The 72,089-nt window shown below is 43.0% G+C and overlaps 1 long non-coding RNA gene and 2 pseudogenes across 2 annotated transcripts in view; 1 reads left to right on the top strand and 2 right to left on the bottom strand.

The window, feature by feature from the left end:
• Window positions 1-6,653: 6,653 nt before the first annotated feature.
• On the bottom strand, window positions 6,654-8,255 carry LOC148007031 (sperm motility kinase Y pseudogene; annotated as a pseudogene).
• A 16,257-nt stretch (window positions 8,256-24,512) lies between these two features.
• On the top strand, window positions 24,513-37,990 carry LOC148007030 (uncharacterized). Its single transcript, XR_015646114.1, has 3 exons — window positions 24,513-24,612; window positions 26,538-26,660; window positions 35,983-37,990. It is a non-coding gene; the product is annotated as an uncharacterized LOC148007030 (long non-coding RNA).
• A 31,458-nt stretch (window positions 37,991-69,448) lies between these two features.
• LOC148007029 (sperm motility kinase Y pseudogene) overlaps window positions 69,449-72,089 on the bottom strand; it is a 5,060-nt pseudogene continuing 2,419 nt past the window's right edge. The window contains exons 2-3 of the transcript XR_015646113.1: window positions 71,300-72,089; window positions 69,449-70,573 (exon numbers count right to left, since the gene is read on the bottom strand). The exon at window positions 71,300-72,089 is cut by the window's right edge and continues 802 nt beyond it. The product of XR_015646113.1 is annotated as a sperm motility kinase Y pseudogene (transcript). The remainder of the gene's footprint in view (window positions 70,574-71,299) is intronic.

Here is a 72,089-nt window from a genome sequence, read left to right as displayed (position 1 = left end):
CATGTTCTGCTGCTAGTTTCTTTGCTTCCACATGGACAACTGAGAGAAGGGATGGATTAAGTGTAGGTGAGGAAGCCCTGCAAATATCTACTTGGTGTTAATAAAGACAATGGGTTCTGACTAGCAAGATCTTTGAATTAGATTTTGAAAAATGCCACCTAGGAACAGTTAGTAGGTACTCTCAGGAAGGTGCAGCATGGTGCACACTATGGGACAGGATCCCTGAGGCTGGTGCAGTGGGACAGGGTCGTTGGGGCAGGTAAAACTGAGTAGGAAACGTGAGCCAGGAATAACCGGGCAGGGACCCTGGTTCAGTTACAACAGAGCAGGAATCCTGGGGGAGATGCAAGTGGGCATGAGTCCTGGGGTAGAGATCTTGTAGTTGTGGCCCTGTGGCATGTGCAACTGGCAGGGACCCTGGGGCAGGTGCACTGTGACGTGCACCCAAGCTGGAATGTTCAGACAGGTGTGTGTTTGCTTCATGCAGCTGCTGTCTGAAGTAGAGAACACTGGCAACTGCCCCAGAGGGGATTTTGGGATCTCCTTCCAAGAATCCCTTAGCTCCTAACTGAGAAGCTATACATTCCACAGATGGACCTTTATTGAGATGAGCAGATTCTAAGGGAGCTGCCTTGAATGAACAGCCAAAGAAAGCAGAAATGAAGAACAAGCAATTGCAGCAGACATGTTCAGTGTGTTTTCTACCAGAAAAGTAGGACTGGAAGAAACTGATTAAGTCAAATCACTTCTCTGTCTATCCATCCATCCATCCATCCATCCATCCATCCATCCATCCATCCATCCATCCACCCACCCATTCATCCATCCATCCATCCATCCATCCATCCATCCATCCATCCATCCATCCATCCATCCATCCATTTCCCTGAGGGAAGTCAGCTTTTCTTTCTGAGAAGGTCAAAGCAGCGCTCCCTTGTGGTGACAATGAGGATTGTAGGCAGTGAGATAAGTGGGTATTTATTTATTTATTTATTTATTTATTTATTTAATGATCTGCGATAGACTGCCACTTGTGGCCAGTCCCCATCTGCATCAGCTGTACCATAAACCCAATCTCAGTGTGACACAGAAAAGGCCTAATTGGAAAGTATGTCCTCTCTCTAAGCGACACTGTATAATAACATACTCTGGACTGCAGGTCAGTCAAGGCCTGTGTTTAGGAGACTTGTGGACAGATGAATGTCTGTGAGTCTGTACTTAGACTCTGTGGAGGGCTCAGGTCACCTGACTGTCCTGAAGCTGCCCACTGTGATTTATTTCCCTCCTACAGAGCCAGACACCTGAGCAACTGCATTTCCTGGTTATCCCCTAATCCTCTTACACTGTGTAGAGTGTTCAATCTCAGGGAGGGCCTGGGAATCTGAGAGACACCACTGAGCCCTCTGGGCCTGGCTGACTCAACCTGAGGCTACTCTGTGTGTCTTCATTTTGCTCACCCTCCAGAGACCTCAAAAGTCAGCAGTGAGCTTGCTGAGAGGTCAGGAACCTCCATATTGGCCCAAGAGCAACTGTCCTCTTTTACAGGTTCATCCACAGAGCTTGTAATTCTGATTGGTGCAACAGTCAGGAAGAGTGAAAGATGTCATCTCCAAGGACAAGTGCTGTGCTAGTGGACACTGAGGAACTTCAGGGATCAAACCCTTCCCCATTCTTCTCCAGCCTCTCTTGTTCTTCCTTGAGATGTTTCCTGCAGATCTAAAAGATCCAGGCAATCCATGACATGGGTTTGAACATAATCTCGACATTTTATTCATTGCCTGATAACTAAGACTAGGTAAAATTTATTTATTCATTCATTCATTCATTCATTCATTCATTCATTCATTCAATCAATCAATCATTCGTTATGCATACGTACAGGGTAGCTGTATTTAGAAAGACCAGAGAGGGCATCAGATGTCATTAGAGACATTTGTGATCCTCCATGTGTTTGCTGGGATTTGAACTCAGGACCTCTGAAAGAGCATTCAGTGCTCTTAGCCACTTATCAATCTTTCCATTTTCCAGGCTAACTTTTTTACTTCCAATAATGTCTACTTTATTCAGGTTACATCCTGATCCCAGTCACTCTCCCTCTTCCCTTCCCAGTCCCACCTTACAAATCCTTTCTACCATAATGCTCTCCCTTCTCTTTGGACAAGGGGAGAGTCCCTAGGTACCACACCACCCCGGGACATCTAGTCCCAGGTGGCCCGAGCACATTCTGCCCCACAGATTTACAATCAGGCAGTCCGGGTATGGGGAACAGATCCAATGGCAGGCAACACAGACTGAGACAGTCCTGGATCTACTTGTCAAATGACCCACAGGGAGACCAACTGCAGATAGCTAACCCGGCTCTGGGGTTGGTTGCACAGGCTCTAGCATACTCCATGGTCCAAGGTATCTGACGGTAGAGGACTTCTTGTAGTGTTTTAACCCAACCAGTTTCCTTGTCACTCTCCCCCCACTCTTCCACAAGACTTCCCGAGCTCCATCTGAGGATTGGCTGTGGCTTTCAGCTGCTGAGTGATGCCTCTGGAGACAGGTGTGCTACTTTTCTGTCTGCAAGTAAATCAGAACGAATACCATAAATAGCGTCAGGGGTTGTGTCTGTCACATGAGACAGATCTCACTTTGTGTCAGTCATTGACTGGTTGGTCCCTCAATATCTGCTTTACCTTTATCCCTACACACTTATTGGCAAGACAGATTTCGAGTTGAAGGTTTTGTGAATGTATTGATGTCTCCTTCCTCTTCTAGAAGTCTTTCTTGTTACAGGAGGTGGCCATTTCGTTTTCATGCTCTGGTAAGCCTGCAAGGGAGGCTTTGTGTTGGGTACAGTAGTTAAAAGCAAGGCCTGGGAAGAGGAATGGCAGAGTTGTGATCTAGGACTTCCTGCAGCAGCCAGCTCTGGGTCCTGGGAGCCTAGGCAGGCTTTGCAGTCATAGAGCTCCATCCACTGCCCAAGTCCCAACCTGACACCTTCTCCATCTCTATTACAGACCATTGTAATTCTGGCATAGTCGCTCTGTCCTGAGCCCGATAGGCCATCCTACCCTGGAAGAACAGAGAGTTCAAGGACGGCCAAATTTCACTTAAGCAAACTTGTTCTCAGACTGTGTGGTTGCTCTGTCTTAGCTCTCATAACACACTTTCCTCTACGTTGCCTTAGGCTGTATCCTCCAAGCATCCCACCATGCATCAGCTCCATATCCTGACGAACCTACCTTAGGGTCCCTGATAATTCCAGATAATTTAATGTTCTCCCAGGATGGACTGTGGGCTCTGGTGTGGCTCACATTGATCCTAGAAGTTCTTGGGAGCCTCCATGCCATGGCATAGGATGTCTCTGAATCCGCACTGGCCTGAGGGATTCCATCTGGCACAGGATTCTCTCCCTATTGTTGAATTTTGGCTCTTACGTTTTTCAGGAATGGCTCTGCATGTGGTCAACACACACTACCCTGGAAGACCAGAGAGTTCAAGGAGGGCCAACTTTCACTTAAGCAAACTTCTTCACAGAGTGTGTGGGTCCCATCAGCAGAGAGTAGCCTCCACATTGCAATGATGTGCAAACTTCTGCCTTTCAGCCATGATGGACTTTAGGATCTACCCTGAGGACCCTCCACAAGCCACAGGTGGGTGATGTGTAAATTGGGCATGTTATTGGGTCAGGTCTTCAGTGCAGTGCCTTAAGCTGACAGCCTTTTGGGAGGGCATATGCTTCTCTATTAAATGAACTGGTCCCACTGTTGGCCTGGACACTGCTGTGTCTGCCGCTCATGCTCTCCTCCAAGTCTCTAACTGTCCCTAACTCTCCTTGACTGGCTGGTCAATCAGTCTTCATACCAGTCTAGAGCCATTCTATAAACACAGAGCCCAGACTGTCCTCTGCCGACGTTTAACAGGGCTGCTGGTTTAGTGTCCTGGGTTCCCTATGGGGGTGCAAACTCAAGTTTCTTAGGTCCCTATGTGTCTGACAAAAAGCCTTTAGAACAAGGTAGATGTGAAGAAATCAGGAAATAAACTCCTGCAGTACTTCATGTCTACCACTGGAGGGCTCTACACTTTTCTGGTCCTGGTGTGCTACTCAGCAAACCCTCTCACTGGAAGGCTCTGTGCCTGAAGCAGAGAACCTCTGCTAAACACAATGTTACCAAGAAACTGGCTGTATCTTCATGGCAGCCTGTGGAAGATTCTCCACGACCTTGAGGACCCAATTGGGAAAACTTAGGTAGGCAGGGTGTGGGAGCCTCCAGGGCTGGATGGAGACTTTACCCAGAATTTAATCTCCAGCTGTGCATTCCGATTAACATGACCCACACCTCTATGAAGGTCTCTGGGTGGCTCCTGATATGAGTTGGGGGAGGGGGGAGGACAAAGAAGCTGGGTCAAGACAGAAGCACTGTCCTTACTCACTGCGTCTGGGCTTGTTCCTGCCCTAACTGGGAAGCAGGAACAAAACACCCACTCCTCATGGGACTGTCCGTGATGAGGCCAGCTGAGGATCTGAACTGTCAGCAAGAAAGACAGGAGCTGTATGTGCCACAAACCAGAGCACAGTGTCCCGCATAAGCCCATCTCTCAAATGATGCCATCTCCTCCCCAGAGTGGCTCCAGTCTGGGTTAGGAGTGGGTCATGTATTCTGAGCTCTCTGCTACTCCTGCAAACACAGCAATGGTGCCTTCTCATGCTCATCTATACTGAGCCTAGGGAGCAGCCAGAGGTCATACTCATGGGAATTCAGACTCAGTTCAATCTGCTATTCTGTAGCCCATGAGTCTGGACTCAACTTTAGTGGTCAAGGCCAGTGGTGTTTTTCCTGGACAAGACTTTGAGAATGTTAGTGACACATTGTATGCCCTTGGCTGGCCTTCACACTAATAGCCCTGAGTGACCATTCCAGCCTGCCCTCAGGGATTCAGATCAGCATTGGCCAGATCAGGCTCTTTGCTACCTGTTCCTATAGCTCACCTCCACTGTAGTTCATGTGTCCTGGCTGCTGCAGCTGCTCCAGAAGCTACCAGATGTCTTCCCACAGAATCCTGTAGTCCCTGTGGGCTCATCCACAGACATCTCACACTCTCCCTGCTGGGAGTTAGGCTGGATGCCTGCTGTGTGGGAGCTGCCTTGGCTTGTGGAGCAGAGTCAGAAGCAGCGGAGGAGATGTTGTCTGCTGCTCTTAATGTCCTCAGTGCCCAGGGCTTGCCTGTGGTGTGGTTGTGGTCCAGCTCCAGTTAATCACTGATGTAAATTCAGCCCGTAGAAGCTGCGTACCCCATGAGGCACAGGGAGGACCAAGACTGAGGGGGAACCATGCAATCCAGGACCCTTTTGGGATCAGGGAATATTCCAGGTCCCCTCTCACGCAGGATGCAAGGCTAGGAGCTCTGTGTGCCCTGACACAGGGGCATGGGACCGTGACTCCCATGAAATGCTCCTTCATACCTATTACATCATCAGCTTTGAGAAGGTCTTCCTCAGTAAGAACATTCCACACTGCTTGCCTCTGCCATCTGGCTCTCTTTTCCAGGGCTGCATGCCCTCAGGAACATTGACATGTCTTCTATGAAAATTAATATTCTGTTAAATCATTTTGATAAACAGTTCTCAGAATGATATCTGTGTCCAGAATTAGTCATCAGCAATTCTGACGGGGACAGGGAATCAAAATCTTCCCCCTGCTCTTCATGCTCCTCTTTCTCCTCCTCTTCCTTCTCTTCATCCTCCTCCTCTTCTTTCTCCTCCTATCTTCATCTTCCTCCTCCTCTTCCTCCTCCTCCTCCTATGCTCCTCGTTCTCCTCCTCCTGCTGCTGCTGTGCCTAATGCTGCTTCTGCTATTGTTGCTACTCCTGTTGCTGCTGTAGTTTCTGCTGGTGTCTTTTCCATTGCCATGTGTCTGAAATCACCTACTGTTTATACTGAGGACATGAAAGAATTTCCAGATGACACTGTGAAATAGACAAGACAATTTATTCCAAGCAAAAAAGACAGTGAGGTAGAATTCTTAGCTTACCATTTGGGGCTTTGATTTGCCTTACTATATTATAACTTCTTTTTTCTACTTCTCAGTTGAGGTCTTTGAAAGAAACCATTTAGAACTATTGCCTATAAAATTCAATAGATCACTAGGTCTTAGGAACAAAAAAAAACCAGTATGCAAAACAATATGCATGCATGCAGGATTCTGACCATCAACTATAACCCACAAACTAGGTTGTTGATACTTATTCAATGACAAACCTTGTTAATTAGTTTTGAGGCTTAATGGAATGGGATGTTACATTTGAAAACATAAGACTCTGTTCTGCAGCACTTGTGATTGATGACCACATGTGAAAAGATCAGTAGCCCCTGGAGGAGTCCATGAGCCCATGAACCTCTAGTCCTCACCCTGTGGGAGCTATTGGCCTAAGGGGGAGCGGGAGTCCATCTGAAGGGATGGGCCAACTAGAAAATCTGTAGAGTGGGGAACTCATCAATCCTATTGGGTCCCTGCTGGGAAGAGGAGAAATCAAGAAGAGGGAGAAGGCTTGGTGTTGGGGAAACCTCATAAAGAACTTAGAGCAGATACAAGGTAAGAATTGTGGGGAAAATGGAAACCAGAGACAGAGGAAGGACCAGCATAGAGCAAACTGAAAAGGACAAAGCACAAAGGTACCTGGGCTATGCCTGCTGCTTGTTCTCTGGACTCTCCCTGTGGCTCATTTCTGGGGGGAGATTCTGTTCTGCCCCAGGCGAGGTTTCTTTCTCCTTGGCATGCAGCAACACAGCTTTATCAGGGCATTTGCTATATTCCTGGTCCACCCCTTAAAACCTCTGTGCCAGACCCTGCTGGGGATGGGCTTATCCTCAAATGGGGCTCTGTGGGAGAGTGGGTTGTCTTCTTTGATTTCCTTATTGCTACTCTTCTCACTGAAGATGCTTGTTGTTTGAATGCATGGGACACTCACAGCACATTTGTGATAGTGGTCCTGTGTAGGTGTCATCGGTAGAGGCCTGAGACGACCAGCCACAGTGGATCTTTTGCCTCCTTTTGGATGAGCATTCTGGCCATAGTGAGATACGTGACCATGGGAGGATGACACCTGCAAGGTGCCAAGGACTGGCAGGCTTCCACTCCTCTTTGGTTCTAATCTAAAAGCAGCAGCAGGATCAAGGCTAGGGAATGGTGCTGCAACGGGACTCACTTGCTGTGCCTGGGCTGTGCAGCCATCCCCCTGGAGAGCCTGCTTTTGTAGAAAGAAATAAGTTGCCATTTCCTCATTATATTTTCTTTGTTTTAAAGAGTGTTTTACTACAGAGGCTTGGAATCCAATGCTTTTCATGGCATCCAAAATGGCCGGGTCTGGTGTGAGGGGAAGCAGTTCTTCATAGGGACCTATCAATCCGTTCCAGTGTTCTTTGAACCAAGGGTGTTTCATCGCCTTTCTTGCTGTTGGTCTAAAGTTGGGATTTACCCTCAGTAATTTACTAAGGAGGTCCTCCAGTTCTTTTGAAACCCCACAGGGAGCAGGATATACCCCTGCCACTACTTGTCTTTGCAGTTCTTGGATGATCACTGAATCAAATGGGAGCTTTCCCGCTACCATACAGTACAAGACCACTCCTATAATCCACATATCATTCTTCAGCCCGTCATACCGATGGCCAAGGAGGAGTTCAGGGGAACCAAAGGAGTACGTGCCGCAGTGGTGGTTTAGCATTTTTCCAGGTTGAAATTGGGTGCTAAGCCCAAAGTCGATGACTTTGACCTTTTTGTTTTTATCAATCATTATATTGTCCAGTTTGAGGTCTCGGTGAACAATCCCCTTTCCATGGCAGTAGCTCACTGCTGACAATATCTGTTCAAATATTTGCCGGGCCTCATCCTCCTCTATGGGCCCTGACTCTCTGATGTACTGGTAGAGTTCTTGGCCTTCCACCAGCTCCATTATGAGGTATATTCTCGTTTCCTTTTCAATAACTTGTATGAGAGACACTATGTTGGGGTGGTTGATCTTTCTCATTATGTTTGCTTCCATCATGGCTGGCTGGAACCACTGCTTGTCCTTTCGCAGAACTTTGACAGCCACCGGGGTTCCTGTGAGCCGGTGGTGGGCCAGGAGGACTTTGGCGTTGCCCCCTTGCCCAATTGTCCCCAATACTTGGTATTGGGAATGGAAGTTGCCCTCCTCAGAGATACTGGGCTCGGGTGTAGGGGTTGGTAACTCCTCCTCAGTCTCTGTAGGCATTTTATCAGTACTAATGCTACCTAAAAATAACAAAAATGGAATTAAATAATGAAAAATATGGAGCAATATAGGAGCTAAAATTACACTTGTGGTACCTAAAAGAAACAAACAAAAGAAAAAGAAAAAAAAACAAACAAAGACAAAGTAAAAACTAGACTAGAAAAATAGAGCAAAATTATGAAAAAGTTAAGGGGAAAATATGAAGAGTCATAAGTAAAAGCCACCCAAATAACCAACCCCAAAAGAGAAAGCCAAGAGCACACACATACTAAATGCAATGATGAAAATAAAAATCGTCATACTACAATAGGATTGGGCGGCCAAAGATGGTCAATACTATGAATAGATGTTCATTGAAGAAAAAAAAAAAACAGATGAAAGAAACGAGAGGAGAAAGAATTAGTATAAGCAAAACAAACGAATATAAAAAGCCAACACTTAAGGGAAAACTCCATTGAATTTCAGGACCTAGTGATCCACAAAAATCCACAACTCTCCAGAGCAAAATACTGAAAATTAAAATTAACCAACCACAAGGAATAAGGCAGTTAAATATCAGTGAACAGTAAACCTTAAACAAATGCCGAAGAGTCAAAGTGTCACAAAGGGCAAATTTGTATCAAGCCTAAGCCAAAGATTGCTTGTACTCAATAAGTAGAGAAACAGGAATAATGCAAAAGGATGAAACCGCAGGACATTGAAAATGGAGATAGAGGGTTGGGGATTTAGCTCAGCGGTAGAGCACTTGCCTAGCGAGCACAAGGCTCTGGGTTCGGTCCCCAGCTCCGAAAAAAAAAAAAAAAGAAAATGGAGATAGAGTGAATCATCCGACTGCAGAAATGTATATAATCAAAGCAACAATATACCATGTGAGAACATAAAATCCACCAACAAAATGAATCCAGCAATCCATAATAAAGAAAGAAAGAAAGGAAGGAAGGAAGGAAGGAAGGAAGGAAGGAAGGAAGAAAGAGAGAGAGAAAGGAAGAAAGAAAGAAAGAAAGCATAAATAAAAATCAAAACCATAATAAGGAAACAGCCAGTGCCTTTGCCAATATGTGACCTAATTCTTTCTCTTGAAGTCATCCAAAAATCAATCAATCAAGAAATAGGCAGCCAGTCATCTACATAGGCCTTTAAACTGATATTATGGGGTTGGCATACCAAATGCCTGGGAGCGACTGGTCAGCCAGCCCAGATACTTGGGCAGCTGCAGGCCAGTGAGAGAGCCTGTCTTGAAAATAAGGTTGAGGACCTACCTCAGGAACAGCAGCCGGGGTGACTTTTGGCCTCTACACTCTCTTGCACTGAGGTGCAGGTAATATAGATACAAGGGGCAAAAGGAGATGGGTACGTGCACACACAGACACACACAGACACACACAGGGACACACACACACACACACACACACACACACACACACCACAGCCACACACAGAGGCACTCACACAGAAATACACAGAAGTGAACTTATACTCACACAAACTCTTACAAACACCCAGATTCACAAAAAACACACATACTTACACACAAGCAAACGTGGAAAAACACACATCAGACACACACACACACACACACACAGGGACAAACACTCACGCACAAGAAGAAGTACAGACATACAAACACATACACACACACAAACTTGTAAACTCACCCACTCCTACATATACTGACAAACACACAGGCAAAAGTGTACACACACTCACACACAGGCAAATCTGTCAACACACACTCTCTTACACACACTGATATATACACATATACACAGTACAGTAAAATCCGATACAACCACACACAGCTCAGTAGATACAACCAAGTCGCAGAGGGCTCAAGCCCACACCACCTCTCAAAGAACTCAAAGAATTCCAGGCCTGGCAACACCTTAATTTCTGTTTGCTGGGCCGCCTCACAATCGCTCCTCATGAGGTCACAGTAGGACCTGTCATGACATGGTTGGGAAGGACTCTGAGACTGTGGCTTCTATGGGCTATGGAAAGACTTTAGGCTGTTAGAAATAAAACCCTGTAAGATGCTTAGCTGTCCATAGTTCTCTGTTTTGAATGTTTACTCTGCCTCCTGCTTTAAAGTCCTCATGTCTACACTCAGGGTATCACGTTTTCTTTGAATTCTGAAGGATCAGCCTCATGCTGATGGTATAGTTTTCTTTTTTTAAAGACAAAGCTGTTTCTAAACTGACCCACCAAGAGGACACTGTTCTCATAAGTCCTCAGAAAGGCTCTAGGTTATCATCAAACACCTGAGACAAAGCTGCAGGACTAGGCAGAGACTTGAGTTTGAATTCCCAAAACGCCTATTGGATGCATCAGCAAAGCTCATACGCTTTCTCTGTGGAGAAGTTAACATGGACCAACAGATTAGAGGGCCAGAGCCCCAACCCATGCTGGGTGGACACTCTCCTCTGACATCCAACACAGAGATCTTTGTACAGAGATCAGGAGAAGGCTTCTCCTAAAAGCTGTGCAGAGCACCTCAGGCTCAGGGACTCAGGACTGACACCCATAGAATGCTGTAGAGGAGCCCTTTGTGATTCAAGGGCTCATCTGCCTGGGTCCTGTGCCTCTAGAGATGATCCCAGGACTGGGCTGTGGCTGCTTATGGGCTCAGACAGGGAGGTGCCACGGGGTTTGTTCTTGGCTCCTGGGAGTAGAGCAGTTTTTCGTTCCCTGTCCTTGCTTTTTGAACTTTTCTTCCTTGGGAAAATGGAAGGACTGGAAGAAGTCTGTCTATGGAGAGTGAGGCTGGCTGGGAAACTGCTCGCTGTTCTCCATTGTCATCCTGCTGGGGGTCGGGGGTTGTTAGCAGGTTAGCCTCTCCACCATTCCAGTCTGCTTCTCTCCATTTAATCCATGCATCTCTGTCTCTTCGCTTCGTGACATGGTTGCACAAGTCCTACCTGTAGCTGCCACTCCAGGGCACAAGTCCCTCAGTGAGTGAATTCCAGATGGTTCTGTCTAGAGAGAAATTGTACAGGGTAGTTGCTCAGTATGTAGGTACATGGAAGAGGATACTGCACGGCATCCAAACACATTTCATATAACATCAATCCACATACTCTTGTACTAATCGGTTCTATTTACACCTTTCGCGATTACTGCTATTCACTCTACTGTGAAGTGTGAATTTTTATTATGTTTCACTTCTGCAAAGGAAGAGACACTGGAGATTCCAAAGGCCTAGCTGGAAGGGAGGCCTTGACACACAGGTGTGCTCCTGGGAAAAAGCTCTTTCACAATACGCCTTGTTGAATCCCATGATGTGTGGATTGCTCTATGCCCTATCTAGGGTTGACCTCAGCATATTAATGGGAGCTGAGACTTCTCTCTGATAAAACAGTACCACCCTCCTTGAAGATGTCTGTGATGGTTTGTATATTCTTAGCTCAGGGAGTGGCACTATTAGGAGGCATGGTCTTGTTAAGTAGGTGTGTCACAGTGGTCATGGGCTTTAAGAACCTTTTCCTATCCACATGCAAGCCAATCTTCCCCAAGCAGCCTTCAGATAAAGATGTTGAACTCTCACTCTCTCTGGCACCATGCCTGCCTGATTGCTGTCATGCTCCCAGCTTGATGATACTGGACTGAGTCTCTGAACCTGCAATCCTGTGTTCATTAATGTTGTCCTCATAAGAGCTGCATTGTTTGTGTTATGTCTCTTTACAGCAGTAAACCCCTAACTGAGACAATGTCCATCTTCCCTTCCCCAGCTTCCAGACTTTAGAAGCTTCACACATGAGCGGCATTCTCTTGGAACTATGAGGCTAAGAGGCTGTAGGCTGTCTGCTTGATCTGAGAGTGCTAGGATATCCTGCTCCTAAGGGAATTGTTACTGCTCCATTGCAATACTGTGAATAGCATCAGCAGGCTTTTGCTTTGTACTCCCTGAAACAATACTGTCTTCTCCAGGAGTGGATCCAACAGCTCTCAGAACCTCCTCAGGAGCTATGTGTTTCCCAAGGATTACCTGCACTTGCTTACACACCCCTATTCTGTGTTCTGAAAACTTTTCAAAGCCCATTCATCTGAGACTGGTGAGTTCAGGACAGTAGTCCCAAGTGTCTTGTCCTACCCTGACAGTTCACTCTCAAGAGGCATCACCTGCCCTTGACAGAGGATTTTCCCACGGGACGTTTGATGTACTGGGAATTGTGTGTACTGACTCCTGTCAGATCTGCACAAGATGGCATCAAGGCCCCATTTGCTCTTCTTTATGGAATTCACATTTTGGCACTGTTGTTGGTATTTAGGTCCATGCTTCTCCATAGTTATATGTTAGCATGGAAACCCAGGGCAGCTGCCTTCAAAGATATTCCTAGTATGGACCACATCTTCACCTTGCCAGACGTAAAGCACAGCAAAACACCAGGCAGGCAGAGAACCCTCAGGGGCTGGAAATGGCATGTTCATACACTCTGGCTTCCTTGGCCAGCACAGATTCAGAGGACAGCCTCTATGTAGGAAGATCTCCTTCCTCCTCTCAGAGTATAAGACATCTGGAGTCAGGCTAAGGTGCTGGCACCCATGTGAGCAGAGGCAGCAGCCTGGGCTTCTTCAATGTCAAAGCCTACCTGCCACCCCTGTATCACATATCAGAGCAGTCCATCTCATGAGAAGTCTAGGAGTGCTGTTATCCTGGGTGACTATCCCATGTTCTGCTGACAGTTTCTTTGCTTCCACATGGCCAACTGTGAGAAGGGATTGAGAAAGGGAAGGTGATTAAGCCCTGCTAATATCTACTTGGTGCCAGCAAAGAAAATGGGTTCTGACTGGCAGGTATTTGAGTTAAATTTTCAAATATGCCACCTCGGGACAGTTAGTTGGCACTTTCAGGAAGCTGCTCCATGGTGGGAACAATGGGACTGGATCCCTGAGGCTGGTGCAGTTGGCCAGGGATTTTGGGACAGTAAAACTGAGTGGGAACCCTGGGCCAGGTGCAACAGTGCAGTGAACCTGTTGCAGGTGCAGTGGAGCAGGGACCCTGGGGGAGATGCAATGGGACAGGAGCCCTAGGGAGGGGACCTCATGGTAGTGGCCCTGTGGCATGTGCAACTGACAGGGACCCTGGGGCAGGTGCACTGTGATGTGCACCCAAGCTGGAATATTCAGACAGGTGTGTGTTTGCTTCATGCAGCTGCTGTCTGAAGTAGAGAACACTGGAAACTGCCCCAAAGGGGATTTTGGGGGCTCCTTCCAAGAATCCCTTAGCTCCTAACTGAGAAGCTGTACATTCCACAGATGGGCCTTTATTGAGATGAGCAGATTCTAAGGGGGCTGCCTTGAATGAACAGCCAAAGAAAGCAGAAATGAACAACAAGGAATTGCACCAGCCATGTCCATGGTGTTTTGCTCAGAAAAATAGGACTGGAAGAAACTGATTAAGTCAAATTACTTTATCTATCTATCTATCTATCTATCTATCTATCTATCTATCTATCTATCTATCTATCTATCCATCCACCCACCCACCCACCCATCCATCCATCCATCCATCCATCCATCCATCCATCCATCCATCTATCTATCTATCTATCTATCTATCTATCTATCTATCTATCTATCTATCTATCTATCTATCTATTCACCCATCTACCCAACCATCCATCCATCCACCCACCCATCTATCTATCTAGCTATCTATCTATCTATCTATCTATCTATCTATCTATCTATCTATCTATCTATCTATCTATCTATCTATCTATCTATTCACCCATCTATCCAACCATCCATCCATCCATCCATCCATCCATCCATCCATCCATCCATTTCCCTGAGATAAGTCAGCTTTTATGTGTAAGAAGAAGGTCACAGCGGCGCTCCCTTGTGATGACAATGAGGATTGCAAGTAGTGAGATGGATTGTTTGTTTATTTATTTGTTTGTTTGTTTATTGCATGAGCTGGGATAGAATGCCAGTTGTGGCCTGTCCCCATCAGCATCCACTGTGCTACAGACCCAGTCTCAGTGTGACACAGAAGAGGACTAACTGGAAAGTTTGTCCTATCTCTAAGGGACACTGTATCGTACAATACTCTGTACTGCAGATCAGTCAATGCCTGTGTTTAGGAGACTTGCAGATAAAATGAATGTCTGTGAGTCTGGACTTAGACTCTGTGGAGGGCTCAGGTCTCCTGACTGTCCTGAAGCTTCCCACTGTGATTTATTTCCCTCCTACAGAGCCAGACACCTGAGCAACTGCATTTCCTGGTTATCCCCTAATCCTCTTACACTGTGTAGAGTGTTCAATCTCAGGGAGGGCCTGGGAATCTGAGAGATACCACTGAGCCTCCTGGGCCTGGCTGACTCAACCTGAGGCTACTCTGTGTGTCTTCATTTTGCTCACCCTCCAGAGACCTCAAAAGGCAGCAGTGAGCTTGCTGAGAGGCAAGGAGCCTCCATATTGTCCCAAAAGCAACTGTCCTCTTTTACAGGTTCATCCACAGAGCATGTAATTTTGATTGATGCAACATCGGGAAGAATGAATGACATCATCTCCCAAGGGCAAGTGCTGTGCTAGTGGACACTGAGGAGCTGCAGGGATCAGACCCCTTTTCCAGCCTCTCTTGTTCTTCCTTGTGATGGTTCCTGCATATCTGAAAGATACAGGGAGTACATGACATGGGTTTGAATATAATCTCATTACACTTTATTCCCTGCTCTGAATCTAAGACCCGGTAATTCCTACGTTTGTTTGTTTGTTTATTTATTTATTTATTTAATTATTTATTTATTTATTCATTTGAGATATATATATATATATATATGTGTGTGTGTGTGTGTGTGTGAGTGTGTGTGTGTGTGAGTGTGTGTGTGTGTGTGTGTGTGTGTGTGTGTGTGTGTGTGTGTGTGTGTCTGTATACATATATACAATGTCGCTGTCTTTAGAAATACCAGAGAGGGCATCAAATCTCATCAGAGATATTTGTGAGCCACAATGTGGTTGCTGGCATTTGAACTCAGGACTTCTGGAAGAGCAATCAGTTCTCTTAACACTGAGCAATCTTTCCAATTTCCAGTCTAACTTTCTTAATTCCAGTACTGTATTCTTTATTTAGGTTACATCCTGATCCCAGCCACTCTCCCTCCTCCTTTCCCAGTGCCACCTTACAAATCCTTCTCACCATAATGCTCTCCCTTCTCTTTGTAGAAGGGCAGACTCCCTAGGTACCACCCCGCCCTGGGGCATCTACTCCCAACAGTATGAGGCACCCCCTGTCCCACAGATTTACAATCAGGCTGCCCAGGTATGGGGAAGGGTTCCCATGGCAGGCAAGAGAGACTGAGACAGTCCTGGATCTACTTGTCAGATGACCCACATGGAGACCAACTGCAGATAGCTACACCTGGCCCTGTGGTTGGTTGCCCAGGCTCTAGCATACTCCATGTTCCAAGGTATCTGACTATAGGGGACTTCTTGTAGTGTTTTTAACCCCTCTAGTCTGCTCACCACTCTCCCCCACTCTTCCACAAGACTTCCCAAGCTCCATCTGAGGACTGGCTGTGGCTTTCAGCTGCTGAGTGAAGCCTCTCCAGAGACAGGTGTGCTACTTTTCTGTCTGCAAGTAAATCAGAGTAACATAAGTACTGTCAGAGGTTGTCTCTGTCACATGAGATGGATCTCACTTTGGGGCAGTCATTGTTTGGTTGTTCCCTCAATATCTGCTATATCTTTATCCCTGCACACTTATTGGCAAAACAGATTTTGAATTGAAGGTGTTGTGAGTGCATTGATGTCCTCTTCCTCTTCTAGAAGTTCTTTCTTGCTACAGGAGGTGGCCATTTCCATCTTCTGCTCCGGTAGGAATCTAAGCTAGAGTCACCCCCCATAGACTCCCCATATCCTCTCACTTACCAGGCATCCAGCAAGTCACCAGAGATCCCTGGACACTCCTGCCCAGACAATTTGTAATCTCACTCCTAGCCCTCTTCCAAACCCCTCTCCCTAGACCTGATCAGCATTTCCATCTCCTTTCCTGCCTTTTCTCTTACCCTGTTCCATCATCCTTCTTAGACTATTTTGTTTCTCCTTCTTATGAGATTCATGCCTCCTCACTTAGGCCCTCCTTCTTCCTTCATGCCTATCAACCTGTTATCCTGCACTTTATGGTTAATGTCCACTTATAAATGACATACATTTTTCTGTGGTTCTGGGTTACCTCACTCGGGATAACATTCTCAAGTTCATCCATTTGCCTACAAAATTCATAATGTATTTATTCTTAATAGCTGATGAGTATTCCATTGTGTAGATATACAATATTTCCTGTATCCATTCTTCAGTAGGGGGACATACAGGTCGTTTTCAGTTCTTGGACATTACAGATAAAAACACTGTTAACATAGTTCATCAAGCATCCTTGTGGGATGGTGGGTCACCATTTGAGTATATGTCCCAGGGTTGTTTTGCTAAGTCCAGACGAAAACTGATCCCCAGTTTTCTGAGAAACTGCCAATATGATTTCGAAAATGGATGTACAAGTTTTCAATCCAAACAGCAATGGAGGAGTGTTCCCACTATTCCACATCCTCATCAGCATGTGCTGGAAGTCACTTTAGATTTTTATTTTATCCATACTGATGCACATAAGTTGGAATCCCAGGGTGCTTTTGATTTGGATATACCTGGTGACCAAGGATGGTGACCAGTTCTTTAAGTGGCTCTTGGCCCTTCAAAATTCTGCTGATGAATTTATCTCTGCACCACATTATTAGATTAGGATATTTGGTCTCTTGTAGTTTCACTTGTTATTTATGTAATTTGAATATTAGCCTTTTGTGCACTATAGGGTTGGTGAAGATCCTCTTCCAACCTGTATGCAGACATTTCTATTAAATGTTTTGTTTTACTTACAAAAGCTTTTTAATTTCATCAAGTTTCATTTATTAATTGTTGATCTCAATATCTGAGCACCATTGGTGTTCTGCTCAGGAAGTTGTCTCCTGTACCAATGTGCTCAAGCCTATTTCTCACTTTTTCTTGTATCAGATTTGATGTATAAGGTTTTATTTTGAGGTCTTTGATCCACTTGGACATGTGTTTTGCACAGGTTTATAAATAAGGCTCATTGCATTCTTCCCTATGCCTATATCCAATTAGACCAGAACCACCTGTTCAAGATGCTTTCTTATTTTTTGTCATATGATTTTGCCCACTTTATTGACAATAAGCATCCATACTTGTGTGGGTTTTTTTCAGGGTCTTGGATTTCATTTTATTGATCAGCCTGCCTGTTCCTATACCAATACTGTAGTTTTATTGCTATAGCTCTGTGGGACAGCAGTAAATCAGAGATGGTGATTCCTCCCGATATTCTGTTATTGTTCAGGAATGTTTTAGCTTTCTTGGGTTTATTAAATCTTTCACTTGAAGTTGAGAATTTCACGTTAAGGTCTGTAAGACTTGTTTTGGCATTTTAATGGGTATTGCATTCACTTTCTGATATCTTTCAAAATTTTACATAGATTTAAAATTTTTGGTAAAACAGATCTTTTACTTTCTTAGAGTTACACTAATACATTTATATTATTTGTTGCTATTGTAAAGAGCAATATTTCCCTAATTTATTTGTCAGCCCCTTCATTGTTTGTTTAAAAGAATGGTACTGATTTTTTTTTAGTTAATGTTGTATCCACCCACTTTACTGAAGGTATTTATCAAATGTAGGAGTTCTGTGATAGAATTTTTGGGGGCTCTTGTACATACTATGATATCATCACAAATGCCAATATGATATCTTCTTCCCTTCCAATGCATATAATTAATCAATTTATTCATTTAATTTCAAATGATATCCCCCTTCCTTGTTGCCCCTCCGCAATCAGCCATTCCATTCTCCCCATGCCCCTCAGCTTGGCGTCTATGAGGGAGGTCCTCCACTCTCTCCCCTACTCCCGCCTGACCACTCTAACATCCCCCTATGCTGGCACACCAAACCTCCACAGGACCAGGGGCCTCCTCTCCCATTGATGTCAGTGAAAGCCATGTATCTGGAGCCATGGTTACCTCCATGTGTATTCTTTAGTTTTTGCTTTGTTCTTCGGAGCTCTGGGTGTCCAGTATACTGATAATGTTTTTCTTATGGGGCTGAATTCCCTCAGGTCCTTCAGTCCTTCACCTAGCTCTTCCAGTGGGGTCCCCAGGCAGAGTCTGATTGTTGGCTGTAAGTATCTACAGCTGTATGGGTCAAGTGCTGGTACAACCTCTCAGGGAATAGCAATAGCAGGCTTCTGTCAGTAAGCACATCTTGACATCAGTAATAGTGTCTCAGTTTGGTATGTGCTGATGGGATGGAATCCTAGGTGGAGCACTGAAGGAAAGGTATGGCCTTTCCTTCAGTGTTGTTCTATTTTTTATTGCTGTCTTTACTTTGGACTTGAACATACCTAGGTAAAAATTTGAAATGAGTTTGGGATTTAGCACTGTGGTAGAGCGCTTGCCTAGCAAGTGCAAGGCCCTGAGTTCGGTCCCCAGCTCCGAAAAAAAAGAAAAAGAAAAAAAAATTAGGATGATTGTGTGGCCCCTTTGCCTATTTGGGGCTGTGTCTATCTAGTGGAGGTGTCTATACAGATTGCAGGTCCCCCTTGTTGCATACGTCAGATAAAGTCAACCGTTTGCATCCTGGGGGACTCTTACTTCCCTAACATCTGGGACTTTGTAGTGGCTACACCCAGTTCATCATTCCCCACTGCTACATACTTTTAATCAATTTCCTGAAACTCTAATTCTCTCATGTCTTTTCTATCACCCGATCCTGTCCTCCCCACAACCCTGCATATATATCTACCACTACTCTCTTGCTCACAGGTCCCTGCCTTGCTCTACCTCCTGTGATTATTTTGTTCCCTGTACTATGTGGGAATGAACATCCACACTTTGGTCTTCCTTCTTCTTAAGCTCCATATGGTTTGTGAGGTTTATTGTGGCATATTGAGCTTTTGGGGGTAATAACAACTTATGAGTTTGTACACAGCTTGTGTCTGGGTTACCTCTCTCAAGTTTATATATTCTAGATCTATTCATTTCCCTGTAATTTCGTGAAGTCATTGTTTATACTAACTTGGTAGTACTCTAATGTGCAAATGCATCTCAATTTCTATATCCATGCTTCCATTGAGGTACATGTGGATCGGTTACAATGTCTAGATATTATAAATAAGGCTTATATAAACATAAGGGAGCATGGGGCCTTGTTATATGTTGGAACATCTTTGAGGATTTATGTCTAGTAGTGTTATAGCTAGTTGTTCATGTAGAACTATTTTTAATTTTCTGAGGAAGCACTGAATTGATTTCTAAAGTGATTTTACCAGCTTGCAGTTCTACCAGCAGTAGAAGACTGTTGCTCTTTCTCCACATTCTTGCCAGCATTTCCTGTCACCTGTGGTTTTGATCTTAGTCATTGCTGTGCTGTGGATTGTGAGGGTCATTTTGATTTACACTTCCCTGATGAGGAAGGATGTTGAACGCTTCTTTAAGTGCTTCTCATCCTTTCAAGGTTCCTTAGTTGAGAATTCTTTGTTTAGCTATGTACACCATTTGAAAAATATTGTTTTTTGATTTTTGGTGCCTAACTTCTGAATTTTTGTGTATTTTTTATACTAGCTCTCTATCAAATGTAGGATCAATAGAGATCTTTTCCCAATCTCTGGATTGCCATTTTCTCCTAATGACTAAGACCTTTCCCTTACAGATACTTTCAATTTTATGAGGTCCCATTTGTCGAATGGTGATTTTAGAACATAAGCCATTGGCATTCTAGTCAGAAATTTCCCCCTATGCCAATGTGTTTGATGCTTTTCCCCACGGTCTCTTCTATTATATTCAGCATGTCTGGTTTATATGGAGGTTCTGGATCCACTTGGACTTGAACATTGTACAAGGAGTTGAGAATAGGTAATTTTGCACTCTTTTCATGCTCACCGACAGTTCAACCAACACCTTTGGTTGAAAATGCTGTTTTTTTTATGCCGGATGGATTTGGCTTCTTTGTCACAGATTAAGTTCCCACCCGTGTGTAGGGTTATTTTCTGCTTTGTACATTGTATTACTTTGATCTACTTTCCTGTCCCTGTACCAATAACTGTTTGTTTTTTAAAAGTATTACTCTGTAGTACAGGTTGAAGTCAGAAATGCTGATTCTCCCAGAATTTATTTTATTGTTGAGAATATTTGCCCTATCCTGTGTTTTTTTGTCATTCTAGATGAATTTGAGAATTGCTCTAACTCTATGAGGAAGTGAGTTGGAATTTTGACGGGGATTGCATTGAATCTATAGACTGCTTTTGGTAAAACAGCCATTTTACTATGTTTATCCTGCTGATCCAAGAGCATGGGAGATCGTTCCATCTTCTACGGTCTTCTCCAATTTCTTTCATCGGAGACTTGTCCCTGTTGTACAGATCTTTCACTTGCTTGGTTAGAGTCACGCTGAGGTATTTTATATTATATGTGACTAATGTGAAGGGTGCTGTTTCCCTAATTTTTCTCAGCCCATTATTTTTTTGAGTAGGGGAAGACAGCTGATTTGGTAGAGTGAATTTTCTATCCAGCCAGTTTGCTTAAGTTGTTTATCAGCTGGAGGAGTTCTGGTACAATTTTTTCTGGTCACATGTTTATACTACCATTTCCTCCACCAATAGTGATATCTTAACTTCCTCCTTCCCAATGTGTATCCCTTTGATCGCTTTTTGTTCTCCTATTGCTCTGTCTATAAACTCTCGTAATATATTGTATAGAGAGGGGCAGAGTGGGCAAGCTTGCCTTTTTCCTGATTTTAGTGGGATTGCTTCAAGTTTCTCTACATTTTGTTTGGTATTGGCTGTTTGTTGTATATGGTTATATATTTACGTAAGTATGAATGTGTATGACCAAATATATATATATATATATATATATATATATATATATATATATATGTGTGTGTGTGTGTGTGTGTGTGTGTGTGTGTGTGTGTGTGTGTATGGACATTCATTAAGGTTATATGTCTTCTGCCCTTGTAACACTGAATTACATTAATCAGGGTTGTTCTAGCTCTCAGTAATATAAAGGGGAAAAGTTTGTGAAAATGGTGTACTTTTAAACTACCCCCATAGTTAAGCAGGTTTACATGGCCAAAATATTTAAATTCTGATGCTTAATGAAATTGAGCACCCTCGCTTTGTTATTTTCTTTCTCCCTTTTAAGTGTGGCTATGTTGGACCACCATATACATCTGTGTACATAGTTGCGTGTGGAGGCTTGCCCTGAGGTTGACGGAAATTATCCTCTATTTACTCTCCCTTGCTCAATGAAAGAGAGTCTCTCAATGGCTAAGCTGGCTGCCTGTTCTTCCTAGCATTTATGTAATCATCAGTTGATCACTGAGCCATCTGTAGTGCACATATTTATTTTTGAAAGTCACAGTCAAGAGTTTATTTTGCCCCTTTTCTGCATGGAATTCTTTCTTGGTTTATTACACTTTTGATATATTTTAAGTTGTACTCATACCTTTTTGGCCAGGTTGCTTATAGGGTTATGCCACAAATCCTGCCTTTTCTTTGAACTGACATTTAGTTGATGAGCAAAGATTGGATTTTAAAGTTGTGCTCAGACCGTAGAGTAGGTATAGTTTGTTTCAGCCACAATACATAAAATAACTGAAATAATGTGCAAAAATGAACAGCTCTCAGTGAAACATGAAAATTTAGATGAAAATTTAGTTAGGCTAGTTAGTTGTATTTTTATGCATAATCTTTTGTGTTCTCCTCTTGTCCAGCCAAGATGCACACTTATCTGGCAGTTCTGGAGACCATGAAAACCTGATTTTTAAAGAGCGTCCACAAAAATTCTCAAAAAGTCATGATGTGTCTGACAAAGTGGAAGCTTCTCATAAAGTAACAGAGCTTGAGAATGAACTGAACACTAAGTGAGAAGAGAGAGGTCACCTGTACTCAAGCAGGTCTGATCTTGACAGTCGATTTGTGGGAGTGGGCCTGAAGAGGAAGGAACAAATGTCCTTCTAAGTGATGTTTAATTTCTTTTTCTGAAATGGTTGCAATTGAGAGATGTTCCACATCCAAGAAATTTTGTCTTACTTTACCAAGAAAAGTCCTGCCTAGTTCTTAGAGATCTGACAAAGGTGAAGTTACCCGTTCTTGTTAGCATTGGCAATCTTGGACCCAGAAGGCACAATGAAGGACTTTAAAGATGACAGGGTGTTTCCTCTACCCTACCTTTTCCATTGTCATTCCAAGGGCAGTAGGCCTAGACATTATCTTTCAGTTTTTTCTAAAAACTCCATTTTCCTACCAGACAGTGGTCGCCGAAAATTTCAGAGCACTACTGTGTCTCTGGAATGCTGATTCTCCCAGAATTTCTTTTATTGTTGAGAATATTTTCCCTATCCTGTGTTTTTTGTCATTCTAGATGAATTTGAGAATTGCTCTTGTCTGCAGGAGACAGGCCTCTCAGCCTAGGGCATTCCTGTGTCATTGGGGACCCTGTATGCAGGAGACAGGTCTCTTAGGGCAGCTGAAATGTTGCCTGTACGTTCTTTAATTTGCATGAGTTGGCTGCAAGGAGTTGTTAATGTAAGGCGCACAACACATCATTCGTCTAAAATGTGAGCCTCCTGATCCAATGTAAATGTTTGAGATTGAATATCTAATTCATAATTTAATTTCCAAAATTCTAGAGAAAGGTTTCAGATTTGATGCTAGGGATTTTATTTTTATCACTTCAAATCACCAGAACACTATTCATTGGTGGAAAGCAAAGGTGACAGTTTTATTAGAGTTAACTAATACTTCAGAGGTTCCAAAGACTCTAGAACTCTCACAGCATTACACAGCATTCTTGCAGGTAGGAACAAAGACGTCCGAGATAAATGGGAGCTCATGGGTGGCTGTCAAACACAGCTATCTCAGAAGTTGTAAATTTAGTAAAGAGATTTATAAAAACTGTCAGGAAAGGAAGAAGCGTGTTGCTGTGCCTGCTGTGACATAAGTGCTATAAGAAAACTTGTGTCAGTTGAGTCTGCATCTCTTTCTCAGCCTAACAGATTTATTTAATTTTAATTCCTGAATTTTGCATCCTCATTCCTCAGTTGAGCTATGGGAGAAAGGCCTCAGTGTGCTTATTTTGTGTGAAAGGTGACTTTATGATTTCAACACATTTTCTTTTTCAGAATCTCTAATATGGTTTCAGAAGAACTTTCTGTTCCATAGAAATCTGTGCATCAGGGAAATAATCACAATTTTAAATAAAACGGAAGCATTTGAAACCCAAAAATTCTTTTTAATAAGAGCTGTACGATCAATTGTTGAAATACAACCATTAGTATTTTTTACGTTTATCGAGTTTCCTATTTGAAAGCGTGTCTTTGTTTTTTTCCTCTGTAAGAGAATAGAGTGTCCCAGAGAGCTGATGAAGGATTTGCACACTTGTCTTGCCCAGGAAGTGCATTCTCCTTGTGTCTGCAGCACATGGGCAGCCTTTGATAGCATAAAAATACCTCCCAAATAAGAGCAGGTACCTGCTGTCCCTAGTGCATGGGAAGACAGATGCACTCAAGAACTTGCAAGCATCTGAAAACACTGCATGTGTGTTTGTGAGACCTGTAGTGAAGTAGACTTGGCCATCCCTGGACAGTGAGGTCAGATGTGAATAAGTGTTGCAAGATCACATTGAATAGCATACACTACTGTTGGGAAATGTTTTCCTAAGGCCTGGACTCCCCAAACTACGCACAGATAAGCCATTGCCTTTAAGGTCTTCTGGCCATTCACGTTTCAAATGTAAGTGGCCACTCAGTACTGATGGAAGGAAGGTATGTTTTATTATCATGGCACAAGATACACTGATTCGTTCCAGCCGGCTGAAGGGTCAGTGGGATGTTGTGTCCCCTCACCCTCATGACTACTGTGCTTTAGCACGGGGAGCAGGACAGTGTCCAAATCTCAGGGTTTGGGTGAAATGTAAGGATGGAGTTGGGAAGTTGCTGGTGAAAGGATGTAAAGTTCAGATGAACAGGGAATGACTTTGAGTACTGTTACCTGTAGCCTATGACACTCAGCAGTGTCCTATAAATAATGCAAAGGAACTTTAAGAAAGGGGAAGCATGTTTGAGGGTTTAAAAAGCTGAGATGGGTATTCAATGCCACAGTAAATTGATTTGTATTTTACAAGCACTGTAAATGCGAAGGATCCTGAAAGGTAGCCTGGAAAACTTCAGTGTATAGGCATAGAGCTCATGCGCGCGCATGAGTGGCCAATGAACGATACCCGCCCCTCCTCTCTTGGACTTAGCCACGCCCTTCATTAGTTCCTGAGGGGATTTTTCAGAACAGAGGTTATGGCAGTTTCACTATCCAATTCCAGTGAGTATGAGGGGAGCCCATGGAGTTTGAAATGACTCCTTTCTTCTCTCAGGGATGTGAGAAAAAATAAGAGAATTTGGGTTGGCTTAGTAGCACTATTTTGTGAGTCTTAGCTTTAGTTCCCTCGGGATGGAGACCAACTGCTTCATTCAGAATCTTAGGGAAGTTGACCCGTTTTCTCCCAACTGTCCTTATGGCTCCTTCCTCCATCTCCCACTTGGGGCCTCTGTGGACTCTCATTTGCTGCATCAGCACATGAAGGTTCCCTGACTTGGCACCTCCTTATGCTGAACATCAGCAGACTCCATACTGAGTAGGATTTGGGAGTACAGCTGTTAATACCAATAATTATGTAACCCTACTCGATGCCCTCTTAGAGCACGCCGCAGAAAAATAGATTGATAAAAGTGAACAAAAATATGAACATCATGTGTGGTAATGGCTCCCAAGCAAAGAATCTGAACCTTACAGCAGCCCCACCTAAGATTTATGAACAGGAAACCGGGAAGGGGAATGACATTTGAAGTGTAAGTAAAGAAATGTATCTAATAAAAAATTAAAAAACAAAAAAAGACAAAGAGGTCTATGCTGTGAACATAATCAGAAAGATGATCTTATCTGCCTCTTTTGTGTGTGTGTGTGTGTGTGTGTGTGTGTGTGTGTGTGTGTGTGTGTGTGTGTGTGTGTGTTTTACCTTGACTTCCGTAGTCAATGGAGTTCAGATAACTGTAGGAATGCATTTTATGGTTTAGAGGCACTGATAGGATCATTCCTTTACTTATGCTCCCCCTACTAGTTTTCTCACACATATCTCATCAAGATTTAAGCTGTTATGCATCCATAAAACTTAATGCTTACTAAATCATTTTAACTTTCCTATTCTTTTCATCTTCTTTAATATTCCTGGTACCTAAATAATACAATCCTGTAAAAGGTGTTTCAAATTTAGCTGGTAGACTGGTACGCCTCTTAAAACACATGACTTAGGAAAAAAGCTAACCTACATTATGGCTGATTGGTGCATTGCAAAACAGATTAATTCTAAATTAAATATATTAGACTATTTAAAATAGTCCTGCTTTAATATTTGTAATCATATCAAACTTTAAATATGGGATTATAAAGCCTGTGATTTGACTGTACTATACTGCATTCTCCATATAGATTTTACATGAATTACTGAAAATTTCTTGGCAAAAACTTATTATGTGAGCACCTTTATAACTAATACCACTGGGGCTTTTCCATTTAATGGTTATGTGAACCATATGTTTAAATACAAGTAAAAGGAGATTTACACTTAGCAGCCAACTAAGTAACCTGGATGTAGTCACTTATATTCAACTGAGTAGTTGCTTGTAGAATGGAGCGCAAACTGCAGATCAGGTATTTCAAGGAGCTCTCTTGGTATAAACTTAGCCCTAGCTAATTTGGCCATAGGGAATTCATGGTCCTTCTGATACTTGATCAGTCCAAGCCAAACTTCCTACACAAAAGTTCAGGATGCAGTTCCTCCTGTCTCTATGTCCTTTTTTTTTATTAACTTAATTATTTCTTATTTACATTTCGATTGTTATTCCCTTTCCCGGTTTCTGAGCCAACATCCCCCTAACCCCTCCCACTCCCCTTCTCTATGGGTGTTCCCCTCCCCATCCTCCACCATTACCACCCTCCCCCCAACAATCACATTCACTGGGGGTTCAGTCTTGGCAGGACCAAGGGCTTCCCTTTCCACTGGTGCTCTTACTAGGCTATTCATTGCTACCTATGAGGTTGGAGCCCAGGGTCAGTCCATGTATAGTCTTTGGGAAGTGGCTTAGTCCCTGGAAGCTCTGGTTGCTTGGCATTGTTGTTCACATGGGGTCTCGAGCCCCTTCGAGCTCTTTTAGTCCTTTCTCTGATCTTATCTGCCTCTTAAAATTCAGTTTTTAGCAGGTGTGTTTCCTGACCAAAGAAGTCAGATGAGTGCATGAGCAGCCCCTTCAAGGACAAGGCTTGGATTCCCAGGAGCAGACAAGGAACTCTGTGGGCATACTCCAAGGAATCTGGTGAGAACCACAGCCAGCATTTTGGATCTTTGCAAATTTGCCTAAGTGTACATTGAAAGAAGAAACCTCTATTCTGGCAACTAGTGCTACATTCCTTAGGGAGAGCACAGCTCTGCCTGCTTCAAGCTCAAGCTTAGCTATCGGGAAGCTTCCCCCTGGGACTGGACCTTGGCACCTAACTCAGGACCACTTTACCTCACCTTGAGAGATAGACTTCCATCCACCCCAAGATAGACAAGACTTCCATCCACCCCACGGCAGAGCTGGGGTTAGAGCAGCGACTTTCAGGCTCTGGAGCACACCAAGAATGCACACTCCAGTGTTTGTGGGCTGCAGGCAGAACTGAGCAGAGGTTTCTGTTGGCTTCTGTTTGGAGGACTGGGGTCCAAGAGTTGGCTCCAGTTCTCCTCCGTTTGTAGGTAGCTGGTTCCTCTTGGTGCCCTGTGGTCTCTCTCTGCCTCTTCAAGTGTCTGTGACTTTAGGGTCCCTTTCATAAGGACACCAATGTCATTACAAGAGAGACCACCTTTCAGGTTTCCTTGAATGGATCACGTGGAAGGCACTGTCTTTAAGTGTCACCTACTAAGTGTCAGGGACTTCATCCTTCACCATATTAATTGGGTTACAACTTGTCCAAGTGAAGGTAGTGAAGAGAGACTCATAGGGTCAGAGCAAACCTGACAGAACTATCTCACCATGCCCCATTCTAATTGGACCAGACTTTGTAAATGTGTCCCAGGTCTTTCTGGCACTGCTGTCCATCATTGTTCTCACAGTATAGCTCTGTCATTTACGGGGGAAAACTGAACAAAAGGCATCTCCTCAGAAAGGAAGAACAAGGCAGTCAACTTTTAGATGGAATCCTGTTATAAATGGCAGAGACCCTAAGGAATCTGCTAAAGTTGAGCACTCAACAGTGAGTTATACAAGACCAATGAATATAAGCTCTGTTAGCAGAAATAAAGCATTTCTATATCCTAGCAGTAAACAAAACAAAATAGGGGAAAATTTCTATGTCGTACACCAACTTTTATAAAAATCAAAAATATTTTGTAAATATTTGGCCAAACACACCCTAAACTTTTAACTATAGCTTCTATTTTTGTTTGAAATCTAGGAAGTAAGTAAATTTCATCAAAATATTGCAGAATAATTCATAATCAACTGAATACATTTAGAAATCAACAGTATAGAACTCATAGGTTTTCATTACTCAGTATATAACTCACAGGTTTTCAAACTCATACCGTGGGTTTTCTTTACCAATCAGAGTTTAGAAGTGCAGATAATGCTGTCTCCAGGTAGTCACACATACACTGTGAGAAGATTCAGAGAGTTAATTCTCTAACAGGAGGGTCCGCATCCCAATCTGGAGACAGAATTCCCTTCAAGAAGGTCTAAATCACTTGCAGGTATGAGTAGCCCCCTCAGAGGAAGGACTGAATCTCCTGCAGGAGAGAATGACAAAAATGAGAGGATCCATAGGAGGAGGGACTTCATTTCTTCTCTGATGAGACTGGAGCACCAGCAGGAATTTGACTCTGTAGTCTGAGAGATTATTTTCAGTATGATGTTCTGAGTTCCCTGAATCCACAGCTGGAGCACCGAGCCACCATCAGGAACACTGCACCTGGACCAGTTGTCTAAGGGAATTAAATACGAATTTCACTTCTTTGGCTTATAAAATCCCACCATGCTCTAGCTTCCTTCCAACATCCACCTTTCATTGCCCACCATCTCAGCTTCTCCCACAAAGCCTGGCTGCAGGTTAAAGAAAAAAAGGTAGTTGAATTGGAAACAGAAAATGCTGTTCTGTCCCTGAGACTGGCATAGGTAATCTCTGTCCTGTAGACTGATTGACTGATGAGACACATGTGAGTGTTTGCTTTGCATAGTCTACTGCAGTTGCAAAAGATTAAAAGAACGGTAGCTTTCCTTTGATGGTTGGTCTGCTCCAGTGTGGTGCACATTTGGTGAGTCATCCACTAGTGGAACAGAGATTAATCCTAAATATTTCATCCTCGTGATCAGAAGTATTTAAGGAATAATCCATTAATGATACATCCATCAGTTGGGTCTGGACAACTTTGTTGTACTGTTTATGCATGATAAATTCATCCATATTAATTTTAATTAATCTATAGATATAGTAGTCACCTCCTACACCCAAAGACTTGGTATAAATACGTGCAAACTCAGGTGATGAGATATGGTTTCTCAGACACCCCCACAGCATGCCACACTGCAGGGTGGATGCTGCACAGTTCAGATGCAGACGTTTCCTGTTTGGCTGAGTGTTCAGTGTACCCTTCACCTTCTCACAGGCTCTTCTGACACTCTTCTTACACAACCTCCACTGACACTCCAGTTGTTTATTTTCCTTGGATTTTTGTTTTGAAGTGTACTGCTCTTTTTTCAGGATCCCAATTCTTGAAGGCATTGTATCCCCTGCATATAAACAGTCTGCCTTGTCTTAAATTGGTACCTGTGTGTGTGTCTGTGTGTGTGTCTGTGTGTCTGTGTGTGTGTGTGTGTGTGTGTGTGTGTGTGTGTACAGCCACATATTTCATGATCCTACCCATAGCTGACCCACTCAGAACACATGCAGGAGGTGGGAACATGAAATAAATATAAAGGAGTAAAAAGCTAGGTGCAAGGGAGATAGGAGCAGAGCATCATGAGGAAGAGTCCAGAGTCTAGGGAGGCAGGGTGTGAAAGTACAGCAGCATCTTAAAGGGGCTGCCAGTTCTTAGGGTGTGGGGATCAGGTGTGTTAGGAGCACAGGAAGAAGTTGAATGTGATGAGCTTTCAAGTTTAACTACTGTCTGATCTCTGCAGTGCCATCACTGGAAAAGTGATGTAAGTAGTACCTAGTGCCCTAATCAAATCACAGACACTTTCACTGTCAGATCCCAGTGTGCTGGGAACCCCTACCCTGGGAAGTCCTCAGGGGTGTAAGGAGCATGCACTGGTTTCCTTTGTGTTGTACTCACCATGAGTGAGGAAATATTTGTCTGCACCTCTTCTGGAAGCAGAGATAGTAAACATGGGTGACACTCCTGATAGCCTATCTGTATAAAGTTTTGGCTTCAGTGGTGTTAGCTCTCTGGCTATAAGATCTAATCTAACAAGTCTTAAGATTTCACAGATGAGGGAATTATGAAAGCAGTTAACTGAAATACATACACTGCTATTCTGAATTTGAAACAGGCTTCAACCTGACACTCTTCCTCCTTACCCTCCCCAGACTTCTTTCTTTTGTCTACATACATTCCTAGTGGCGTCTCTGAGGACCCAATTCTGACTTGTGACTGGGCCTGGGTCATGCTCATGAGTTGGGGAAGTAACAGATGACTACACTGGGGCCCCTGTATCCATGTAGCAAATGAAGTTCCACAGCTCATGATTATAACTCTGGATACAGAACCCATTGCAAGAGATCCTCAGCTGAAATCACGGAACTCACGAGGGACTAAAGACCACTGACTTGCAACATGATGTTCATCTTTCTAAACCCCTCAACATTTCACCAAATAACCAGTATTCTAGAGTACCCCAGCACACACTGAGAAGTGTAGAGAGAAAGAATTTCATGTCTATGTTCCTCTGCCCATGAGAAAGAAGTTTCAGGACAGTAAATAGGTTTTGAGGGTAAGTTTCTCTTTTATAAACACCATTCTCTCTCTCTCTCTCTCTCTCTCTCTCTCTCTCTCTCTCTCTCTCTCTCTCTCTCTCTCCAGTTTAAAATTATTTATTTTTATTTCACATGCATTTGTGTTTTACCTGCATGTGCATCTGTGTGTGGCTGTCAGATATCTTAGGAATTTTGCGTGTGGGGGCAATTCCAGTTAAAACAGTCAGAACAAAGAGGAAATGCAGCATCAACAGTAGCAATCAGGTCCCTCTCCTTAGTACCCTGTGGATGTACCTGACCTTGGGGCTACAGTCTTCTTTGTGAATGCATGCCATGCATGCACTGCACTACAGCTGTGACGCTGGTGTCCTATGGCTTCCAGAGGAGCTGCATCTTGCCTTGTCTACAGAATACCTGCATCCAGCCCTGTCTCCAGGCAAGCATGCTGAGGACGAAACATTAGCCACATGTAAACAACATGGGATTTGTAAGTACACAAAGAATATGATTTCCTATGAAATCTGCAGTATAAAAGGAGGGTAGCATGAAGGAGAGAGATGCTATAGACTAGGACTCCAGTTATACAGTGGTTTCCATATGGATTTGTCAGACATGACTAGGAAGGGTGCTGGGAACCTGTGCAGACTTGGACAAACACAAATGCTTTTCTGTAATGGGATCCAAGAGGAAAACAGGATCAGATGAAAGCTCCTTACCGAAGGATGACCTCTCTTCAGTGAGAAGGCCAGAGTTATGTGTGTCTTCCATCTCAAGACCTCGGGTCGAATGTGTGAGTCAGGTGTCCTTGTGCCTGCCGTTCTCCAGTGCTTTTAACAAGAAGGCTTCCTCCTTAAAATTGGCAAGCTTGAGGGTGGTAAGCTCTGTCCCTGCTGTGGTTGGATTATGGTCATCCAACAAGGGTGTACATGAGTATACGTGCACTGTGTGTATTATGTAGTGCCCACAAAACCTGAAGAGGGTAAGATATTCTAGATCTTGAGTTGCACATGACTGTGAGCTAACTTGGAAATGTTGAAAACAAGTGAAGGTCCTCTGAAAGGCAGCCAGTGCTCTGAAATCCTGAGCTTTCTCTCTAGTTCCTGCTCTGTAGGTTTTCTCGTGTCCTGTTGATTACTGTCTGCTCCACTAGCCTGTTACACAGGAATCAGTCTTATGATTGTGTAGCATCACAACACCAAAAATACTTTAATCTCTGACTGGATGCCCTGAATGATTTTTACACGGGATAAAACTCGGCTACATTTGTGTTTGATTATTAACAGTGCCTCTGGAACTAAACTCAGATTATCAGCTATTCCTTTTACCTCTGAACCTTCTCAAAAGCTCACACTATATATTCCGTTCTGTCCTCAGTGTACCATATATTGCTATAATCACCAGTATTGTTAAAGCAAGCCAAAGGAGATTAATAAAATCTTAAGATTTTGAAATTTACATTCACACATAGCTTGTGCTACACATCATTAATCCCCCTTTCATGAGAGAGAAGGTCTCTTTACTGTTCAAACCACCCTTGTGTACAGGGTGAGTTTTAGGACAGCTTCAGTTTGTGGTAACACTCTGTCTCAAATTAAGCACACAACAGCAACAACCCAACCACACTCACACAGAAACACATTCATGGAACACACACACACACACACACACACACACACACACACACACACAGAGCACTTTCCAGTTGCTACCCTTCCCATTCCTCAAGTGAACATTCAGTGTAACTGTACTTTAATCTCACCTACCTCAGTCCTTCCAGTCTGTAGGCTTGTCTTAAACCCTCAGGAATTGGCAACTGACATCAGGCCGGTTTCTGCTTGCTGGTGGGGAAATTGGGTTGTGTTGCTTTGTTAATCTGTACTCCCTCAGCCACCTTCCCCAGGCCCTGAGAAGTTTCCATTAACCTCCTTCAGAGTACTTCAGTGTTTTTAAGTCATACTCAACAAAGTAAGAAACCATTTGGTTTGATTGCAGCATTTAGGATTGTGTTGAGTAGGTACCAGCAGAATGTACACTGTTTATGAAGTAGGTCTGTGAGTAAGGGATAGGTGTAATTTTATCTGCTGAGTGAGTGAGCGTTTGCTCCATATCGTTACCAATTTTGGCTTCTTTGGTATTTTTATTCCTATAGACTAAACGGTTTGAGTTTGTGTTGGCTTCTTCTGTGATTTCAGTATCCAGCACCCCTGGACTTATCCTATAAGTATTACCAGATTAACAGGGCTGTTGATTTTCCATGGAGATGCTTGTTTACATTTGTACTTAATCCACATCTTATGCTCAAAGGAGGGAGAGCAGCTTGCTGGCTTTGCAGCAACACACATTGACCCAGAGTGAAGGTTCTCTCTGTTACTGATTCGAATTCCTGAATCATCATGACATTTTGCATGAGCTATCCTCCACTGTCTCGGGCATTTAAATACTCCTTTCCCAGTTGGTGACTCTGTTTGGGAAGACTCAGGAGGTGTGCCCTTGCTGGAGAAAGAATGCCAGTGGGGCTGGGCTTGAGGTTTTAGTGCTCTGCACCACTCCCTGTGCACTCTCTGCTTTGTACTTGTGATTCCAGATGTGAATCCTCTGCTTCCTGCTCCTTCCACTGTGCCCTGTAGTCATGGAACTTAACCTGTGGTAACAGGTGGTCTGTGAAATAGGATCACTAATCGCCTACATGTTTTATAGTTTGCTGTGCTCATGTCATTTCTGTCACAGAAATACAAAGGTAACTAATGCAGAAGGGGATATAATAGAGCGGACTCTTGTTCTGTGATACCTGACTATGCCAGTTTGTGCTTGTTACTTGTTTTGGAAAATATGCAAGAATTCAGAACTTTGAACTAGAAGTGGCCCAGTGCTCTAAGAAGAGTTTAATGGGGTATACTGGCAGGAGCTTGGGAGTCAGGAGTGCCAAGACCTATCCAGAATGTGGAAGCCCAGGACAAGGGGATTCAGAAGGCAATAATATTTGTAACTGGTCTGGGATAATTTGTATGATGGTTTTACAAAATGTGGCTTCTTTCTGACCACTTCGTAAAAACCTACCTGAGGCTGAATTAAAAAGTAATAAACAAATTTCTTCGATGAAAATTTGAAGAGAGCCCAGTATGGCCTCTGTTATACTGAGGTTATAGGACTTCAATGAAAAAAGAGCAAATGGGGCAAATAGAAATGCAAAATGTATAGTTTACAGAGAAAAGGACACTGGGAAGATTAATATTATAGCCAATGCCTAGGCCAGAAGAGAGCCTGCAATTACTTAGGAGATTAGAACCTTAATATAAGGCCATGTCTCCTCAGGTGATGACATCACTCAATTGACCTTGTAATCTGAGGTAGAAAGTGACTTACTTAGTGTTTTCCTGCTATTAACAGACACCATGACCAATGCAAATCTTATAAGAAGAACACTGCTTTGGGTTTGGCTTACAAGTTCAGCAGTTTGCTTCATTATCATCAAGGTGGGAGCATGGCAGCATCTAGGCAGATATGGTACAGGAGGAGCTGGGTGCTCTACATCATCATCTGATATATGACTTAAGAATGTAGGCTTGAAAGTATCCAGTTTCTAATCTGGGAAGGAGAACAGCAGGCCTGAGAGGAACAGGCCTCATGTGCAGAGGGATGTCCCATCTGTACATGGTTGGGAGAAGCTCAGAGAAGGTTAGTCAAACCTGTCTATCCAGTAGAGGTTAGTTAACTGTGAAACTATCACTAACAGTAAAGGTAACTTTGAACTCTGAGGAAGAGAAGGTTTGTTGCCATTGTTTGTGGACCATGCTTGAGGGGATGAGACACAGAGAAACTGTGTCTTGGGTTCATGCCACGAAGCGTGCTAGCTGAGCACTTCACATCTTAAGTTGTGTATGTCGTCAGGGCCCTTACACAAAGGTGATCTAGTGACAGTGTCTTGCTTTGTTTGTAGCAATCACATGAATTTAAAATTCCTACTTGTGCTTTTTCTTAAAAACTCACTGATTAGTTTTAGCTGAGACTCCTGGGAGACTTTTCTCCCACATGCTGTAAGTGTTAAAGATTCGGTGATTAACATAAATTACTATTCATAGGTGAACACAGGGCCCTCACTGACCTGACCTTGCTATCTGGAACTGTTACTCCTGAGCCAAGGGTCTCAAGGGTCTCTGCCTCAGAAAGAAATGTGGTAAAGTGATCTCATAATCTATTCACATTCCTGTATCATCCAGAATATCTGCTAGAATGAGAGGATCCTTCTCTGCTCAGGACAATGTAGATACTGCTTCCCCAGGAGGAAAGAAAGGGCCACTACCTGCCTCTGTGGGGCAGTCCCTGGTGTTCACTGTAATGTCACCCAACAGTCCCACCTTGAATCTGCTGTTCCACTTGAGCATGGAGCCTCCCTTTTATTCTGGGAGATAAACAGGAATCTCCAGCTAGGAACAGTGGTCCAAACATGAGGTTAAGTGAAGGCAGTGAGAATGGTGTATATACATTAAGGGTTTCTGATTGAATGATTCTGAACTTAATGTATTTCCTACTTGAGTCATCTGTAAGTGATATATAAGCTTTGTATTAAAATGTACCTTTAGGTCCAAGATTTCATGGTAGGTCAATGTGCTACTTTCTCTTAAAGATAATTTAAGAACTGCATAAAGAAGAGAAAATACTGATCAGAAAATGTTCCTAGGTGTACATGACTGGTTTACATGTGCATGTCTCTGTGCTCAGCTCCAAGAGCACACAATATGCATTAGAAAGTAGATGATAAGAACTCTCTTTCTTTCTCTCTCCCTCTCTCTCTCTCTCTCCCTCTCTCTCTCTCTCTCTCTCTCTCTCTCTCTCTCTCTCTCTACCTAACTTTCGATCTCTCACTCTCTCATGGGTGTGTGTGTCTCTGTGTGTGTGTGTGCATGTGTTTATGAATCTGTGTCTGTCTGTCTGTCTGTCTGTCTCTCTCTTTCTGTGTGTGTGCATGTTTGTGTGTGTGTGTGTGTGTGTGTGTGTGTGTGTGTGTGTGTGTGTGTGTGACAAACTGAAGGTGAGCTCAAGGTCTGCATGCCCAGTTGGAACAAGGATCCCATGTTGATTGACCCCCACCTTGACAAGTATCTTGTTGTTGGTATGACCAGCATGTGACTATTGGGACAAGATAGAAGTATTTACAAAGCCAACAGTTTTGACCGATTTATGCGAATTAAGGCAGATTTGAGAGTACACTTAAGAGTTTTAAACTTTGTTTGAAAAAACTAAACAGTGTTCTTGGAAGAGTTTCTTTGGAGTAGACCGCCAAAGGCCAAATTTTATCTGATTGTTGGTGAGCACCTGTGGGATTTTGTGTTCCTAATGTAGTATCCCTTAGGTTTGGGTCAGACAATGTAAACCTTATCATTTCCACTGTTTTTAACATCTCAAATGATGTCCCACGTTCTAGGTGCCAATCCACAAATGCCCACTCCTACATCTTCTCCCTCCTCCCTCCATTTTGCCACTATGATGCTGCTCCAAAACTCACCCAACTTTTCGAAACCCACCACTCCAGCCTCCTCCTATGTTCGAGCATCACATCTCCACAGGACCAAGGGCCTTCCATCCCATTGGTTTCAAATAATGCCATCCTCTGATATATATTGGTTGGTGGTCTATTTTCTGGAAGCTATGGGTCATCAGCCAGCATATATTGTTCTTCCTCTATTGCAGGACCTCCTCTGTCACAGGACATCCACTGTTTAAGCACCACCACTACCTCAGGAAGTCCACTGTCTGTGTGTCAACTCCACTGTTACAGGACCATAAGTGTCTCAGCACTTCAACTATCACAGCACTTCTACTGTTCAGGAGCTCAAGAGTCTCAGCATCTCAAGTGTCACAGGACCTCCTTTGTCCAAGAACTGGACTGTCCAAGCAACACTACTATTGCGGGACCTCCACTGTCACAGGACTTCCACTGTAGGAGCACTACAACTGTCTCAGGACACCCACTGTCCTATAACCTCCACTATCCCAGGAATTCCACTGTCGTAGCACCACCCGTAGCAACTAAAGTGTTTCAGGACATCAACTGAAGCAAGATCTCCCATGATTCTGCAACTTCACTGCCACAGGATCTCTACAGTGACAGGAATACCCCTGAATCAGCAATTCCAATTTTGCAGGACCTCCACTGTAGCAGAACCTTCAATTGTGCAGCAGCTCCCCTGTAGGTAGATTGACCTCCATGATCTCAGTGCATCGATTTTCAAAGGACCTTCACTGTCACAGAACCGGCGCTATTTCAGTGCCTCCACTGTCGCAGGACCTACCTCTTCACAGGATCTGCACTGTTGCAGCAACTGTAATTTCAATTTTTCAAAGTCATTGCTGTTTATATTTGAGGCTGAATGAAATGTGATGCTACTTTTGAAAGCATAAAAATTTGTTCTATAGCTCTTGTGATAAATGCCGTGTGTGCTTGGACCAGTAAACTATGGAAGACTTCATGAGCTCATACCACTCTCCACCTCACTTTGTGGAAGCTGGTGTTTTTAGAGTGTGATAAACTTCAGGTGAATGGATGCATTCAGCTGCACCACGCTCTAGAGTGGGCTACACAGCCGTCATATTGAGTCCTTGCTGGGAAGAGAAGAAATCCAGAGGAGGGAGAAGGCTTGGGTTGGGGGAAGTATCATAAAATACTTATTAGATATAAGAAGGTAAGAATTATGGGGAACTGGAAAACAGAGCCAGAGGAAGAATGAGCACAGAACAAACTGGGAAGGACAAAGTACAAAGGCACTTGGGTTTTGCCATCTGCATGTTCTCTGGAAAATCTCCCTTGGCCTCATTTCTGGGAGAAAACTCTTCCTCCACCCACTTGTAAGGTTTCATTCTTGAAGGAAAGCAGCAACACAACTTCATCAGTGAATTTCCCCATTGGAATTGGTTCATCCTTTAATGCCTCTGGGAAATCCCCAGATGGGGACTGTCCTGCTCTCTGCTGAAGGACAGCAGGAAAGTAGGTTGTCCTCTGTTTTCTCGTTGCTACAGCTCTTCCAAATGTGGCTTATTGGCGAGTGAAGACACAGGACACTTCTGGTGTGTATGTATGCTTTGTTCGCTGTGGGTGTTGTCGGTAGTGTCCTGAAAAGAAGAAGGGCATGCCCAATGGCTCTTTGCTTCCTCTTTGACTAGCCTTATGATCATAGGGATACACTAGGCCATTGGAAGATGAGGAGAACAATGTGTCTATGTTGTGTTCACTTCTATTCCTATTTAGTCCTTGAGGGAAATCAGCAAGGGTAGAGAAGGGGACCGTAACTGGACAAAGCTGCTGAGCCTGTGTTGTGCAGCAATTCCTGTGTATAACTTGATGTTACATTAAGCAATAGGATGTCATGTTCTGTTTATACCTTTTTGATGCAATGAATCTATAATATTTTACCTCAAACCTCAATATATTACGTTTCTTCCTCTTTTGGAGAATCTGGCATGGGAGGGATCACTTCTTCATAAGGATTTGTGAACCTCTTCCAGTTTTCATTGACCAGGGGTACATCATCACCTCTGTGACTGTCAGCCCATAGTTTGGATTTACTTTCAGTAATAGGCTAAGCTGTCTCTTCTGACAACCCACAGTGAGCAGGGTACACACCTGCTACAACCTGTCTTCTGAACTGTTGTATGTCAACAGAGTCAAATACAACAGTGAAATATAAGCCTACTCCTAAGATCCATATGTTGGTTTTTTTTTTTTTTGCACCACCATAAAGTTGTCCTAGGAAGAGATCAGGTGCACCAATAGGGTAAGCACCATGCTGCCAGTTCAGCATTTGCCCAGATTTGTCTTGAGTTGAAGGCCAAAGTCGATGCTTTTGACTTTTCTGTTCTTCTTTAACAAAATATAATCTGGTTTCAGGTCACTGTGAACTTATACAGTGCCCATAGCCATAGATAAAGCCTGCTAATATTTGCCTAAATATTTCCTTGGCTCCTTCCTCCTCTCGGTGGAAAGACTTTCAGATGTATTTGTAAAGCTGTAAAATTTCAACCAGTTTCACGATAAGTTATTAGAATTGTCTCAGACTCAATTGGAGAAGCAAGATTATGTTGGGGTGGATGAAAAACTTCATTATATTTGCCATGGTCATGTTTGGCTGGCACCATTGCTTCTTCTTTGCATGCACTTTGATAACCCCTGTAGCAGAACTTCCACTGTCCCAGCACCTGAACTATCCCAAGACCTCCACAGTCAAAGGACCAATATTGTGGTAGGGCATCTGTGGTCAGGCAATTCCTCTGTCTCAGACCCTCCAAATTGCAAGACCTTTACGGGCACTGGAAGTCACTGTCCCTAAACTTCCACTGTTGGAGTACCTCAACTGTAACAAGGACCTCTACTATTGTACAACCCCCTTGTCATAGCATGTCTATTGTTACAAAGTAGTCCACTGTCAAAGGACCTCCAGGGTCTCAGCCTCTCCACTGTTACAGGATCTCTACTGTCTTAGGACCACTGCTGTTGGAGGACCTCCTGTCTCTCAGCAACTTCAGTTTGTTGGAGCTCTCCTATCAGAGGACATTTACATTTGCTGTACTTCCAGTGTCACAGCTGTTATAAGAACCTCCATTCTCACAGGACCTCCAGTGCATCAGTACCTCCACTGTCCAAGGACTTTTATATTGTAGGACCTCTACTGTCCTACAGAATGTCCACTGTCGCTAGATTTCCACTGTCACAACACCACAACCATTACAAGAACTGCAATTTTGGCATGAGCTCCAGTGTTCCAGCCCCTCCAGTGTCATAGGACCTCCACTATCCCAGGACGTCCACTGTCTCACCAAGGCCAATTTAAAGGACCTCTACTATAACAGGTTATCCACTGTAGCTGGACTTACACTGTTGCAGTACCTCAACTGTTGCAGGACCAACAAGGTTGCAGGACATAGACACTCTCAGCAGCTAGAATTTGCAGGACCTCTACTGGCACACAAATTCCACAGTTGCTGGAGCTCCACTGTCACTGCAAATGCACTGTCTCATGATATTCACTGTTGCTGGACCAGTAGTGTGGCAGCACATCCATTTTTGCCAAGCCCCTCCACTGACGCAAGACTTCCACTTTTGTAGCAAACCAACTCCTGCAGGATCTCCATTGTCTCAGGGCATTCACTAATGCCAGCTCTCCAATGTTGTAGGATATCCACTTTCACAACAGCTAGAATCTTGCAGGACCTCTACTGGCAAAGACAGTCCACTGCTGCTGGCTCTCTATGGTCAGTGCCAATGCACCGATTCACGACCTCCATTGTCACAGGACCTCCACTTTTGTAGGACCTTCACTGTCCAGGCAAACTGCAGGATCTCCAGTGTCTCAGGACATTTACTGGTGCAGAGCCTCCCTTTATTCCAGACTTCAACTATTCCAAGGTCATCTACACTGTCTTAGGACCTCCAATATTGCAGGACCTCAAATGTCCCAGGACCTCATGTGACATAGCACCTCCATTGTCCCAACACCCTTACTGTCCCAGAACCTCAATTTTCCCACGACCTATTCAGTTGCATGACCTCCAAAGTTGGAAGAACTGCACGGTATGAGAGCCTCAACTGTTGCAGGACCTCCAATGTTGTAGGAACACAATATTCCTACACTGGACCTACACTGTCCATCACCTTCACTTTCCTAGCACCTCCACTCTCACAGGACCTACACTGTTGCAGGAACTCCATTGTCTGAGCACCTGCATGTCTCAGGACCTCGAATGATCCAGAACCTCTAATGGTGCAGGACCTCCACTGTCACCAGACTTCCACTGTCTCAGGACATCCACTCTATCACCAACTAGACTTTTCCAGAACTTCTACTGGAACAGAATCTCCATTGTGGCTGGTCTTACATTGTCTAAGGCCTCCAGTATCACAGACTTTCAGATGAATTTGTAAAGCTGTAGAACTTCAAAGAGCTCCATGAGAAGGTATAGACGTGTCTCAGACTCAATTCCTTGGTGAAGCAATATGAATTTGGGGTGGATTAATATCTTCATTATATTTGCCATGGTCTGGTCTGGGTGGCATCCTTGCTGCTTCTTTCCATGCATTTTGATAACCATTGTAGCAGTACTTCCACTGTCCCAGAACCTGCACTACCCTAAGAACTCCCTTGTCACAGGACATCCACTGTGGTAGTACCTCGGCTGTCAGGAAACTCCACAGACTCAGTACCTCCAAACTGCAAGATCGCTACTGGCACAGGAATTCTACTGTCCCTGAACATCCACTGTCACAGCACTTCAACTGTTTCAAGGACCTCTATTGTCGCAAGACCTCCTATATCACGGTTATAAGGACCTGCATTGTCAAAAGACCTCCATTGTCTCAGCCCTTCCACTTTCTCAGGACCTCCAAGCTGCAGGAACTCTACTGGCACAGGTTATCCATTCTCACTGCTTTTCCACTGTTGCAAGACCTCAACTGTTATAAGGACCTCCACTGTGGCAGGACCTTCAGTGTCTCATCAACTTCACGGTGAGCAACACCAATGTGCAAGACCTCTACTAGCACAGGATATGCACAGTATCTATACTTAGACTGTTGCAGTACCTTAACTGTTGCAGGACCTCCAATTTAGAACATGCACTCTTTTAGCAGCCAGACTTTTGCAGGACCTCTACTGGCACAATAATTCCTCTGTTGTTGGACCTCCATCGTCAGTTCAATGGCACTGACTCATGACATCCACTGTTGCAGGACCTCCAATGTTGAAGGATGTTCACTGTTGCAGGGCATTCCCTGTCAAAGGACCTCTGTTGATGCGGGATCTCCACTTTCACTGTTCTAGCAAACCAACTATTGCAGAACCTACAGTGTTGGAACAACTGCATTGTATCAGGACATTTACTGTTGCATGACCTGTATTGTGGAAACACCCCCATTTTTACCAGATCTCAGCTGTCCCAGGCCCATCTCCACTGACTGAGGACCTCCAATAATGCAGGACATCCAATATTTCAGGACCTCAAATGTGCCAGGACCTCAACTGATGAAGGATCTCCAATATCGCAGCACCAAAACAGTCACAGGACCTCCATTGTCCCATCACCTTTACTGTCCCAGCACCTCCACTCTTACATGACCTACAATGGTGCATAAACTCCAATGTACGAGCAACTGCACTGTCTCAGGACCTCGATTGTTCCAGAACCTCCAATGGTGCAGGACCTCCACTGTCACCAGATCTCCACTGTCTTAGAACATCCACTCTATCACCATCTCGACTTGTGTAGAACCTCTCCTGGCACAGCAGCTCCATTGTGCCTGGTCTGACATTGTCTCAAAACTTCAGCTATCACAGGAATTCCACTGTAGCAGGACCTCCTCTGTCTAAAGACAACCCCTATTGCAGGACCTTTACTGTGCAAAGAACTCCACTGTTGCAGGACATCCATTCTTGCAACACCTACATTGTCTCAGGACCTCCACTGTACCAATCCCATCTCCAATGTCTCAGGACGCCCACTCTTTCAGGACCTCCACTGTTGCATGATCTTGAATGTAAAACGACCTTCGCTATCTCAGTGCCTCCACTGTTGCACGGACTACAATGTCTCTCAGTGCCTCCACTGTTGAAGGATCTACAATATCACGGGTGCTGCACTGTTTTATCAACACCACTATCACTTATTACAAGGCTTTGCTGGTTATTTATTTTGAAGCTTAATGGAGAATGATGTTACTTTTGACAAAATAAGAATTTGTTCCAAACCACTTGTGATTAATTGCCATATGCGCAAGGATCATTTGCCCCTAGAAGATTGCATGAATCCATAGGCCTCTAGACCTCACCTTGTGGGAACCGTTTCCTTTTGGTGGTGATACCGTCCTGGTAAAGGCATGGGGTAACAGGACAACTCTGAAGTCTGGGGTACACATCAGTCATATTGAGTCCTTGTTCGGAAGAGGAGAAATCTAGAAGAGGGAGAAGAATTGTCGGAAGAATCATACAGTACTCAAAAAGTTAAGACAGAAACGATTTTGCAGAAATGGATACCAGAGACAGAGCTAAGCAACACAGAACAAACTGGGTAGAACAAAGCACAAAGGTACCTGTCCTTGCCTGCCTGCCGCTTATTTTTTGGATGCTGTCTCCAGCCCTCATTTCTCAGGAGAGATACTGTCCTGTCCCAGGAGAGTTTTCTTGCTTGATTGAGCACAGGAACACTGCTTCATTTGGATATTCCAAATTTCTTGGACCATCCCTTGAATCCTCTTAGCCAGCCACTGATGGGGACAGACTCGCCCTCTCCTCATGCACAGAGAGATAATAGGTTGTCTTCTGTGTTCTCATTGATGCTTCTGTTCGGCCTGAGGCTGCTTGTTGAATGAAGGAAGAAGACACTCTGGCATGTATGTTTTGTCCAGGTCATCTGTAGTGGCCTGAGAAGAAAGCCAGTCCCAGTGGTTCTTCTGAAAGCTCTATGACTAGAATGTGGACAAAGGCATAAATGAGGCCATGGGGTTGACAAGTCCAATGTGTCAATGGTGGGTTGGTTTCCACTCCTCTGCAGTCCAGTCCTAGAGGGACAGCAGCATAATCATTAAGGGTAGGGAATGGAGCCATTACTAGACTCACTGTCTGAGCCTGGGTATGAAGCCAGGCATCAGAATAGCCTGTCCTTCCAGTAAGCAGTTGGATGCCATGTACCGCTTAGACTTTCTTTGATGTAAAGAATCTTTGTCTTGTGTTTTGAATGGAACATGTTGCACTACTTCCAAAATTCCAGGGTGTGGCCTGAGAGGTATCATTTCTTCATAGGGATTTGGGAAACGCTCCCAATCTTCTTTGAAACAGGGGTGCATTATCATGTCTATGACTGATATTTCTGGGTTTGACTGTTATTAAATGCTAAGCAGGTCATCTAGCTCTCTTGACACCCCACAGTGGTCAAGATGCACACCTGCCACAACCTGTCTTTTCAGCTCCTATATTAAAACAGAGGAAATTTTTTCAGGTACCATAAAATGTAAGACTAACATTCATATGTGGTTCTTTGGACCATCATAAGTATAACCCAGGAAGAGTTCAGGGGCATCAAAAGTGTTAGCACTGTAGTACAGGTTCAGCATTTGCTCTGGTTTGTCTTGGGTACTAAGGCCAATGTCGATGATTTTGACTTTATTGTTCTTATCCACCATTTTATTTGTTTTGAAGTCCTGTATTTATTCTGTGCCCCTGACAGTAGATCCAGGCTGCTAATATCTGCATAAGTATTTCCCATGCCTTGTCTTTCACTATGTAGCCATACTTTCAGATACATTTATGAAGACATTGAACCTCACACAGCTCCATGACAAGGTATCTACTTGTTTTCGTCTCAATTATTGAAGATGATGTTGGAGTGGTTAACCACAATTGTCATCATTGCCATGGTCATTATTGGATGGCATAAGTGCTTCTTCCTCACAAGGACTTGGAGGCCACTGTAGCAGGACATCCACTGTCTTAGCACCTGCTTTTTCCCCACACCTCCACTGTGCTGACTGTCCAAGCCTATTTTGTGCTGTCTTGCCTGTGAACTTCCTGCCTTTGCAGAAGGAAGTAGGATGCCATGGTCTGGTTATAATTTTGTTCAGTTGAAGTGTCCTTAGTTTCCAGCACTTGGAATCCTATATATTCCATTGCTCTTATACTTACAGGGTCTGGCCTGAGGGGGATCAGTTGCTCATAGGGATTTGGGAACTGCGTCTAGCCTTAGTTGAACTAGGGTTGCATCATGACCACAGTGACTTTTGGCCTATATCTAGGGTTGACTGTCATTAGGAGGCTAAGTAGGTCCTTCTGACACCACACCAGAGCCACCACACACTCCTGCTACAACCTGTCTTCTCAACTCTAGAATGAAGAGAGAGTCAAATGGAAACTTTCTGACTGCCATGAAATATAAAACTCCACCTAAGGTTCAAATTTAGTTCTTTGGAACGTCATAAAATTTGCCAAAGAAGAGTTCAGGAACACAAAAAGTATAAGTACTGCAGTGCTGGTTCATCATTTACCCTGATTGGAATGGGATACTAAGGCCAAAGTTGGTAATTTTGACTTTCCCATTGATGTACAACACAATATTCTTTGGCTTTAGGAGCCTGTGAAATATTGTGTGCCCATAGCAGTAGCTCATCACAGCTATTATTTACACAATATTTTGCTGGCCTTGCCTTGCTCTAGATAGCCATACTTTTGGGTGTATTTGTAAAGCTGTTGCCCTTCAACCAGCTCCATGAATAGATGTATTGTTTTGGTCTAAATTACTTGAAGAATCGAGATGATGTTGGGGTGATCAACCATCATCATCACTTCCATGGTCATTGCTGGCTGGCATTATTTCTTCTCTAATACAAGGACTTTGTTGGACACTGTCACAGGAACACCAGTGTGGTAGAAACTCTGTTGTCAAATCAACTCCACATTCTCAGGGCCTCCAAATTGCAGGGCCTCTCCTGGCACAGGACATACACTTCCCCTGTACTTCTACTCTCACAGAGTCTCAACTTTTCAGGACCTGAACTATTGTAGGACCTTCACTGTTGCAGAAAATTGATTCTCTCAGCAACTAGTATGTTGCAGGACCTCAGCTCGCAGAGAAATTCCACTGCCGCAGGACCTGCAATGTCAATGTAAATCTAGAGTCTCAAGACCTCCACTGTTGCAGGAGCTCCAGTGTTGTAGGATGTCCAATTTTGCAGGGCTATCACTGTCAAAGGACCTCCTCTGTCACAGCCTAGACCTTCAGACTTAACTGTAAAACTAGTGGCATTCAAGTAGCACCATGACAAGGTATTATCTTGTCTCAGACTCAATTACTTGCGTAGTGAAATGAAGTTAGAGTGGTCAAAAATCATCATCGTTACAAGCACTTTGATGTGCACTGTAGCAGGACATCCACTGTTCCAGTGTGGCTTCTGTCCCAGTACCTCCACTATCACTGGACCTCCAGTGTCATAGGACCTTCTCACTAACAGCGGCTGCATTGTCAGGACCCTCAATTTTCAGGACATCTACTGTCACAGTATGTGTACTGTTGCTGGACTTTCATTGTCACTGCACCTAAACTGTCACAAGGTCATCCAGTGTCACAGAGCAGTGTCTCAGCACCTCTACTCTCCCAGGACCCCACAGTCACAGGACCTCCAATAACTCAGGAAATCCAAGTTCCATTACCTCAACTGGTACAGCGATGCCCAGGATCACATGAAGCCCACTATTGAACGACCTCCACTTTTCAGGACATCTATTTCCTCTGAAACTAGAATTGGCAGGACCTCCTCTGTCACAGTACGTCTACTGTCGAAGCACTTCCACTATCACAGGACCTCTAGTGCTGCAAGCCTTTCACTATTATAGCATTTCTATTGTCGCCACACCTCTACTGGCTCTCCTACACCTGTACTGTCCCATCACCTCCTAGGTCAAAGATCCTGACTCGTGCATCAATTGAAGTTTTTCAAGACCTCCACTGTAGCAGCATATCCACTGTCCCAGCTGCTACTCCACTGTCAAAGGACCTGAAATGTCTTAGGAACTCCACTGTTACAGGACCTCAACTGATGAAGCACCTCAACTGTCACAGTACCTTCACTCTTGCAGTACCTCCAAAAACTCAGCCACTCCACTGACACAAGTCTTCCAATTTGAAGGAACTTGACTGTTGCAGCACCTCCACAGTTGTCGAAGCACCATTGATATGGCACTTCTCCTGTCCTGGGACCTCCATAGCTTCTACTCTATATTCTGAGGACCTCAACTGTTGAAGCACATCCACTGTCCCAGGACCTCCATTGACAATGGACCTCATTGTGTCAGGAACACCACTTTTTTTTTATTAACTTGAGTATTTCTTATATACATTTCGAATGTTATTCCCTTTCCCGGTTTCCGGGCAAACATCCCCCTCCCCCCCTTCCCCTTCCTTATGGGTGTTCCCCTCCCAACCCTCCCCCCATTGCCGCCCTCCCCCCATAGACTAGTTCACTGGGGGTTCAGTCTTAGCAGGACCCAGGGCTTCCCCTTCCACTGGTGCTCTTACTTAGATATTCATTGCTACCTATGGGGTCAGAGTCCAGGGTCAGTCCATGTATAGTCTTTAGGTAGTGGCTTAGTCCCTGGAAGCTCTGGTTGCTTGGCATTGTTGTACTTTTGGGGTCTCGAGCCCCTTCAAGCTCTTCCAGTTCTTTCTCTGATTCCTTCAACAGGGGACCTATTCTCAGTTCAGTGGTTTGCTGCTGGCATTCGCCTCTGTATTTGCTGTATTCTGGCTGTGTCTCTCAGGAGCGATCTACATCCAGCTCCTGTCGGTCTGCACTTCTTTGCTTCATCCATCTTGTCTAATTGGGTGGCTGTATATGTATGGGCAACATGTGGGGCAGGCTTGAATGGGTGTTCCTTCAGTCTCTGTTTTAATCTTTGCCTCTCCCTTCCCTGCCAAGGGTATTCTTTTTCCTCATTTAAAGAGGAGTGAAGCATTCACATTTTGATCATCCATCTTGAGTTTCATTTGTTCTAGGGATCTAGGGTAATTCAAGCATTTGGGCTAATAGCCACTTATCAATGAGTGCATACCATGTATGTCTTTCTGTGATTGGGTTAGCTCACTCAGGATGATATTTTCCAGTTCCAACCATTTGCCTACGAATTTCATAAACTCGTTGTTTTTGATCGCTGAGTAATATTCCATTGTGTAGATGTACCATATTTTCTGTATCCATTCCTCTGTTTAAGGGCATCTGGGTTCTTTCCAGTTTCTGGCTATTATAAATAAGGCTGCGATGAACATAGTGGAGCACGTGTCTCTTTTATATGTTGAGGCATCTTTTGGGTATATGCCCAAGAGAGGTATAGCTGGATCCTCAGGCAGTTCAATATCCAATTTTCTGAGGAACCTCCAGACTGATTTCCAGAATGGTTTTACCAGTTTGCAATCCCACCAACAATGGAGGAGTGTTCCTCTTTCTCCACATCCTCGCCAGCATCTGCTGTCACCTGAGTTTTGATCTTAGCCATTCTCACTGGTGTGAGGTGAAATCTTAGGGTTGTTTTGATTTGCATTTCCCTTATGACTAAAGATGTTGAACATTTCTTTAGGTGTTTCTCAGCCATTCGGCATTCCTCAACTGTGAATTCTTTGTTTAGCTCTGAACCCCATTTTTTAATAGGGTTATTTGTTTCCCTGCGGTCTAACTTCTTGAGTTCTTTGTATATTTTGGATATAAGGCCTCTATCTGTTGTAGGATTGGTAAAGATCTTTTCCCAATCTGTTGGTTGCCGTTTTTTCCTAACCACAGTGTCCTTTGCCTTACAGAAGCTTTGCAGTTTTGTGAGATCCCATTTGTTGATTCTTGATCTTAGAGCATAAGCCATTGGTGTTTTGTTCAGGAAATTTTTTTCCAGTGCCCATGTGTTCCAGATGCTTCCCTAGTTTTTCTTCTATTAGTTTGAGTGTGTCTGGTTTGATGTGGAGGTCCTTGATCCACTTGGACTTAAGCTTTGTACAGGGTGATAAGCATGGGTCGATGTGCATTCTTCTACATGTTGACCTCCAGTTGAACCAGCACCATTTGCTGAAAATGCTATCTTTTTTCCATTGGATGGTTTTGGCTCCTTTGTCAAAAATCAAGTGACCATAGGTGTGTGGGTTCATTTCTGGGTCTTCAATTCTATTCCATTGGTCTATCTGTCTGTCTCTGTACCAATACCATGCAGTTTTTATCACTATTGCTCTGTAATACTGCTTGAGTTCAGGGATAGTGATTTCCCCTGAAGTCCTTTTATTGTTGAGGATAGCTTTAGCTATCCTGGGTTTTTTGTTATTCCAGATGAATTTGCAAATTGTTCTGTCTAACTCTTTGAAGAATTGTATTGGTATTTTGATGGGGATTGCATTGAATCTGTAGATTGCTTTTGGTAAAATGGCCATTTTTACTATATTAATCCTGCCAATCCATGAGCATGCGAGATCTTTCCATCTTCTGAGGTCTTCTTCAATTTCTTTCCTCAGTGTCTTGAAGTTCTTATTGTACAGATCTTTTACTTGCTTGGTTAAAGTCACACCGAGGTACTTTATATTATTTGGGTCTATTATGAAGGGTGTCGTTTCCCTAATTTCTTTCTAGGCTTGTTTCTCTTTTGTATAGAGGAAGGCAACTGATTTATTTGAGTTAATTTTATACCCAACCACTTTGCTGAAGTTGTTTATCAGCTTTAGTAGTTCTCTGGTGGAACTTTTGGGATCACTTAATTATACTATCATGTCATCTGCAAATAGTGATACTTTGACCTCTTCTTTTCCAATCTGTATCCCCTTGATCTCCTTTTGTTGTCTGATTGCTCTGGCTAGAACTTCAAGAACTATATTGAATAAGTAGGGAGAGAGTGGGCAGCCTTGTCTAGTCCCTGATTTTAGTGGCATTGCTTCAAGTTTCTCTCCATTTAGTTTAATGTTAGCAACTGGTTTGCTGTATATGGCTTTTACTATGTTTAGGTATGGGCCTTGAATTCCTATTCTTTCCAGGACTTTTATCATGAAGGGGTGTTGAATTTTGTCAAATGCTTTCTCAGCATCTAATGAAATGACCATGTGGTTCTGTTCTTTCAGTTTGTTTATATAATGGATTACGTTGATGGTTTTCCGTATATTAAACCATCCCTGCATGCCTGGGATGAAGCCTACTTGATCATGGTGGATGATTGTTTTGATGTGCTCTTGAATTCGGTTTGCCAGAATTTTATTGAGTATTTTTGCGTCGATATTCATAAGGGAAATTGGTCTGAAGTTCTCTTTCTATGTTGTGTCTTTGTGTGGTTTAGGTATAAGAGTAATTGTGGCTTCATAGAAGGAATTCGGTAGGGCTCCATCTGTTTCAATTTTGTGGAATAGTTTGGATAATATTGGTATGAGGTCTTTTATGAAGGTCTGATAGAATTCTGCACTAAACCCGTCTGGACCTGGGCTCTTTTTGGTTGGGAGACCTTTAATGACTGCTTCTATTTCCTTAGGAGTTATGAGGTTGTTTAACTGGTTTATCTGTTCCTGATTTAACTTCGATACCTGGTATCTGTCTAGGAAATTGTCCATTTCCTGAAGATTTTCAAATTTTGTTGAATATAGGTTTTTATAGTAAGATCTGATGATTTTTTGAATATCCTCTGAATCTGTAGTTATGTCTCCCTTTTCACTTCTGATTTTGTTAATTTGGATGCACTCTCTGTGTCTTCCCGTTAGTCTGGCTAAGGGTTTATCTATCTTGTTGATTTTCTCAAAGAACCAACTTTTGGTTCTGTTGATTCTTTCTATAGTCCTTTTTGTTTCTACTTGGTTGATTTCAGCTCTGAGTTTGATTATTTCCTGCCTTCTACTCCTCCTGGGTGTATTTGCTTCTTTTTGTTCTAGAACTTTTAGGTGTGCTGTCAAGCTGCTGATATATGCTCTTTCCTGTTTCTTTCTGCAGGCACTCAGCGCTATGAGTTTTCCTCTTAGCACAGCTTTCATTGTGTCCCATAAGTTTGGGTATGTTGTATCTTCATTTTCATTAAATTCTAAAAAGTTTTTAATTTCTTTCTTTATTTCTTCCTTGACCAGGTTATCATTGAGTAGAGCATTGTTCAATTTCCACTTATATGTGGGCATTCTTCCCTTATTGTTATTGAAGACCAGTTTTAGGCCGTGGTGGTCCGATAGCACGCATGTGATTATTTCTATCTTTCTGTACCTGTTGAGGCCCGTTTTTTGACCAATTATATGGTCAATTTTGGAGAAAGTACCATGAGGAGCTGAGAACAAGGTATATCCTTTTGCTTTAGGATAGAATGTTCTATAAATATCCGTTAAGTCCATTTGGCTCATGACTTCTCTTAGTCTGTCGACATCACTGTTTAATTTCTGTTTCCATGATCTGTCCATTGATGAGAGTGGGGTGTTGAAATCTCCCACTATTATTGTGTGAGGTGCAATGTGTGTTTTGAGCTTTAGTAAGGTTTCTTTTACGTATGTAGGTGCCCTTGTATTTGGGGCATAGATATTTAGGATTGAGAGTTCATCTTGGTGGATTTTTCCTTTTATGAATATGAAGTGTTTTTCCTTATCTTTTTTTATGACTTTTAGTTGGAAATTGATTTTATTTGATATTAGAATGGCTACTCCAGCTTGCTTCTTCTGACCATTTGCTTGGAAAGTTGTTTTCCAGCCTTTCACTCTGAGGTAGTGTCTGTCTTTGTCTCTGAGGTGTGTTTCCTGTAGGCAGCAGAATGCAGGGTCCTCGTTGCGTATCCAGTTTGTTAATCTATGTCTTTTTATTGGGGAGTTGAGGCCATTGATATTGAGAGATATTAAGGAATAGTGCTTATTGTTTCCCTTTATATTCATATTTGGATGTGAGGTTATGTTTGTGTGCTTTCATTCTCTTTGTTTTGTTGCCAAGACGATTAGTTTCTTGCTTCCTCTAGGGTATAGCTTGCCTCCTTATGATGGGCTAACCATTTATTATCCTTTGGAGTGCTGGATTTGTAGAAAGATATTGTGTAAATTTGGTTTTGTCATGGAATATCTTGGTTTCTCCATCAATGTTAATTGAGAGTTTTGCTGGATACAGTAACCTGGGCTGGCATTTGTGTTCTCTTAGGGTATGTATGACATCTGTCCAGGATCTTCTGGCCTTCATAGTTTCTGGCGAGAAGTCTGGTGTGATTCTGATAGGTCTCCCTTTATATGTTACTTGACCTTTTTCCCTTACTGCTTTTAATATTCTTTCTTTATTTTGTGCGTTTGGTGTTTTGACAATTATGAGCCGGGAGGTGTTTCTTTTCTGGTCCAATCTATTTGGAGTTCTGTAGGCTTCTTGTATGTCTATGGGTATCTATTTTTTTAGGTTAGGGAAGTTTTCTTCTATGATTTTGTTGAAGATATTTACTGGTCCTTTGATCTGGGAGTCTTCACTCTCTTCTATGCCTATTATCCTTAGGTTTGATCTTCTCATTGAGTCCTGGATTTCCTGTATGTTTTGGACCAGTAGCTTTTTCTGTTTTACATTATCTTTGACAGTTGAGTCAATGATTTCTATGGAATCTTCTGCTCCTGAGATTCTCTCTTCCATCTCTTGTATTCTGTTGGTGAAGCTTGTATCTACAGCTCCTTGTCTCTTCTTTTGGTTTTCTATATCCAGGGTTGTTTCCATGTGTTCTTTCTTGATTGCTTCTATTTCCATTTTTAATTCCTTCCACTGTTTGATTGTGTTTTCCTGGAATTCTTTCAGGGATTTTTGTGTCTCCTCTCTATGGGCTTCTACTTGTTTATTTATGTTTTCCTGGAATTCTTTCAGGGATTTTTGCGATTCTTTCAGGCATTTTTGCGATTCCTCTCTGTAGGCTTCTACTTGTTCTCTAAGGGAGTTCTTCATGTCTTTCTTGAAGTCCTCCAGCATCATGATCAAAATGATTTTGGAACTAGATCTTGCTTTTCTGGTGTGTTTGGATATTCCATGTTTGTTTTGATGGGAGAATTGGGCTCCGATGGTGCCATGTAGTCTTGGTTTCTGTTGCTTGGGATCCTGTGCTTGCCTCTCACCATCAGATTATCTCTAGTGTTACTTTGTTCTGCTATTTCTGACAGTGGCTAGACTGTCCTATAAGCCTGTGTGTCAGGAGTGCTGTAGACCTGTTTTCCTCTCTTTCAGTCAGTTATGGGGACAGAGTGTTCTGCTTTCGGGCGTGTAGTTTTTCCTCTCTACAGGAGGAACACCACTTTTGCTTGGTCTTTCCCTAAAGCCTCTGGGCTGGCACTAGCTGAGGACAGACTTTCTCCCTACTGAGGCATACCAGGAGAGTAGATTGGCTTCTGTGTTCTTATTGCCATTGTTCTTCTCAGTGAGGCTGATTATTTAGTGTATTCCGGCGACACTGGAGGCATGGATGCATGTTTCTCCAGTGTGGGTGTCATCTGGAGTGGCCTGAAGAGAGAAGGGCAGCACCAGGTGCTCTTATGCCTAATCATGGACCAGTTTATGGCCGCAGGGAAACAGAAAGCCATTGGAGGATGATGAGACCAGTGTGCTTAGGGTGGTGTAGCTTCCACTCCTCTTGAGCCCAAAGGGAATGAATCATTATCATCAAGGGTAGGGAATAACTGAACTCAATGTGTGAGCCTCTGTTGTTCAGCCTTGCACCTGGAGAACTTGCCAGGACAGTAAGCAACATGATCCCATGGGTTGATTATACATTGTAATATCTTAGGCTCTGGACTCAATATGTTCCATGTCGTCAACAATTACAGGGTCTTGTGTGATGGAGCTCAGTCCTCATAGGGATTTCAGAAAGCCTTCCGGTCTTCCTTTAACCAGCGGTACATCATCACATCAGTGACTGTCATCCTATATTTCTTGTTGAGTATCATTAAGAGGCTAAGCAGGTTATCCATCTCTTCTAACACCCAACAGGTGGCAGAATACAATTGCCACAACAAGTCTTTTCAAATCTAGTATGAATACAGAGTAAAGGTCTTAACTTTTTAAGTACCATGTAAAACTAAGGTCCAAATGTCATTTTGTGGACTATCATAAAGTTTGCTGGGCAAGAGTTCAGGAGTTCCAAAAGACGAAGCACCACAGTGCCAGTTCAGCATTGCCCTGGTTCAACTTGTGTTCTAAGGCGAAAGAAAGTCTACGATTTTAACTTATCCATTTATGTCCAACATAATCTTATATGGTTTGAGTTCCCTGTGTACTATACCATGCTCATGGCATTAGCTCACAGTTGCTCTAATTTGCCTAAATATTTGCCTGACTTTATCCTCCTCTACCTTACCCCCATTTTCTGGTGTTTTCATAAAACTGTTGTCCTTCAATGAGCTCTTACTTGGGGAAATAAGATGCTGTTCAGGTGGTCGACCATCATCATTGTCTCTGCCTTGGTCATGAGTGGCTGGCACCATTGCTTCTTTAGAAGCAGTTTGATGGTCATGGGGCTGCCAGGGAGCTGATGGTGTGGTATTGGAACCTTGGCATTTCTCCTGTGTCCCATGGTCCTTAAGTCTTTGTATTGACAGTGGTAGTATACCTCCTCAGAGATTCTGCTCAGGTCTAGGGTGTTGTAACTCCTCCTTACTATGTGTAAGCATTGTAGTTAAAAACTACAAATATTCCCTAGAAATAACTTAATAAGAATAGAATAAAAATGATGAAAAAGATGTAGTGAAATTACCATATGTGTTAACATAAATGAGCAAAATGTCTTGTGGATTGCTCTTTGTATTTTTGCTTTCCCAACAGGGTGGACCTGTAGTGCAATAGATCACATATTCAGATGATGTCAGGTGAAATAGTAATTAGCCAAATAAAGTTTACTTCCTCTGATTGGACAATGGAAGGAAAAGGTAGAGCAGAATGCATTGGAAAAGGGAGAGAAAGAAAAATAGAGATGGAGGATGTGGGCTAGAAGTAGATGGACGAGGAAGAGGTTGAAAATGGAGCAGACCCCTGTGGCCTGGAGGAGCCACAAGTAGCTAGAGATTTCATAAATGGGCAATAGAGTAGTGTAGAGGTGTATTTGTCCAATCTAATCGCACACTTTGTCGTTATATTATTGAGTTTTCTGTTCCTTGCATGGGCGTTTTTGGTTTGGAGATTTACCCATGTAAATCTGGTTAGTATAAACCTCTGGTATTTTCATTTCAAATGACAAAGGCAAGTCCTGTGAGAGGAACTTTACCCAGCCTTCTGCAGGCCAGCCAGAGGGTGTGGTTGGGATGAGAATTGCAACAGCACTCCAGGCACTTCAGTTAAAATTTGTTTGGTTAAAGTAGCAAACTAACAGTAGGAACCAAGACAAGATGGCTGCATAGAACTAGCCATGTAGGGTGAACCTAACCACTGATACCAGAGCATAGAATGAATTAGCATGGGTTTAATTTAAAACTACATGCAATAGATGACGTCGAGTGTGGTAGTCAACAATCCGCTAGGGAGTTAGGATTCTTGTCCTAGGGATGAGAGAATTAGATTCCTGAATGAGCAGAGATGAGTCAAGGGATTCCAACACATGGGAATCTTAAACACAGGGATAGACAGACCCAAATCAGGCTCTGAGTTCTCCTCCTGTAAAAAGAATCAGTATAATGAATGGCTCCAGGCAGAGAGGGAAAGTAAAGGGTGCCTGCTTTTAATAAAGTTTGGTTTAGTTGTTGCTAATTTGGTTTACTTGGATAGAAGAGGACACAATTTTGGCCTCAGTCACCTGGGGAATTCCTCCTGAGGTTCAGAGCTAACTCAGGGAAAATGAGCCCAGATTATCTGGGAGCTCCTGCTGTGCAGGGAGAAGCTGAGCTAACAGAAAAACTACAACCTGCAAAGCAGACAACAGAGATTGGATGAGGATAAAATCCTCTAGGAAAGTCTCAGTGTCTCACAGGATGCTCCTGTTCTCTCAAAAGTGGGTTCAATATCCTGGCCTGGCAGATTAGAAAAGGCCGGAATGAAAGGTTTCTACTGTGCTTGTTTGGTTTAGTTACTTTGTTGAGAAGTTAATTTTCAAAATGTGTGTGATTTTGAATTTTCTGGTTATTTTACTGTTTTTCTGGGAAAGATGTCAAGCTAAAAATCTTTCTGGTTACTGGCTAAAGGACATGCTAGTTTGGGAGAAAGACCTTATATTTCTGCTTATAGGAAAAGTAATTAGGCCCTGGACTCCTTCCAGAGTTCTCTGGATCAGAAAGGGCAGAGGGAGCCACCCTGAATAACTAGAAAATTCTAGAGAACCAGACAAGAAAGGTAAAGATTCCTTATGCCATCCTTCACAAGGCATGAGCAAAGACTTATGATTGGTTATTATTAAATTTGGCTCATAAAAAGACTATCTTTTCACATGCTCAAACAAAGAGCAATTTCATCTTGAGTAGTCAAGGTATTTTATGTTAAACTGGTTCACAATCGGCTTAGCAATCGAGCCTTAGGATGCAGAGTAACAAGTGCATAGAAGTAGCCATGGAGGCTGCGTGAAACTCTGATGCCTGTGTTTAGCCAGACTTAGTGCTGGGTTATTTTAAAATTGCATGTAGCATAATGTGCTTAAATGAACTAAAATCAAAGTTAGAAAAATACAATATATATCATGGAAAGATATCAGGGAAAAGGCTAAAAACAAAAATCCCAATAAAATCCAAACAAATAACCAACTTTATATTCTGTTCAGCAGAGTCATGAAGCTCTCTAGAAGGAGACAAGAGAGGATGCAGCTGTTGGGCTATCTCAGGCAAACTCTGCACCAGAGCACCTGTTCAAAGAGATTAGGGCATCATTACTGTATCATGGATGTTTACTGGGAGAATTGAATGAATTAACAGCTGAGTTATGGAATTCTATAGATCTATAAAATAATCCGCAGTGGATAATACAAAGTTATGAAATATCTTCCAGCTTCTTAATCAGAACTATAAATTTTCAATGTAGCCCATGGATGCTGAGGGTAACTGTGATTTCAAGGTCATTTCCAATCATCTATGTTAAGTGTTTTGACTCAAGGAAAGTGTCATTGCCATAGATGAAATCAGTTAAAGGCATATTTATTTCTGCTTTGCCAAGTAACTGGACAAAAGTCAGTTCAAAAAGTTGCCATTATTGAGTGTACTTTTTTCCTCTCAGTTACTTCATGTATTTTCTCACTTATTTAAATTTCCATACATCTATACAGTAAAATATGGTCTTATCAACCCTAACTTCTCTCCTCCAAATTCTAAAAGATTCCTCTCAGAATCCCCCTTTTGACTCTATAGCCCTGGTTAGTCTGGGACTGGCTGTGTATATCAGATTAGTCTAGAACACACAGATGTCCACCTGAATCAGATCCTGGGTTAAAATCAGCACCACTAAACCACCCCTCTGTGTGTGTGTGTGTGTGTGTGTGTGTATGTGTTTGTGTGTGTGTGTTTGTGTGTACAGAAATACACATAAACACATTTTTTTGTATCTCACTAAGCCCTGTTAGACCTGGTCAGGCTTGCATACTGTGTGTACAGCTGTTCACTGGGAGTCGTACCAATGGCCTTCCCCCAAGGAAGAATGAATTTCTATCAGCTGCTGTTAACTGCAGCTCCTCATTTGATGCAAGGGCTTATAATTACTTCTCCCACCCATGCATGATGTGCAGACAAATGCCACATCTGTCACTTTACTCGGTTAACATATACTAATAAAATGTTGTGGTGTTTTCAAATTTATATGTATATATATATATATGTATATATATTGTGCATGTATAATGACACATCGTATATACTCGTAGTGGCTATTCCTGGTTGTGAACTTGACTATAAGTGGAATGAACTACAACCCAGAATTGTAAAGCTCACCTTTGATCCTGATGTTGAGGCTGGGAGATACAAGTTTCTGAACTGCATCTTGGCATGGAGATCATGAGGCAAAGTGGCTAGGAATCTCAGGAGCTTAAGGCAAGGAGGTCTCTGAGTTCAAGGTCACCTGGGACAAAGCAAGTCCCAGATCCAGCTGTGGTGGTATGCACCTTTAACCTGGGACACACCTGCTGGGGATTTACATGAGGACATTGGAAGAAGGAAGAGTCTCTCTTTTTCACCTGCCTGTCTGCCTGCCTTGTGGGACTGAGCCACTGCTAGATCCTTGGACTGCCATTCATACCTGCTACTGATCATGGCTGGGGAGTTGGACTACAGACTGCAAGTCATCAACAAATTGTCTCTCTGTACAGAGATTACCCATAAGTTCTGTGACTCTAAAGAACCCTATATAAGACAATTCTCTTTTATAATATATAATTTCTATTTATATATTAATGTACAATGTAATTTATTATTTTATTCATAATTTTAATACATACATCCATATATTTATATGTAAATAAAACACAGGTTGTATGCCTTTGAAACAGTAACACACTGCATACTTGATGACTGCTGCCTTGTCCCTACTCCCTACTGCAGGGGAGAAAATGGACCAGTCTCACCAATGAAAAAGGTAAACTAAAATGTTAACTACTGGGTGGAAATACAGATGGTGTGCATATAAAATAACATCTTCTTGATTCCTTCTTTAGAAATTTTTCTTCATTTCTTGAAGTCACTTTTTATGATACATTATTATATGATATACTATCTCACAGTTATTATGGTAAGTTATTTTTATTGTTAGTACAAAAGTATACACATAATGTTGTGCTAATTCCAGTAATGTCCGGGTAAGGCTTCATGCACATGACTGCATTGTATAATATTTCCCTATGTGATCCAAAACTCTTTTGTTGTTATATTATGATCTCTAAGCAGAATATTGATGATCCTGAAATTATATACCATACCTAAGATTTTTCTCAAACATTTCATTAGCTTTCCATAGAATGCTATTGTAAGTGCATTTGACTGTTCAGTTCCAGGGTATGAATTCCAGTAGAGTACTTTCTGGATAATATTTCCTTACAAAATGCTGTTAACTGCTTCCTCCAAGAAGTTAATTTCTTATTTTAAAATTTATAAATTATGTTTAAATGGAAGATAGAGAAGGCAGATGCTGGATTATTTAGTACCAAGCTGGTTTTCTGTCCTGATGTGGGTAAGGGCTGGTCACTTGTTATGTTTCTCATTCCTTTAGATTTGTAGCTGTTTTAGACTTTATAAATAATCATTTTGAGTATTCCAAGTCCATAGGCATTTTCTGACCCAATTGTCCATTTTACAGGAGTATTTTTCTTAGAAGTTTGGAACCATAAAATAGAAATTTGACTAACTAGTCAAGATTCCTGGGTATATGTGGGTAGGATTTTGCTCATTTCCTGCTGTGTGATTTCATTGTGCTGTTCAGACCTTGTTTTTGCATAGGGTGCTGGCCGGTATAAACTGGAAATGTATGTTAAGTCGTTATCCAAGGCAGTGTTGCAGATGTGGCCAGTATTTGTTTTAAAGGAATCAGTGAAGGGCATTCTGCACTCGAGCTTTGTGAAAAAGTGTGCAGATGCTCATGGCTGTGGATGCTGTGTGGTGTGAAGAACACTGCAGTTCATTGAATATGGTGTGAGGAATGCTGCTGTGCACTGACTGTGTGGTGTGAGGAATGCTGCTGTGCACTGACTGTGTGGTGTGAGGAATGCTGCTGTGCACTGACTGTGTGGTGTGAGGAATGCTGCTGTGCACTGACTGTGTGGTGTGAGGAATGCTGCTGTGCACTGACTGTGTGGTGTGAGGAATGCTGCTGTGCACTGACTGTGTGGTGTGAGGAATGCTGCTGTGCACTGACTGTGTGGTGTGAGGAATGCGGCTGTGCACTGACTGTGTGGTGTGAGGAATGCTGCTGTGTACTGACTGTGTGGTGTGAGGAATGCTGCTGTGCATTGATGCTGCCTTTTTTCCCCACTGTTTTTTTTATTAACTTGAGTATTTCTTATTTACATTTCGAGTGTTATTCCCTTTCCCGGTTTCCGGGCAAACATCCCCCTCCCTCCTCCCCTTCTTTAATGGTGTTCCCCTCCCCATCCTCCCCACATTGCCACCCTCCCCCAACAATCTAGTTCACTGGGGGTTCAGTCTTAGCAGGACCCAGGGCTCCCCCTTCCACTGGTGCTCTTACTAGGATATTCATTGCTACCTATGAGGTCAGAGTCCAGGGTCAGTCCATGTATAGTATTTAGGTAGTGGCTTAGTCCCTGGAAGCTCTAGTTGCTTGGCATTGTTTTTCATATGGGGTCTCGAGCCACTTCAAGATCTTCCAATTCTTTCTCTGATTCCTTCAACGGGGGTCCTATACTCAGTTCAGTGGTTTGCTGCTGGCATTCGCCTCTGTGTTTGCTGTATTCTGGCTGTGTCTCTCAGGAGCGATCTACATCCGGCTCCTGTCGGTCTGCACTTCTTTGCTTCATCCATCTTGTCTAATTGGATGGCTGTATATGTATGGGCCACATGTGGGGCAGGCTCTGAATGGGTGTTCCTTCTGTGTCTGTTTTAATCTTTGTCTCTCTATTCCCTGTCAAGTGTATTCTTGTTCCCCTTTTAAAGAAGGAGTGAAGCATTCACATTTTGATCATCTGTCTTGAGTTTCATTTGTTCTAGGCATCTAGGGTAATTCAAGCATTTGGGCTAATAGCGACTTATCAGTGAGTGCATACCATGTGTGTTTTTCTGTGATTGGGTTACCTCACACAGGATGATATTTTCCAGTTCCACCCATTTGCCTACGAATTTCATAAAGTCATTGTTTTTGATAGCTGAGTGATATTCCATTGTGTAGATGTACCACATTTTCTGTATCCATTCCTCTGTTGAAGGGCATCTGGGTTCTTTCCAGCTTCTGGCTATTATAAATAAAGGCTGCGATGAACATAGTGGAGCACGTGTCTTTTTTATATGTTGGGGCATTTTTGGGGTATATGCCCAAGAGAGGTATAGCTGGATCCTCAGGCAGTTCAATATCCAATTTTCTGAGGAACCTCCAGACTGATTTCCAGAATGGTTTTACCAGTCTGCAATCCCACCAACAATGGAGGAGTGTTTCTCTTTCTCCACATCCTCGCCAGCATCTGCTGTCACCTGAGATTTTGATCTTAGCCATTCTCACTGGTGTGAGGTGAAATCTCGGGGTTGTTTTGATTTGCATTTCCCTTATGACTAAAATGTTGAACATTTCTTTAGGTGTTTCTCAGCCATTCGGCATTCCTCAACTGTGAATTCTTTGTTTAGCTCTGAACCCCATTTTAATAGGGTTATTTGTCTCCCTGCGGTCTAATTTCTTGAGTTCTTTGTATATTTTGGATATAAGGCCTCTATCTGTTGTAGGATTGGTAAAGATCTTTTCCCAATCTGTTGGTTGCCGTTTTGTCCTAACCACAGTGTCCTTTGCCTTACAGAAGCGTTGCAGTTTTATGAGATCCCATTTGTTGATTCTTGATCTTAGAGCATAAGCCATTGGTGTTTTGTTCAGGAAATTTTTTCCAGTGCCCATGTGTTCCAGATGCTTCCCTAGTTTTTCTTCTATTAGTTTGAGTGTATCTGGTTTGATATGGAGGTCCTTGATCCACTTGGACTTAAGCTTTGTACAGGGTGATAAGCATGGATCGATCTGCATTCTTCTACATGTTGACCTCCAGCTGATCCAGCACCATTTGCTGGAAATGCTATCTTTTTTCCATTTGATGGTTTTGGCTCCCTTGTCAAAAATTAAGTGCCCATATGTGTGTGTGTTTTTTTCTGGGTCTTCAAATCTGTTCCATTGGTGTATCTGTCTGTCTCTGTACCAATACCATGCAGTTTTTATCACTATTGCTCTGTAATACTGCTTGAGTTCAGAGATAGTGATTCCCCCTGAAGTCCTTTTATTGTTGAGGATAGTTTTAGCTATCCTGGGTTTTTTGTTATTCCAGATGAATTTGAAAATTGTTCTGTCTAACTCTTTGAAGAATTGTATTGGTATTTTGATGGGGATTGCATTGAATCTGTAGATCGCTTTTGGTAAAATGGCAATTTTTACAATATTAATCCTGCCAATCCGTGAGCATGGGAGATCTTTCCATCTTCTGTGGTCTTCTTCAATTTCTTTCTTCAGAGTCTTGAAGTTCTTATTGTACAAATCTTTTACTTGCTTGGTTAAAGTCACACCGAGGTACTTTGGTATTTGGGTCTATTAAGAAGGGTGGTGTTTCCCTAATTTCTTTCTCAGCTTGTTTCTCTTTTGTGTAGAGGAAGGCTACTGATTTATTTGAGTTTATTTTATACCCAGCCACTTTGCTGAAGTTGTTTATCAGCTTTAGTAGTTCTCTGGTGGAACTTTTGGGATCACTTAAATATACCATCATATCATCTGCAAATAGTGATATTTTGACTTCTTCTTTTCCGACCTGTTTCCGCTTGACCTCCTTTTGTTGTCTGATTGCTCTGGCTAGAACTTCAAGAACTATATTGAATAAATAGGGAGAGAGTGGGCAGCCTTGTCTAGTCCCTGATTTTAGTGGGATTGCTTCAAGTTTCTCTCCATTTAGTTTAATGTTAGCAACTGGTTTGCTGTATATGGCTTTTACTATGTTTAGGTATGGGCCTTGAATTTCTATTCTTTCCAGGACTTTTATCATGAAGGGGTGTTGAATTTTGTCAAATGCTTTCTCAGCATCTAATGAAATGATCATGTGGTTTTGTTCTTTCAGTTTGTTTATATAATGGATCACGTTGATGGTTTTCCGTATATTAAACCATCCCTGCATGCCTGGGATGAAGCCTACTTGATCATGGTGGATGATTGTTTTAATGTGCTCTTGGATTCGGTTTGCCAGAATTTTATTGAGTATTTTTGCGTCGATATTCATAAGGAAATTGGTCTGAAGTTCTCTTTCTTTGTTGGGACTTTGTTTGGTTTAGGTATAAGAGTAATTGTGGATTCATAGAAGGAATTCGGTAGTGATCCATCTGTTTCAATTTTGTGGAATAGTTTGGATAATATTGGTATGAGGTCTTCTATGAAGGTCTGATAGAATTCTGCACTAAACCCATCTGGACCTGGGCTCTTTTTGGTTGGGAGACCTTTAATGACTGCTTCTATTTCCTTAGGCGTTATGGGGTAGTTTAAGTGGTTTATCTGTTCCTGATTTAACTTCGATACCTGGTATCTGTCTAGGAAATTGTCCATTTCCTGCAATTTTCAAGTTTTGTTGAATATAGGCTTTTATAATAAGATCTGATGATTTTTAGAATTTCCTCTGAATCTGTAGTTATGTCTCCCTTTTCATTTCTGATATTGTTAATTTGGACACACTCTCTGTGTCCTCTCGTTAGTCTGGCTAAGGGTTTATCTATCTTGCTGATTTTCTCAAAGAACCAACTTTTGGTTCTGTTGATTATTTCTATGGTCCTTTTTGTTTCTATTTGGTTGATTTCAGCTCTGAGCTTGATTATTTCCTGCCTTCTACTCCTCCTGGGTGTATTTGCTTCCTTTTGTTCTAGAGCTTTTAGGTGTGCTGTCAAGCTGCTGACATATGCTCTTTCCTGTTTCTTTCTGCAGGCACTCAGCACTATGAGTTTCCTCTATAGCACAGGTTTCATTGTGTCCCGTAATTTTGGGTATGTTGTACCTTCATTTTCATTAAATTCTAAAAAGTTTTTAATTTCTTTCTTTATTTCTTCCTTGACCAGGTTATCATTGAGTAGAGCATTGTTCAATTTCCACTTATATGTGGGCATTCTTCCCTTATTGTTATTGAAGACCAGCTTAGGCCATGGTGGTCCGATAGCACGCATGGGATTATTTCTATCTTTCTGTACCTGTTGAGGCCCGTTTTTTGACCAATTATATGGTCAGTTTTGGAGGAAGTGCCATGAGGAGCTGAGAAGAAGGTATATCCTTTTGCTTTAGGATAGAATGTTCTATAAATATCCGTTAAGTCCATTTGGCTCATGACTTCTCTTAGTCTGTCTACGTCTCTGTTTAATTTTTTTTCCATGATCTGTCCATTGATGAGAGTGGGGGTGTTGAAATCTCCTATTATTGTGTGAGGTGCAATGTGTGTTTTGAGCTTTAGTAAGGTTTCTTTTACGTATGTAGGTGCCCTTGTATTTGGGGCCCAGATATTTAGGATTGAGAGTTCATCTTGGTGGATTTTTCCTTTGATGATTATGAAGTGTCCTTCCTTATCTTTTTTGATGACTTTTAGTTGAAATTGATTGTATGTGATATTAGAATGGCTACGCCAGCTTGCTTCTTCCGACCATTTGCTTGGAAAGTTGTTTTCCAGCCTTTCACTCTGAGGTAGTGTCTGTCTTTGTCTCTGAGGTGTGTTTCCTGTAGGCAGCAGAATGCAAGGTCCTCGTTGCATATCCAGTTTGTTAATCTATGCCTTTTTATTGGGGAGTTGAGGCCACTGATGTTGAGAGATATTAATGAATAGTGATTATTGCTTCCTGTTATATTTATATTTGGATATGAGGTTATGTTTTTGTTCTTTTCTTCTCTTTGTTTTGTTGCCAAGACGATTAGTTTCTTGCTTCTTCTAGGGTATAGCTTGCCTCCTTATGTTGGGCTTTACCATTTCTTATCCTTTGTAGTGCTGGATTTGTAGAAAGATATTGTGTAAATTTGTTTTTGTCCTGGAATATCTTGGTTTCTCCATCTATGTTAAGTGGGAGTTTTGCAGGATACAGTAACCTGGGCTGACATTTGTGTTCTCTTAGGGTCTGTATGACATCTGTCCAGGATCTTCTGGCTCTCATTGTTTCTGGTGAAAAGTCTGGTGTGATTCTGATAGGTCTGCCTTTATATGTTACTTGACCTTTTTCCCTTACTGCTTTTAATATTCTTTCTTTATTTTGTGCGTTTGGTGTTTTGACTATTATGTGACAGGAGGTGTTTCTTTTCTGGTCCAATCCATTTGGAGTTCTGTAGGCTTCTTGTATGCCTATGGGTATCACTTTGTTTAGGTTAGGGAAGTTTTCTTCTATGATTTTGTTGAAGATATTTACTGGTCCTTTGTGCTGGGAGTCTTCACTCTCTTCTATACCTATTGTCCTTAGGTTTGATCTTCTCATTGAGTCCTGGCCCAATGTTTTGGACCAGTAGCTCTTTCCGCTTTACATTATCTTTGACAGTTGAGTCAATGATTTCTATGGAATCTTCTGCTCCTGAGATTCTCTCTTCCATCTCTTGTATTCTGTTGGTGAAGCTCGTATCTACAGCTCCTTGTCTCTTCTTTTGGTTTTCTATATCCAGGGTTGTTTCCATGTGTTGTTTCTTGATTGCTTCTATTTCCATTTTTAATTCCTTCAACTGATTGATTGTGTTTTCCTGGAATTCTTTCAGGGATTTTTGTGACTCCTCTCTATGGGCTTCTACTTGTTTATTTATGTTTTCCTGGAATTCTTTCAGGGATTTTTGCGATTCCTCTCTGTAGGCTTCTACTTGTTTATTAATGTTTTCCTGTGTTTTTCTAAGGGAGTTCTTCACGTCTTTCTTGAAGTCCTCCAGCATCATGATCAAATATGATTTTGAAACTAGATCTTGCTTTTCTGGTGTGTTTGGATATTCCATGTTTGTTTTGATGGGAGAATTGGGCTCCGATGGTGCCATGTAGTCTTGGTTTCTGTTGCTTGGGTTCCTGCGCTTGCCTCTCGCCATCAGTTTATCTCTATTGTTACTTTGTTCTGCTATTTCTGACAGTGGCTAGACTGTCCTATAAGCCTGTGTGTCAGGAGTGCTGTAGACCTGTTTTCCTTTTTTCTTTCAGCCAGTTATGGGGACAGAGTGTTCTGCCTTCGGGCGTGTAGTTTTTCCTATCTATAGGTCTTCAGCTGTTCCTGTGGTCCTGTGTCTGGAGTTCACCAGGCAGGTCACTTGCAGGAGAAAAGTTGGTCTTACCTGTGGTCCTGGGGCTCAAGTTTGCTCGTGGGGTGTTGCTTATGAGCTCTCTGCGGCGGCAGCAACCAGGAAGATCTGCGCTGCCCTTTCCGGGAGCTTCCGTGCACCAGGGTTCCAGATGGAGTTTGGTGTTTTCCTCTGGCGTCAGATATATGTGCAGAGTGCAGTCTCTTCTGGTTTCCCAGGAATGTCTGCCTCTCTGAAGGTTTATCTCTCCCTCCCATGGGATTTGGGTGCAGAGAACTGTTTATCCCGTCTGTCCCTTCAGGTTCTGGTGGTGTCTCAGACGCAGCGGTCCTGCTGCACCTGGGCCCTCCTCTGCGGGAACCCAGAGGCCTTAAACAGTTTCCTATTGGGCCAGGGATGTGGGCAGGGGTGAGCAGTGTTGGTGGTCTCTTCTGCTCTGCAGCCTCAGGAGTGCCCACCTGACCAGGCAGTGAGGTCTCTCTCCCACGGGGTTTGGGAGCAGAGAGCTGCTGCGGGCCGGGATCCGCTGGTTTGGGACTCTCGGTAAACCCCGGAAGTGCCTGGTCCTAGAGGATTTTTGCCTCTGTGTCCTGAGTTCACCAGGCAGGTCTCTTGCAGCAGAAAAGTTGGTCTTTCCTGTGGTCCCGAGGCTCAAGGTTGCTGGTGTGGTGCTGCCTATGAGCTCTCCACGGTGGCAGCAACCAGGAAGATCTGCACCGCCCTTTCCGGGAGCTTCCGTGCACCAGGGTTACAGATGGTGTTTGGTGTTTTCCTCTGGTGTCAGAGATGTGTGCAGAGTGCAGTCTCTTCTGGTTTCCCAGGCGTGTCTGCCTCTCTGAAGGTTTAGCTCTCCCTCCCACGGGATTTGGGTGCAGAGAACTGTTTATCTGGTCTGTCCCTTCAGGTTCTGGCGGTGTCTCAGACGCAGCGGTCCTGCTGCTCCTGGGCCCTCCTCTGCAGGAACCCAGAGGCCTTATACAGTTTCCTCTTGGGCCAGGGATGTGGGCTGGGGTGGGCAGTGTTGGTGGTCTCCTCTGCTTTGCAGCCTCAGGAGTGCCCACCTGACCAGGTGGTGAGGTCTCTCTCCCACAGGGTTCGGGAGGAGAGAGCTGCTGCCGGCCGGGATCCGCGGGTTTGGGACTCTCGGTAAACCCCGGAAGTGCCTGGTCCTAGAGGATTTTTGCCTCTCTGTGTCCTGAGTTCACCAGGCAGGTCTCTTGCAGCAGAAAAGTTGATCTTACCTGTGGTCCCGAGGCTCAAGTTTGCTCGTGGGGTGCTGCCTATGAGCTCTCCGCAGCGGCAGCAACCAGTGACGCTGCCTTTTTTCTTTTCTCCCTACACCCTTCTGGTGGCTCAGGTTGGACAACTAGGTGCCCATTACCAACTCCTCATTGTGGATGAATTTAGTCTGGATGGACTTTCTCAGGAAAGGTATGACTAATTGGTCACTTAAACGCGTCAACTAATTGGTTAGTTTTAGTGTACTGAAGTGATAGTTTGCATTTAATTTTGAAATTTGAATTCAAAAAGAAGTGATGTAAAAGCTCTTTGTGTTTACTCACCTTCACTATAACCCTAGTTCTTAGAGCACATGAATCTCATTTTGGGTTCACTCATAAGAATGTATATTAGTATAGAACATTTCATTAAATAATTATATAAATATGTACACATATACTTAGAGCTTGTAAAATCTTTAAATATCTTAATGTTTATGTTATAGAATAGAATATATTTACCTGTTTTATAATTAATTATCATAAGTGATGTGGACAGGACATAATCTTCTGAAAGTCTGGTTTATTTCCCCAAACAGCAACCAGGCTGAGGAACCTAAGCACAAGTATTCTGAACATAGACTCCTCTATGACAGTGAGCACTGTTTCTTTATATTTTCTTCCTAGGGCAGCAGAACTCATGACTACAACCAGTTCCATGGTTACACTGGAAGTTGCAAATCAAGGCATCCTCTCTCACTGCCTGTCCACCTGTCTTACCCAGCCATTGTCCTCCATGGTGCAGAGAGGTAAGAGCTAGTGACTCAAGCCAGGTTAGCCAACATATAGTAATCCTGTATTGAGATATGGCTCCTCCTAAAAGTTATCAAAATCTGGGCCTGGAAAGATGGTTCAGTATTTTACAACACCAGTGTTAGCTCACAACTGCCTAAACCTCTAATTTCAGGGGATTTGAAACCTTCTTCTAAGTTCTTTGGACACCAGTCAAGCATTCATGTGCACACATGCTGGGCAAACACTCATACACATAAATTATTTTTATAAAGTGAGACCCTAAAAGTCCCATGTAGTAGCTCCTACCACAGCTCTTGCTCAGCTTTTCAAGGAAGAAGTTAGTTGAGACTGAGTTCATGATGCTGAGAAATACTTCTGGATCATGATACAGATCAGATCTGATGGTACGGTTTACTAGATATATTCACAGTCTGTTAGGTGCAGTATTGTGAATCCTCTTCTGACCCTGACTCAGCTTTTATTTTTACTTTTTATTTTTTCAGTTTTATTTTTATTACGCTACTCAAGTAAATTAATACTAAATTAATGAATCTGGGAAAATGAGAATTAGTTTAAATGAGTAAATAAAATGTGAAATGTTTTTTATTGAAAGCATAGTGTCAAAATTATAGTTTTTAGCAGGGCATTTAAAATACATGCTTTTTAGAAAACCATTTATTTATTTGCTTTACAATCCTGTCTTCCCAGTAACCCACCATACAAATCTTCCCTCCATCACACTTTTCCTGAAATGGCAAAGCTTGTTTCAGGGTGTCAACCCCCATGAATGCTTTTTAAAAGATTGTAAAACAGATACCTGAGGAAAAAGTATGCCTTTTATGCAGTTTTAAGCATCTGATTGTTTACTTCTTTACATTTCACAAGAACAGACCCCTCTACCTAGACCTGAAGTTAGGAGCTAAATTTCAGGAGTGACAATGCCACAAACAGCATGCATCAGTGTATAGAAAAAATCTTTTTATTCCTTTGTAGACACAGGAACAGCTGGCTACTTGGCCAGTGAGGCATAAAGCAGTGTCAGGTGTGGTTATATAACCATTCCCCAGTTTTTGTTACCTCCTCTGTGAGGAAGAAACATACATGAAATTTTGCTAATATCTCTGGTGAGTCCCTGAAGTAGTATAGCTTCCTCTTTTCTTTTCTCAGCCTCTTACCCCTTCCAAGGAAGAGCTTCAGGAAGTTTTACCTACTTGAGCTCCACTGAGTAGAGGCTGGCAAGGGTCTCTAGTGTGACAGTGATATGTGGATCCAGAGGTCCTCAGTGGAATCTAGCACATGCAGCCAGGAGCACCTGAACTCTTCCTCCAAGTCAGTTGCCCCTGCTTCCACTCTGACCAAGAGTGGTCCTGGCCATTGGGAAACCCCAGCAGAGGTGCTGCCCACCCCTGTGACTGTCTCCCAGCCCATATGAACAGACCTCCCTCCACCACCTCCTCTACCACAGGTCCACTACACCAGATATTGGTGGCATTTCAGTGGATTTGCAACTCCCCCCTCCTTCTGCAAACAAGGCAGCATCCCAGTCTGCACAGTTGGCTGGGAAAAAAGAGTGAGGAGCAGCAGTGGTGGTCTGAGATATAGAAGGCCTGTCTGGACAAGGAAGCAGAGAGGAAGCACAGGGAGCAGGAGAGGAAAGGGCGACAGATGCACTCTCATTCCCTGAACCTGCTTCCTTCTCATCTTTGACCACACCGACCAAACCAGGAAAACCTTCCACACTGCAGAGGCCCCAAGAAACAGTCATTCTGGTGTTGTAGTCCCTGCAGCAGACCCCCACTATTGAGCACAGGGATCTGCAGTTCATAACTATCAGAAAAGAGGTGCTGTCCTCTGGGGAGTCTGTCTCCAGACCCATAAAAATAAGATGTCAGGAATAAGCTGGAGAAGCAACAGCAAATGCACCTTTTGGATATGCTAAGCAAGGAGATCCATGAGTTGCAAAACAAGAGGGACGGTAGTGCAGAGGAGACTGACTGCCTGTGGACGCTTATGCTGTAGTGGCAGTTCCAGAAGAGACTTCAGGCCATATTTCTTGCGTTTCTCCCAGGTTCATTTCATAAAACTGTTCAAGAAGCACAACATTTGATGTTTCCATAGTAGAAATTTATACCAACAATGTTTTTGCCCTTCTGGCCTTAGACAGTTCTACAGTGGTGTCTATGGTTAAGTGCCAGGCAGTGAGAACCCAGGAGTGACATTCAGAGGTACACAGGATGACCAGCAGGTGAGGTGCTCCTGGGGCCCAGTGTCCTGAGTGCAGGTCCTCAACCTTACAGCTGCCCACTCCTGCTGTGCCTGGGATGGAGCCAGTGCTACCAACCTAGGAAGCAGCTCATGGAGTGTGCTTAGTATGTGCCCCATTGCTTCATTGCATTACAAGGTTAATCTGCAGGAGTACCAAGGATTTTAGCCAGCTCGCGTTCTGTATCTGAGGAAGAACATGTCTTTAAGAACATCAATATGGTCACCTCTAGCACATATCAGCTTTATATATCAAAGATATCATAATAAAGCTGTTTAAAACATAAAAAGTTATAAGGTAGCTCAAGGGTAGGATTACTGACCCTGAGTATTATATCTAATTACACACACACACACACACACACACACACACACACACACACACACAGAAAGAGCTACAAAAGTTGGAAAAATAAACGAATCTTAAAAATATATAAATAAATGTATAATTATTAAAATCTATATGAGAGTCAATGTTTATCACCCAGCATTGAGGAAGGGGCTTAGAGAAATGAATTATCCCCCTCCAACCTCAAAAAACATACGCACACACACAATCAATGACATGTGTAATTATACCAGGAAATACCCGTATTTTATAGAATGCCATAATCGGAAGTAAGAACCATCTTTTTTGTTAAGGGTTGCCAATACATTCTTTTTCCAAGGTGTGTGCAGCTGTGCCAGTCTTGTTCACTATGGGATGGAAGAGGTCCCTGACCTGTGAGCCTAGAGGTGAGCAGGGGATCTTTGCTCCATTCTGAGACTGAGAAAGGCAGGATGCCCACTCAAGGGTCCATAGCAGGGAAGGTTTTCAAGCTATGACAGTGCTGGAAAACCCTATACAAGGCACACAGTTAGCAGTGATGTGTTTGCAGGGAGTCCAAGGAACCAGCTTTGTACTGATGCAGGTGGGCAAGCATTTATCATCCACCTCCCACTCTGACAGCAATGAGAGTATTGCTTAAGTTTTATTTCATAGATTTGATCCCTGACCAAAATACCAAAAACTGCACCCTTAATGATGGAGCAAATAGAATAGTGGATGCTAGGCCAGGAACCTTTGACTCTTCTAATACCATTGTGTATTTCCGAGCAAGGAAGTAGAGGTATCAATGGACAGCAGTCTGTTTCCCCACGAGTACTCTACCACTGAGTTAGTAGCCTTAGCCCTCCTCACCTCTAGAAAAAGGGTGTCACTAAGTTGTCCAAGCTGATCTTAAACTCATGATGTAGACCAGGCTAGCCTTGAAGTTCTGATCCCCCTACCTACTGTGTGTCTTGAGTGTCTGGTATTACAGGCCCGTTTATCTATGGATTAGTAGCCCATGGAAGAGTCCATGATCCCATGACCCTCTAGTTCTCACCCTGTGGAGCTATTGGCCTAAGGGGGAGATGGAGTCCATCTGAAGGGATGGGTCAACAAGACAACTCTGTAGAGTGGGGAACTCATCATTCATATTGGGTCCCTGCTGGGAAGAGGAGAAATCAAGAGGAGGGAAGAGATTGGTGTTGGGGAATCCTCCTCTTCCTCCTCTTTCTCCTCCTCCTTCTGCTGCTAATGCTGCTGGTGCTATTGCTGTTTCTCCTGTTGGTGCTGTAGCTTCTGCTGGTGTCTTTTCCTTGGCCATGTGTCTGAAATCACCTCCTGTTTATACTCAGGACATGACAGAATTTCAAGATGGCACTGTGAGAGAAAAAAAGTCAATTTATTCTAAGCAAAAATCTTATGCGGTAGAATACTTAGATTACCATTTGGAGCTTTGATTGCCTTATTATTTTATCAAATCTTCTCTTCTACTTCTCAGTTAAGATTTTTGAAAGAAATCATTTAGAAATGTTACATATATATATATATATATATATATATATATATATATATCAATTGCTAGGTCTTAGGAATGAAAAAATCAGTATGTAAAACAATATGCATGCATGCAGGATTCTGACCAGCAACAATAACCAACAAACTAGGTTGTTGATACTTATTCAGTGACAAACCTTGTTATTAATTTTAAGGCTTAATGGAGTGGGATGTTACATTTGAAAACATAAGACTCTGTTCTGCAGCACTTGTGATTGATGACCACATGTGCTAGAACCAGTAGCCCATGGATGAGTCCATGAGCCCATGAATCTCTAGTCCTCACCCTGTGGGAGCTATTGGCCTAAGGGGGAGCTGGAGTCCATCTGAAGGGTTGGGTCAACAAGAAAACTCTGTAGAGTGGGGAATTCATATTGAGTCCCTGCTGGGAAGAGGAGAAATCAAGAAGAGGGAGAAGGCTTGGTGTTGGGGAAACCTCATAAAAGAACTTACAGAAGATACAAGGTAAGAATTGTGGGGAAAATGGAAACCAGAGACAGAGGAAGGACCAGCATAGAGCAAACTAGAAAGGACAAAGCACGAAGGTACCTGGGCTGTGCCTGCTGCTTGTTATCTGGACTCTCCCTGTGGCTCATTTCTAGGGTGAGATTCTGTTCTGCCCAGGCGAGGTTTCTTTCTCCTTGGCAAGCAGCAACAAAGCTTTATCAGGGCATTTGCTATATTCCTGGTCCACCCCTTAAAACCTCTGTGCCGGACCCTGCTGGAGATGGGCTTATCCTCTAATGGGGCTCTGTGGGAGAGTAGATTATCTTCTTTTATTTCCTTGTTGCTACTCTTCTCACTGAAGATGCTTGTTGTTTGAATGTATGGGACACTCATGGTACATTTGTGATAGTGGTCCTGTGTAGGTGTCATCGGTAGTGGCCTGAGACGACCAGCAACAGTGGACCTTCTTCCTCCTTTTGTATGAACCTTCTGGCCATAATGAGATACGTGACCTTGGGAGAATGACACCTGCAAGGTGTCAAGGACTGGCAGGCTTCCACTCCTCTTTCTTTGTAATCTAAAAGCAGCAGCAGGATCAAGGCTAGGAAATGGGGCTGCAATGGGACTCACTTGCTGTGCCTGGGCTGTGCAGCCATACCCCGGGAGAGCCTGCTGTTGTAGGAAGCAATAAGTTGCCATTTCCTCATTATATTTTCTTTTTATTAGGGAGTATTTTATTACAGAGGCTTGAAATCCCATGCATTTCATCGCACCCAAAATTTCAGGGTCTGGCCTGAGTGGAAGCGGTTCTTCACAACGAACTGTGAACCCCTTCCCGTGTTCTTTGAACCAGGCGTGTTTCATCACCTCGCTGGCTGTTGGTCTATACATT

This window comes from Rattus norvegicus, chromosome 1 (assembly GCF_021556685.1).
Source record: "Rattus norvegicus strain SHRSP/BbbUtx chromosome 1, alternate assembly SHRSP_T2T, whole genome shotgun sequence".
Classification (NCBI taxonomy): domain Eukaryota; kingdom Metazoa; phylum Chordata; class Mammalia; order Rodentia; family Muridae; genus Rattus; species Rattus norvegicus.
Note: the sequence above shows the minus strand (reverse complement) of the source record. Positions and strands in the feature narration are given on the sequence as shown.